The following is a 72,089-nucleotide window of genomic DNA, read 5'->3' on the forward strand; positions in this document are numbered from 1 at the left end:
CGCCCCTGGGACGATCGGAGATGCTGGGCGGGGCCCCCTCCTGGGAACACCAACCACTTGACTGGCCTTAGCTGGTGGTCTGGGGGCTGTGGCCTCCTGGGGCCTCGGGACTGCCTGGCGATCTACGGACTGTGGATGGGCACAGAGGAACTGGCCCCCAAATTGGACACACCTGGCTTTGTAATCACATGCAGTGGTCCCGCCGGGCTGCACTGTACTTTCAGCATCTGACGGTCCTGCGAGACTGGGACCACGTTCGCACCGTCATGGGCAAAGAAAAACCGGTGCGGCAAGCAGCGGCGCAGACACATATCGACCAATTTACCATGGGTGCCACCGGGTCCCAGACAGAAGATCGCGCCTCAGGTGGGAGCGGTGAACCACAGGCAATATCTGGAGATCTGGCGACGATACTTCAAGCGATCCAAGCATCCCAAGCGGACGTTGAATCTAAAATATGGGAGGTTAGGGTGGACGTGGCCCTGGTTCGGCATGACCTCCGCAACGCTACGGCCCGAATCACAGAAGCCGAATCTAGGATCTACACGGTGGAAGACGACGTGACCGCCCTCAAAGCTCAAGTCTCTGTTCTGATGGCTCGCACCTCAGAGCTACACCGGAGAGGTGAATATACAGAGAATAGATCCAGACGCAATAACCTTTGCGTTGTGGGCCTTTGTGAAAACACAGCAGAATCTTCGCTGGCCCAATACCTGGAAGATTGGTTCCGCTCCTGGATGCCAACTGATCGCCTCACGCCATGGTTCGCGATCGAACGAGCCCACAGGGCCCAGCAATCGAAACCTCCTCTGGGCTCACCGCCCAGATTGGTGATACTCCGTCTCTTCAACTTTAAAGACAGGGACGCGGTGCTGCAAGAGGCACGTGTGAAAGGAGACCTCATCTGCACGGAGCGAAAGTCCTCCTTTTCCCAGACTACACGAGAGAAGTTCAACAACAATGGCGCCCATTCACCGAAGTGAAACAAAAATTAAGAGCTATGGACATTCAATACCGTCTCCTGTTTCCGGCGCGTCTCCGCGTAATCTACAGAAACAAGACCCATTTTTTTTACCACCCGACCACGGCTCGGACCTGGCTGACAGAAGAGGTTCCTTTGGGTCGTTTCACAGATGGGGCTGGATCCCTGCGGGGGTCGCAGCCGAATCGACAAGGGGATCAGCAGACCGACCGACAACGTCGCACGCGCTCACGATGGCGCAAAACACCATGCAGATCTCCTTCGAGGTTGCCACTGGGGGCCCACCGGGTAGAACCACAAAGCCTGCACTCCGATGGGGGCTCTGGACATGCCGGGAGGGATCCTGACCCGTTGGGAGAGGAAAGGGCCCGCTCGGGTCCTCTGGAGGACATGGACTTATCCCGCAGCCCAGAACTGTGATTCCGCCGGCGTGAAGTCTTTCAGATAGAAAGATACTGTTGGGCTGATGGGGCCTGAGCTAAACCGAGACTAACTTACTAACGTTCACTATGTATTACTTAGACTGGATATGGAAACATGGAGGGGTCCATCACTTCCGCCACCACCACTGTAAGGAAATGCCTCCTTGGCATGGTTACCCCCTGACTTTTTGCCTTTGCTGATGCCAAGTTATGATTTGAAAGTGTGCTGAGGCCTGCTAACCAGGCCCCAGAACCAGTGTTCTTTCCCTAAACTATACCTTTGTCTCCACAATTGGCCCACCCTGGCATCCAGGTAAGTCCCTTGTAACTGGTACCCCTGGTACCAAGGGCCCTGATGCCAGGGAAGGTCTCTAAGGGCTGCAGCATGTCTTATGCCACCCTGGGGACCCCTAACTCAGCACAGACACACACCTTGCCAGCTTGTGTGTGCTGGTGGGGAGAAAATGACTAAGTCGACATGGCACTCCCCTCAGGGTGCCATGCCAACCTCACACTGCCTATGGCATAGATAAGTCACCCCTCTAGCAGGCCTTACAGCCCTAAGGCAGGGTGCACTATACCACAGGTGAGGACATAGGTGCATGAGCACTATGCCCCTACAGTGTCTAACCAAAACCTTAGACATTGTAAGTGCAGGGTAGCCATAAGAGTATATGGTCTGGGAGTCTGTCAAACACGAACTCGACAGCACCAAAATGGCTACACTGAAAACTGGGAAGTTTGGTATCAAACTTCTCAGCACAATAAATGCACGCTGATGCCAGTATACATTTTATTGTGAAATACACCCAGAGGGCATCTTAGAGATGCCCCCTGAAAACATACCTGACTTCCAGTGTGGGCTGACTAGTTTTACCAGCCTGCAACACACCAGACATGTTGCTGGCCACATGGGGAGAGTGCCTTTGTCACTCTGTGGCCAGGAACAAAACCCTGTACTGGGTGGAGGTGCTTCTCACCTCCCCCTGCAGGAACTGTAACACCTGGCGGTGAGCCTCAAAGGCTCACCCCCTTTGTTACAGCGCCACAGGGCATACCAACTAGTGGTGATGCCCGCCCCCTCCAGCCACGGCCCCACTTTTGGCGGCAAGGCCGGAGGAGATAATGAGAAAAACAAGGAGGAGCCACTGGCCAGTCAGGACAACCCCTAAGGTGTCCTGAGCTGAGGTGACTCTGACTTTTAGAAATCCTTCATCTTGCAGATGGAGGATTCCCCCAATAGGATTAGGGATGTGACCCCCCTCCCCACCGGGAGGAGGCACAAAGAGGGTGTATCCACCCTCAGGGCTAGTAGCCATTTGCTACTAACCTCCCAGACCTATACACACCCCTAAATTGAGTATTTAGGGGTGCCCAGAACCGAGGAAGATAGATTCCTGCAACCTGAAGACGAAGAAGGACTGCTGACCTGAAGCCCTGCAGAGAAGACGGAGACACCAACTGCTTTGGCCCCTGCCCTACCGGCCTGTCTCCCCACTTTGAGAAAAACTGCAACAGTGACGCGTCCCCCAGGTTCCAGCGACCTCTGAAGCCTCAGAGGACTACCCTGCATCTAAAAGGACCGAGAACTCCCGAGGACAGCGGCCCTGTTCCACAAAGACTGAAACTTGCAACAAAGAAACAACTTTTAAAGGACCACACGTTTCCCGCCGGAAGCGTGAGACTTTCCACTCTGACCCGACGCCCCCGGCTCGACCTGCGGAGAACCAACACTACAGGGAGGACTCCCCGGCGACTACGACCCTGTGAGTATTCAGAGTTGACCCACCTGAGCTCCCCCAGCAACACCTGCAGAGGGAATCCCGAGGCTCCCCCTGACCGCGACTGCCTGCTTCCAAGAACCCGATGCCTGGGAAACACACTGCACCCGCAGCCCCCAGGACCTGAAGGATCTGACCTCCAGTGCAGGAGCGACCCCTCTCCCTTGCCCAGGTGGTGGCTACCCCGAGGAGCCCCCCCCTTCCCTGCCTGCATCGCTGAAGAGACCCCTGGGTCTCCCATTGAAGTCTATTGCAAACCCGATGCCTGTTTGCACTCTGCACCCGGCCGCCCCTGTGCCGCTGAGGGTGTACTTTTTGTGCTGACTTGTCCCCCCCCGGTGCCCTACAAAACCCCCCTGGTCTGCCCTCCGAAGTCACAGGTACTTACCTGCTGGCAGACTGGAACCGTGGCACCCCCTTCCCCATAGGTGCCTATGTGTTTTGGGCACCACTTTGACCTCTGCACCTGACTGGCCCTGAGCTGCTGGTGAGGTAACTTTGGGGTTGCCTTGAACCCCCAACGGTGGACTTCCTCGCACTCTCTAATTCAGGAAAGGTATTGGGCTACAAACCCTTCCCCAGTACTTCAACTGCTACTTGCTTTTAGTGTTTACTCTTGTGTTGAAAGGCATTTACAATTGCTTAGTCATCTCCTAGGCAGGTAGCATGCCCTTTGCCGAGCAGTTATCGAGGCTAGGCAGGCTGTGGCTAGTTTTGTGGTTGTACATGGTGTGTCTTTTTTTTTTATATAGGACAGTTATTTATTCTTAAATTCGTCGTTCCCCATCATTGGAATTGGGTTTTTTTTTTTATTTCTTTTTATTGAGTTTTTATGAGGATCCACCATGATAACAAGAAAGAAAAAATACATTGCAGTTCCAAACTTTGTCTTAAAAAATGACCCTAAGCAATTCCCAGAAAAAAAGCGTTCTAAACAGAAACACTAAGATTAGGTAGGTATGCAAATTCATTCAATAGGTGACTCAAGAACAAATTTCTCCACGGTTGTCTAAAAAGAATTCGCCCCAAATCGAGAAAACATTTTTACCACATCCTATCCTACTGGCATATCTCATTTCCTGATTTCTGACTAGAACCATTTTGCTCCGCCATTCTTGAGGGGTGGGAGTTAACTCAGAGCGCCAGTTTCTTAACAAGAGAGACCCGGCAACCACAGTGGTGATAAAAACGAGTTCCTCCTACCTGGAAGGGAGTCTTGCCTCAGGGTCGAAGCCTAGGCACAACAGCCGGATACTGGGAGTTATAGTAACCTGGGCCATATTTGTTAACATTTTGAATATTCCCTCCCAGTAGTCCTGTATACATTGACATGTCCCAATCACATATATCCAACCCGCCACCCCTACTGCCTTACAGCGAAAACAGAGATCAGAACAGCTGGGCACCATACGGGATAAGGCTTGCGGAGTTCGATATAATAGCCATTTACTGAAAAATATAATTCAATGCTAATTTGCGCCCCTGAGAACTGAGAAATTTAGATGATTAATTCTCTCCCAGCACTCACTTAAGAGATTAAAGTCCTCCTGACAAGCCCATTTTTTTTTTTGCCTTTGCCTCCAGATCGACCTTATCCCTGTCCATCAATAGCCTTCTCCAGGACCCGGCGCTCCTTATTCCAGGAGGATCGACCAATTCTGAGACTAACGCCTGGGCATTAATGATTAAATTGATATCCAGATCCTTTAGACTGTTTAGCATAATATAATAGGAACCCACCAAAGAAAGTCATTTTTGACAACCATCTGGATATTTAAGGGAGTTTCCCAATTGTCATTGATACGAAAATCCCCGATTTTGCTAAATCCTGCATGCCCCCACCTCCTTACTAAGTCTGCATTGAGCTGAGCACCAGAGCGTAACATGAACTGTGTAAGGGGGGGTGTTGAAATGCAGATATGGGATTGAATATTTTCTGAAAAGATCTGACTTTCTCTTAAAGAGCTATTTAAGAATCTTATAACAAACTTTTTTTGGAGATTTCACCAAAAGTGCTGGATTCCGAATGTCGTGCTCCCTACATACTAACTCACGAAAGTTGTTAAGGAATGTCAAACCTACAAATTGTTCTGCTTTAAAACTAGTGAGATAATGCGCAATAAAGGCAAAGTAATAGTCTTTAAAATTGGGCAAAGCTAACCCCCCTTTTTCTTTATCTCCATATAATGTGCTTAATGCGGCTCGAGCCTTCTGATTTTGCCAAATAAAAGGACGAAACACAGACTCCAGTTTTTTAAAAAAAGTTTTGTGTTAAAACACACGGGATGGCCGAGAACAGAAAATTAAATAATGGTAAAACTGACATTTTAATCAATGCAATTCGACCTAGTATAGAAAGGGGGAGAGACCCCCATCGGGCAAGTAAAGCCTGAGTTTTCGTGAGCAGCGGAGCTTAATTAAGGTCATACAGATCCCCTATATCCGCAAAAAAATAAACCCCAAGGTATCTCTTTGGCCTGGTATTCACACAGTGTAGTAATTCGGGGAGGAGATTAATAGAAGAGATGCCACACAGAATAATATCGGTCTTCCTCATGTTAATCTTGTAGCCACCAATTTGCTCAAATTCTGCAAAAGCACTAAAAGCCGCTGCCTGCGAAGTTCGTTCTTCATCCAAAAACATAATAATATCGTCAGCGTAGAGTTTAATCTTTCCATTAATTTTAAAGGGGGTTGAATCTGACTATTTTGTCTAATTTTAATGGCTAAAGGCTCAATGAAAAGAGCAATAAGTATGGGAGATAAAGGGCAACCCATGGTGTGTCTTGATAGGATATGCTCTTGAGAGCAACATGAAAGGTAGTTGTAGGGCATACCTGCACTTTGTGTGATCTATGTGGGATCTCTGTCCAAGGTGTACTGGTGTGCCGGTATGTGCTTTCCTATTGGTTTTATTCACATAGCACAAACCAAGCAAAAAGGACAGCATAATGCTGTGGGTGTTTGTATTAAAAGAGCGAGATCACAGGCCATTAATACAAGTATTAATCTAGGCCGAAAAACTATGATCTAAATCTATACATTTTATTATGATTAAAGCATGAACAGCAATAACAGTTGGTGATAAGAGTAGAACTTACGCAGCCTTATAAAGATGCAGAATTTTTCTGCCTCATCCTGCTGGTCAATGGCCAATTTTAAACTGAGGTTTGCTGTAGAAGAACCTCACTTTCTGTAGTACAATTTCCAGTGAGAAAAGCTTTTGTTGGGTCATGCCTAAAACACTAGCCAGGCTGGCAACCAATGCATGCCAGTGGGAGAGAGTCACAGCTTGCAAGTTGCTGTCCTGGCAGCATAGGAGTGGCCCACTTTATATCACCCTGTTGCCCTCAATTCTCCATGGTAACTCGAAATCTGTATTTTAGGTCAAAGAGGCCATTCCAGCACCCTTTTTAGATCCTGCATATGACAGTGCATGCTCTGTCTTTTTCGAGACATATTGTTAGCTTCAGTGAGTTTTTACAGCCTGCCCATTGCTTACCATTGGTTTGCTTTATTGTCAGTCGCATTTGCTTGCTTCTTATTCGTCAGCTTCTGGAGGCTTTCCTTTCTCTTCAAATTTTTGTCCCACCCTTGGAGCATGGACACATTACTTGTGTCCTCCTACTGATCCCTTTACAGGTGCTACTTTTTCTTTTTGTTTAAGCACTCTGCAAGAGTGGGTTTTTTCCATCTGTCGCCCTCATATATTTCATGTTCTTCTTTCTCACCTGTGTTGCTCCCTTCGCCCTTCCTCCCTTATTTGCCATTCATGTTTCATCTTCATCTGCCCACCTTCCATTGCGGTTCTTGCCTTCCAAACCCCCTCCATTGTCCATGTCCTTTCCCATCATCACCCACCCACCCTCTGCAGTCTGTTTGTTCCCCATTACCAACCGCCCAGCCTTCATTGTCCATGTCCTTCTCCATCGTCACTCTCCATCCCTCCATTGCCAGTTTGCTTACCAGCTCCCATTCCTCCACCCTCCCTTGTCTGTGGGCTTCTGCATCCCCACCCGCCCTCTATTGTCCAAGTGATTCCCCATCCTCACCTGCCTACCTTCCATTGTCCAGGTAATTCCCCATCAATGATTCATTGTCAGTTTGTTTCCCCATACTTGCCTGCCGGTCCTCCATTGTCCATTTGCATTACCATCCCTGCCTGCCCTCTGTTGTCCAGTTGCTTCCCCATACCCCCACCAAAACTCAGCCCTATGTACTGAGGTGTTGACTTTGCTCAAGACACAAGTATAATGTTACTGTGCATGAGTGTGTGCACATGAGTACGAATCTGAAGTGACAACCCTCACCATTAGCAATTCAGTACATAGTGTTAAGCTTGGCTTTACTATAGGAAGGGATCCAGGTTCTGTAGGGCAGTGGTTCCCAACCTGTGGTCCAGGGACTCCTGGGGGTCCGCAAAGCCTCCTCATGGAGTCCGCAACTGCTTAGAAAATGAAATAATATTAACAGATTAGGTCCCCAGCTTTCAGCAAGGACTCAGTAGGGGGTACCTGGATTCCAATAATGGTTCAATGGGGCTCCCCGGGTAAAGTGGTGGTCCACAGATGTCAAAAGGTTAAGAACCACTGCTGTAGGGAACAGTGAACTTTGCATGAGGCCAGAGAAATACAGCTGAAACAAATCGACCAGGGGTAGGGAGGACCATTAAGCATCCTCAACATCCCTACTTTCTTTGTAATATTTCCATAGTTCCCCTCTAATGAAAATCCTTTGGGCCATCTGTAGCAAATTGTAAGTTCTTTTGGGATCCTAATACTATCACAAAAAATACCCCCACTCAAGGTATCTACGAGCTCATCCGTTGCATTAAAACTGTGACAAAGATGCAGTGCAACCCAATGGGGAAGAAAGCCACCTAGATTTGTCTGTGTGGGTTCGCCTCTATTTGTTGAGAAACTCACATCTTCCTAGAGAGAACATTCACAAACTGTAACAGGTACGGTATGATATCCTGATATCCGGAGTGTTTATTTTGTCTTTGGGGTTAATCCTGAAAGGGAGGATGCAAACTTGGGGCAGTCCAGTTCTCTCGTTTCCTTTTTGATTGGAATATGGGACTGCTTTCACAGAGGATGGGCTGCAACGATCCAACTATGCACCAATGGTTCCGCTCTAAGGGCCAGATGTAGCAAGCAGTTTTGCCCATTCTGTGTCTATGGGAAAATGTGTTCGTACATATGGCCCTAATTGTGGTCTCCTGCACTGCAATGTTTGGACATTTTTGCCACGGCTGATTTTGGATCAAGTGGCGACCTACCAACCAGCTTAGCATGGGTTTGGAAGGAGGCTATTAGCACGTCTGTTCAACAGCTTCCAATTTATATCTTGCTCTCACTCATTTATTTTTGACATTCATTATTTAAACGTGTGCATTTGTGGATGGTTCGTCGTTTTAAACGCAGAAACGGAGCGTGGGGTTAAGCTACAACTGCATCTTCACAAAATCTCTGTTTTCTGCTGAGAACCTCTAATGCTGGCAATTAATATTATAGCAACTCAAAAGCGTACTTGTGTTATTGCTGTAAAACTTACAGCAGTGCAGAAAATGTTGCTATTGTTCATGAAGAGCACAGTAGCGCTGCTGGAGTAATATTGCCCCACTGGAAATATAACTGCCCTGAGAAAACAAGTGGTGGGTCTCTATAGGAGTCCTGCAGGGAAATGTTAGGGTCTACCAGGACGTGCATAAATAGCTCACACGCCCGTTGTTTTTCTTTCCATTATGAAGCTTCAGTGAATAAAAACGGACTACAAGTCCCAGAATGCAATGGGAAAAAAACAAGTTCACTGGATGAGCTACTGAAGCAAGGATTAGTGAACTTCAAACGGCTGCTTTAGCACACACGGAAACGTGGAAACAAGAATAGAGGGGGGTTTGCAAAAATTGGTGGAATTTATTTTCCACTTTGAGCTGCATTAAGTGAAGGCTATTTTAGGCAGGAGACAGTTAAAAACCCAAACCATTTTTGGCTTTAAACCAATTGGTGGTCTCACGTCTGAATCTGATGTCTTGGCATGTATTCTTCAACATCTCCTTAATTCCCTCTAGCCGCTCTACTTTCGATGTGCTTCAGTGAGTGATCTTTACACGGAGCAGCCACCGTCTGATAGTTGTACCCTTAGCAAGTTTCCAGTTGCAATAGGGGGCAACCTGGGGACAACACTTCCCAGCATGCTGTGCGGGAGCAGAGTACAGCTGTTAGATTGCAGGACCAAGGCCGTATGACGTGGAGGAGGGGGCGGGGAGTGTTGCAGAATACTTTCGTTTCTTCCTGCCTCTTGCTCACTTCCTTCTCTGAGTGCAGCGAACGACCGAGTGTTGCACTGCAAGTCTTCCAGGGTTCCTCGCTGGTGAGTGCTGGAAATTGATTAGGGTGTCAGATGAGTCAGTGGTGTCATCGAGAGTGCACTAGGTTTTCTGTGAAGAATGGCGACCGGTGCAAAGTGCATGGACAGAGTGTTGCGAACTTCTCATAATGGCATGTATGCACTAGAGGTGGCTTTGAATGTTGTTTACGTTGTATGATATGTCACGTCCGCACGCTCGTGACAGCCGATGTTTTTCACTCGAAAGACGTAAGAACGCAGGATACATTATATTTCATGCGGGGGGGTTGGGAGGAGGGGGGCTGGATGGGGCGCTAAACACGAATAGCACGGTCTAGAGCCGAACCAGGAGTCCCATTTGGCCCCAAGAGCCAATGCACGAGTCAAGCCATCAGAAGATATACACTGGGCAGCAAAAGTAAAGAAAAAATACGATATAGTCTTTTCTCAGTGTCCCAGTTGAGTACAAACGGTTGTACAACTGAATTTGAGATAAAATATTTTATTTATAAATTAAACATTCAAAAATATTCCCAAACCCCGACGATGCAGGAGTTACATAAAACGTTAGTTTGTCGTGTTCTCTCTTTATATAGCTTACAATGCTATTTGATGTGGTCTGTGAAGCAAGATTATTTTTTATTAACCATATATAAGTGAGTTTTTTTTGTAGGCTACATGTCCTATTTTGAATTACTTCACTTGGCTCATCGCTTCCAAATGTTCATAATGAGTATGTATGACATTTCCAGAATTTCAATGTAGTTTTAAACTATATAATGCTGCCAGTGCTTTAAATGGGCCGTTACTGCCCGGTACTGAGTATAGGCTCTTTTTTATTTTGCAATGGAGAGTACCTGTACTTTTCAAGAAAAACGTAATACTTTTCATTGGAGAGTACCGGCACTTCTCAGAAACAAACAGGTATTTTGGCACAGAGTACCTGCACTTCTATTTTTCTATTTCAAGAACTGAATGCTGCTTGAAATATATTAGTTCTTACAGTTTTGTGCTACTAAGACACATACTACCTTGCCTTTTTATCTGTACCATACATTCCTGACGATGTGTAGTAGGTGACAGTGTGTGTTAGCTGGTGATGGGGCGTTCGTGAAGAACTCACCCTCAGTGCTAGAATGACCGGTGCAAAGCAAATCAGTGTCAAATTTGTCCAGCCTGGGCCGGCCTCGCTCTATGCAAGCTGACAGTGCTCGTCTCTTCTCTTGATCAACACAGGGACTGTCCTCTCTACAAGCCCAGTCACGGTGGCAGGCTGAGGCAGGGATTCAGGACTTGGAACAGACGCCAGATGATAGTGCACTGAACATCTGCATTCTGACTCCCTTTAACCCTCTCTTGAAACTGGCTGTATGTAGCTCTTGGGGTAGGTACATAACATCGCTGAATGATGGAGCAACTAAAATATTGTTACGGTAACAAGTTCATTAACCCCTTCGCTGCCAGGCCTCCCCCTCCTCCCACCCGTGCCAGGCCTTTTTTTGGCCTATTTGGAATAGTTCTCACTTAGGCCTTCATAACATTTTTCTCCACATAAGCTACCCACACCAAATTTGCGTCCTTTTTTTTCCAACATCCTAGGGATTCTAGAGGTACCCAGACTTTGTTGGTTTCCCTGAAGGAGGCCAAGAAATTAGCCAAAATACAGTGAACATTTCGTTTTTTTATAAAAAATGGGGAAAAAGGGCTGCAGAAGAAGGCTTGTGGTTTCCCCCCTGAAAAAGGCATCAACAAAAGGTTTACGGTGCTAAAATCACCAGCTTTCAGGAACAGGCAGGCTTGAATCAGGAAACCCAATTTTTCAACACAATTTTGGCATTTTACTGGGACATACCACATTTTTACGATTTCTTGTGCTTTCAGCCTCCTTCCAGTCAGTGACAGAAATGGGTGTGAAACCAATGCTGGATCACAGAAACCTAAACATTTCTGAAAAGTAGACAAAATTCTGAATTCAGCAATGGGCAATTTGTGTAGATCCTACAAGGGTTTCCTGCAGAAAATAACAACTGAAATACAAAAATATTGAAATTGAGGTGAAAAAAGAGCAATTTTTCTCTACGTTTTACTCTGTAACTTTTTCCTGCAATGTCAGATTTTTGAAAGCCATATACTTTTACGTCCGCTGGACTCTTCTGGTTGTGCGGATATACAGGGCTTGTAGGTTAATCAAGAACCCTAGGTACCCAGAGCCAATAAATGAGCTGCACCTTGCAGTGGGTTTTCATTCTATACCGGGTATACAGCAATTCATTTGCTGAAATATAAAGAGTAAAAAATAGGTATCAAGAAAACCTTTGTATTTCCAAAATGGGCACAAGATAAGGTGTTGCGGAGCAGTGGTTATTTGCACATCTCTGAATTCTGGGGTGCCCATACTAGCATGTGTATTACAGGGCATTTCTCAAATAGACATCTTTTTTACACACTGTCTTATATTTGGAAGGAAAAAATGTAGAGAAAGACAAGGGGCAATAAAACTTGTTTTGCTATTCTGTGTTCCCCAAAGTCTCCCAATAAAAATGGCACCTCACTTGTGTGGGTAGGCCTAGTGCCCGCGACAGGAAATGCCCCAAAACACAACGTGGACACATCACATTTTTCCTCAGAAAACAGAGGTGTTTTTTGCAAAGTGCCTACTTGTGGATTTTGGCCTCTAGCTCAGCCGGCACCTAGGGAAACCTACCAAACCTGTGCATTTTTAAAAACTAGAGACCTAGGGGAATGCAGGACGGGGTGACTTGTGGGGCTCTCACTAGGTTCTGTTACCCAGAATCCTTTGCAAACCTCAGACTTTGGCCAAAAAAACACTTGTTCCTCACATTTTGGTGACAGAAAGTTCTGGAATCTGAGAGGAGCCACAAATTTCCTTCCACCCAGCGCTCCCCCATGTCTCCCAATAAAAATGGTACCTCACTTGTATGGGTAGGCCTAGCGCCTGCAACAGGAAATGCCACAAAACACAATGTTGACACATCACATTTTCTTAAAGAAAACAGAGCTGTTTTTTTGCAAAGTGTCTAGCTGTGGATTTTGGCCTCTAGTTCAACCGGCACCTAGGAAAACCTACCAAACCTGTGCTTTTTATAAAAACTAGACACCTAGGAGAATCCAGGATGGGCTGACTTGTGGGGCTCTCGCCAGGTTCTGTTACCCAGAATCCTTTGCAAACATCAAAATTTGGCCAACAAACACCTTTTCCTCACATTTCGGTGACAGAAAGTTCTGGAATCTGAGAGGATCCACAAATTTCCTTCCAGCCAGTGTTCCCCCAAGTCTCCCGATAAAAATGGTACCTCACTTGTGTGGGTAGGCCTAGTGCCTGCGACAGGAATAGATCACACAGCGGTCAATATTGGTCCTTACATGAGGCAACTGTTGACCCCGGGATGATCGATTCCTGACGCAGGCAGTAGGTACAGGCATTCAAGTGAGGTAGTGTTTTTATCAGGATAGGTGAGGAATCACTGAGTGGTAGGAATTTTGGGGATCCCAGCGTATTCCTGTAGTTTGTGTGACAGAAATGCAAGGAAAAATATAGTTTTTATTCAACATTTCAGCTTTGCAGGGTATTCTGGGTAAGAAAACTTTAGGGAATCCACACAGGTCACATGTCTGTGGACTCCCCCCGGATGTCTAGTTTCCAGAAATGTTTGGGTTTAGTATGTTTCCCTATATGGCCGCCGAGCCCAGGACCAAAAACACGGGTGCCTGCCTTACAAAACCAGTTTGTTTTGTGATAGGTCATTTTGATGTCTCCACAATACGATTTGGGCAGTGGAATTTGGGGCTGAACTAAATTGGGGAGCTCCCAAGAGAGCACTCTCTCTGTGCTTGCCGCCGCATTCACCTGCTCCCTGGTTTGGGCAGACCCACTATTGCCCCGTTGCACAGACTGTGTTTGCGAAGTGACAACAGGACTGTCCTCATCACCTCCTTCATAATTACTGGTAGAGGAGTTGTCGAATGGGACTCCTCCGACTGAAAAATCACTCCCAGAGTCTGCGCCATTGTCCTATCCCTCAGATGCTGTCTCAGTATCTGCTGTCTCAGTCTCTGATCCTATGTCAGAGCTGTCCTCTGTAATCCGAGTGAGGGCGTCCGCAGCAGTCATCCAACGAGATGCCATCTCTGCTACTGGCTAAAATGTTGCTCTAAAACAATAGCCTACGTAGATAGCCACAAAATTGCTGGTGTGCGTGTGATACGTGCAACAGTAGAGGTCTCCCTAACTGTCCTTCTTCCCTCAATCAGCACGTTCTTTCAAGACGCTCAAAAAACACCTTGGCACATACCATTCGTCACAGTCTTTAGCAATTTTTATTGGTGCTTCCACTCCAATGTCCTCTTCCTCGGATTCCCTCATTACCACCCAGCAAAAGTGCCCTTCAGATCTCCACAGCCGCCTCCCCCCCGCACATACATTTCATTTGCATTATAGTGCAGGTAATGGCTGGCTTTACTAATGTACTCAGCTATTTACATAAAATACAGATTTGCTCATTGCAGTAGGCATATACACCTTCTGCACTTCTTTATGGCACTAAAACTGCCACTAGACAAAAGTCTGATACTTTTGTAGCAGAAACATAATCACAAGACTTACTTGACTTTTTTTTATTGCTGTCTAAAAGCCACAGTTGAAATGCGTCAGTTGAGGTATGTGCATTCCTTTGAAGACGCAAGCTGCAACTGCAAGACAACTGGTGGCAAATAAATAAATAAATAAATATATATATATATATATATATATATATATATATATATATACACACACATACACACACACAGATCACTTTTATATGTGGGTCTGGTTTTCCTGGGGGCTGATTGCAGCCCCCAGGGAAACCACCCATGCATTGACAAAAAAGATATATATAGATCGAGATAGATCTATCTATAGATATATCTATCTACATAGATAGATATATCTATATCTATATATATATATATATATATATATATATATATATATATATATATATATGTAAATATATATCTATATTTTTTTTGTAGTTGTGTGGTTTCCTCCCCAGGGAAACCCTACAACTACTCAAAAAAGTATTGCCCCTGGGGACACCTACCTTCATGTGAAAAAATATGCCCCCGGGGGGGGGTGTTTTCCGAGGGGGCTGACCCCACCTAGTGAAATCCCGGGTTTCTAGTGGTGTTTCCTGGCCCTCGATCACAGTTGTGCCACGAACGAGGGCCAGGAAACATGTTCAGGAATGCCTTGTGTGAAAGGGGAGAGTCTCCCCTTTCACACGAGGCCTTCCTGAATGTTGGGAAGGCCGTTTGGGGGTGTTTTCCCCGTCGGAACAGGAAGCGGCCTTAAGGCACCCCAACAAAGGGGCGGGGGGAGACACAGAAGATCTTCCATGTCTCACAGTTTTTTTTTTTTTTTTTTTTAGATTTTTTTAACCCCCTCCCTGGTGTCGGCCACTGGTTGTGACCCGCACTGATGCCCACACTAAACGGGTTAAGGAAAGCAGGCTGCATTTAAAAAATAATAATAATAAAAACAAAAAAAATGTACTGCCATATTTATAAGCAGTCACAGACATGGTGGCCTGCTGACCCCAGCAGGCCACCATCCCTGTGAGTGCTGCCATTCCCAGTGGGGTCGCAAATTGCGACCTACCTTATGATATTCATGAGTTAGGTCATTTGTGACCCCATTGGGAATCACACACAGTGTGAAGCACACTGTTGTATATACGGTTTTGCAACTCCCAAATGAGTAGCAAATCTCGGGGCCGTACATCTGGCCCTAAGTGTTTCGTATCTTTCATTGTCAGGTAACTGCTTATAAAATAATACACTAACAGCTAGATTGAAAAATAAATGCAGGATAAACTTACACATGATAAAGTATGAAACCTCAGTTAGCAACCACAATGACTTTAGATGTATGTGTGTGTTAAAGCTGAGTGACAAGTAATTGAACCCTAGTTGGTACATTGAGGAATAGTGACCTTCGTATTTTTAGTCGGGGCCACTAGAGTTATGTGATTGTGCATTATTGGCATTTGAAGCATAATTATGGATTTGCCATGTAATTCATCATTTGCTGCATAAACTGCAGATTTTAGAAAAACAAAATATTTTATAGCTCAAACGATTCATAATTTACCAAAAATGCAGCAACAAGTGGAAGGCCATTTGCAAAGGGTGACTGGTCACCTTTCTGTTGCTTATTGCTACCTGTGGGTGTTGAACTGCCACTTATGAGGAGCAGTATATGATAAATAATGAGGTAATAATATCACAAAATGTGCCCCGTTATGCCACATAATTTGTCTTTTCTTTCCCCATAATTTAGTCAACCCTGCTGCATAATTTGACCTGCCGCCTAATTCCACAGGCCCTGTTTATAGTGCTATGAGGTCCCATCCTGTTGCAGAATTCACTGTGAATAAATAAGTCATTATTATAAAATAGTATTTCACACAGTCTAAGCCATGCTGCTGCTAATTTTTATAAGTGTGTCCTTTATTCCAGAAGTCAGATGATTCCACTACATTACATCGCAAAAGAATAAATCTAAGCATAGTCAATGGAATTGTGTGGCAGGAGAAGATCAAATTATGCGGCAGGGTTAACTAATTTATGCAGCAAGAAAAGGTAAATTATGCAGCGCATTTTGTAATTAGCATCACTTCAATATTTTGTCATTTTAACTCCTGGTAACACTGTCAGGGGAAATATTTCACCTGATTAGTACTAGTCTAACACCCAAATACAGCAATAAGCAGCTACAGGATTACCAGTCAATCTTTGCAAAGTTACTTCCACTGCTCTGGAACACTTTGCCACGTTTTAAGGTACGTTTGTTTCGTTTGAGCTAGAATCAAATCTTTTTTTGATAAAATCTGCAGATTGTGCAACAGATGATGAATTATGTAGCAAATGCGATAAACCCATAACTATGCGATAAACACTTCTGTTGCAGAAACGCATAACTCCAGGGGCCCTTGCTTTAAGTGACTCAATCAATTAACAGCTGGTAAGAAGGCTTATTTGTTCTTTAACTCTCTGCACTACCACCACACTCTTTGCTTTTAGGCAGAAGTATCTCAAAGTCCGCATTATTTGTTGAGGAACAGTTGGTTTGTGAAAGCTGTGCATTCGGATGCTGAGCCCTGATCCTCTTGACCCGTGGGTCATCACAGTAATGGTCCAGGAGATGGAGGAAAGGAGTGAGATTCATGGATATTGTCAAATAAATGGTCCAGAAAAGGAAGCACTGTCTGGGGACTCATTTTCATATTTACAAATGGTCAAAGACAGCCTCCTCAGAAAGATACTTCAAAGTGAACAATGTAATTGACCTTTATTTTAATTTTATTTTTAAAGGGCAGCAGGTACTGTTGCCAGGTGGGTAAGTGGCCACGGATGCTCAAGTATGGCTGTCTTACCATGCAAAAATAGAGTGGGGGCCATTTTCCTTGCTAGCATTAGAGCCTAGGTCACCCTCCATGCTTTTTAACACAAAGGTGCATAAGTATCATTAGTGCTGCAGGTACAGTGGCAACAGGGCCAAGCGTTGTGAGGAGCCAACTAAATCCCAGTTATGTCTGTTTCCCTGTCCTTCCCCCAGCATAGGGCCCACAGCAAACTTGACAGTGTTGATTTGAACCTCGGAGCAATGGAGCACTGAAGGGGAAAATTAAAGCAGAGGAGACCTCTTGGTTTGGCCTCAGAGAGATGGCAGGGGGGAGGTGGCAAGATGGAAGTCCATGTTTTTAACAAAGGGCAGAGGAGACTGCCCGCTTTGCAAAACAGAAGTTAGCACTGATGAAGCAGATGCAGCAGCACTGGAGATCATCACAATTATGACTGTCTCACTTCAGAAAAGGGGCATGGGCGCTACGTTTCCTTTCTAGCATTAGGACTGAGGGCACCCCTGCAGAAAAAACAAGAAAAAACATGTGCAAGCTATTCTTTTTTGAAAGGGACACAGTACCTGTTGAAAGATTGGAGTGATTGTTAGGCATGGTGGAAAAGCGGGTGAAGTAAGTAGTGGAGGTAGCCTGATACGCAGGATGGCAGTTATCATCAGGTGTAGTTTCATTGGGGTCCAGGAGAGTGAGGGGCTCACAGCGCCCCAGTTATGGGGAACAGTATTTTGGGTCAATACTTGTTTTTGTTTGATGCACTTACTGTTTTATAAGTCTCATGTTTAGTGTGGTATACAAGATATAGATAGCTCCTGAAATGATCTCACGCCGGCCCCCTGCACTCAGCCGTGTTTCTCCCGCTCTCCCAACCCTTGCCATAAAGTTTCTGAGGGGGACCTGACTTCAGAACATTTTGTGTAGGGGGCTCAGAGCAAAAAAGTTTGAAGACCTCTGTTCTAACCTGTGATGCATGGTACTTGGTAGGGCTGGTGGATTATTGAGATAAACAATACATGGTGTGGTAAAGTGATGGGGAGTAGATCAGAGTTTGGTCTAGTGGGAAACAAAGTGTTTGAGTCTACAGTTACAAATTGTGCAGTTTGGTGACTGTAGAGTTACATTCCTCTCCCTTCTGCTTATTGCCAACGGTCAGTGCTTTGTGTTCGGTTATTAACATTATTTAGTGATTAACATAAAGAGTTAAATACACTTATCACTCCTTAAATAAAACTGACACTATACACACATAAATGCATGTGCATAGTCATGAGATTCAAAGGTGAGCTTTTCTGTTTGGAAGGTTTCCATAGACACTGAAGTTCAGAACAGAGCCTGCCTATCGGAAATCATGCTGCAGGAGCAAACTACACGGGGGCTCTGATACCACTTTATTTTTTGCTAAGTAGGTCGAAGTCTACCCATGGTTGTAAAAAGACTTCTTGTGGGCATTCTAATAGCTTCCATGGTAATGCATTAGACCCATTATTTATCATTGACGTTGTTAACCCACATTTCCTGGCCTTCTGTTTAGGCTGGCTTTATTTGTTTTAGGTTGTCCAGCATATCTTTGTCTCTCTGTGAGGCAAAGCTTGTATCCTTCCACTAGTCGTCACTTTCTGTAAACAGACTTTTTAACTTTGTTCTTATAGTGTCACATTTGCTGTGCATTCCAAGACAGAGGTCAACTGTCAGGCTCTGTCTTCGGAGGGAGCTTGGTGTTTACTTTTCTTTTTCTGCCTTCAAAGTGAGAGGATTTATGTGACAGTCTCACAGAGGAAGCTTGGTGTTTACTTTTCTTCCTTTTTCTTCAAAGTGAGAGAATTTAAATGATACTGTTGCCGGGTACTAGGAAAGTGTAAGGTTTTTATAGCAAACAAACAAATTTAAATGTCTGTAAATGAACTTTGCAAGTATGTCTGATATGCGTATGAATTGGTACTCCTGAAACAGTTCCCTAAGTAGGTATTCACATGCATGCACAACTGCATCTTTGCTCACACCTTTCCAGAACCATGCACATTTGCCACTATGTGCTTGTTTTGGCACAGTTTTTTTAGCCTTTTTTGCCACTCACCCATTTCCCACTTGAGTCACCCTGCACTCAGAGAAATTCTGTCCTTCAGAGTACTAATTAGAATCTGATGCTGAAGTGTCTCACACTTTTACTTCAAATTCATGCACAGCAACAAAACATAAAAATGCATCTCTGATCTTCATGCATAACATGAAAACACTACCCCTATAAGCCATGTAAAAGAGACACACTCTTCATCCCCAGCACTCACACAGAGTCTGCGGTTGCGCATGATGTCAGAAAAGCTATATTATGCAATACAAACCAGCTCTTAAGCTTGCCTTCTGCAGTTGCTTTACTTAGTCCTGGCGCCTAGTTTTGCTCAAGCCTGGACACAGGTGTTTGAATTCAAGTGTTCTAGTTTTGGGCTTTGGCGTTACATGGTAAGGCTCATGTATTGGAAGCTTATGGTCTTGATATTGTGCTTCTTTCGTGTCAGCTGCTGTTTTGTGTGGGTGCCTAACATTGTTGGGCGCATGTTTAGAGTAGACTCTTATGCTGATGTTGACCCATGCTGGGCTGTCTTTGTATATGTGTGGTAAATAGGTTTATCCTCAGACAAATCTCATTTTTAGGTAGAAGCCTACAAGACAGCACAGCTGTCTGGTTTGCTAAAGGCTTCGTGGGGACGTTCTGAAAGCTTCCCTGATAATGCATTCCTCCCATTGCTTACCACTGGCTTTGTGTTTTTTTGTTTTTTTTGGTTTAAGATCACCACCTGGGAGACTAAGGACACTTGAGATTGTGGCAAGACAGAGTTGATGTTCAATGCATCCACCCATACCTTCAAAGAATCATTGTCTCCGCTGCTTGCTTTCTTTTAGCTGGCTATATTCTTTTAGGCTGTCCAGTTTGACTTAGTGCCTGTCGTGGAATATAGCCTGTTTACCTGGCTCCGTGTATTCTTTCACGAGTACTCACTTTCTGTACACAGCCTTTAAATTTTGTTCTTGTCACATTGGCTGTGCATTCGAAGAGGTCAAATATCGGGCTCTGTTTTCCGAGAGAGCTAGGTGTTTACTTGTCTTTCTCTGACTTCAGAGTGTAGAATTTATTTGATAATTTTGCAGGGGTTGTGGAAGGGAAGGCATTTTTCTAGCACACAACAAAATTTAGATGTCTGTAAACGAACTGCAAATATGTTTCAGAATATACCAGAATTAGGAGAGCACAAATGAAGCATGTTTTTTGTAATTCTGAAGTGTTGTGGAAACTAATATTTAAATACGATCAAAACAAATCAGTACACCTGCTGATGCCATTTCCACACATTATCATGTGTGTGCTGTATAGTGTACCAGTAAAACTGTATGTCTCTGCAAATGTAATGGTCATTTCAATTGAAAATGTGCTGTCTGTAATAGCTGTGTTGTACCACACCATGCATACTCCACTCCATCCTACAACACTCTGCTTTACAATACTCTATGCCATTCTACGACCCTCTACTCTAAGCCAGTCCACAGCACTTAACTCCACTCTACGACATGCCACTCCACTCTGATATTCCACTGACATCTTTGCTATGTTCCATGGCACGCCCTAAACTCCACGTCCTGTCCCACTCTACACCCTTACTCTGTTCCCCTCCAATTTTCTCCACTCCATTCTGACATTTTACACCACTGTAGGCTGTGCCATTCCACTCCACTCTGCGACACTTTACCCCACTCTATGCCAGTCCACCCTGCGACACACCACTCCACTCCGCGACACAACACAGCATTTTACAACACTCCACTCAACGTCACTAGCTATTAGCCATACTGAACATCAGCCATGATGTTGTGTACAACATAACTAGCAAATAGCTCTTACATAGGTGCGACCAATTGGCTTTGCCAATGCTTGTTTATTTAGCATTATTTATCGGACGGTACTCTGTAGACTTTCTTTACATTGCTGTCCAGGCAGTTTCTTTGAGAATTGACAATGGAGTCGTTTGTGCTAAATTTAGTACTGGTTGTAGCTATGTGAAAACGTCAATAGCACAAGAATGAGTGATGAAAAGGGGCTTTGGGGACATGGCTTCTATGTAAACGGTGAAGGTAAGCTTTTATCCTACCTCCTGCTGGTAGACAAAGTGCTTCTAGGAGGCACCCTGCTCCAGCAGGGCCCGAGGAAAGAGATTCAGCGATATGCCAGTAATGTAATTAAAGGCCTAAAGGAAACTCGGGGGAAATAAAATACCAACAGGGCAGGGAGAGAAAGTCAGATGATGCGAGGAGAGGGGAACAGGGTAGAGAGCAGTGGAACTCACAGTTTCTTTCCTGCTTAAGGGTGGTAACATTTCTTTCATACTCAAGGAATCCAGCGGAACGGGAATCCCCGACAAGTCCCTCTGTCAAGTGAAGGAAGCGTGTGTACAACAAACGGTGTTCATGGTTTACCTTGCAGGAAGGTTCATGCTGGGATGCAGCAACATTCTGACTGAGTGCATTGCGCCTCCGATGTGCTAACCGCCACGTTGCACGAGGAGCTACGGTAAAGGTAACACAACTAGAAGCAGACCAAGCCGGTGTAATAATATTTAAAAATCTGCAGAACTAGTTTCACATTTCTATGGGAAATGGAGGTAAAATCCAGAGAGATGACTGTAAAATATCGTTATATTACCACTTAGACAAGCTTTAAGAGCATACATCAATCTTTCCTCACTGATTTTTAACATTTATAAGTGCTTAGAAAATACATGAATTGATATATGTACGGCCTTTGTTCACCTTAGGTATAATCCTTTGCAGTTTGAGTCCTGGTGTCCTCATCGCCCTCACATGAGCGCCAGCTTCTGTAAGAGTCGGACCCCAGCAGTATTTTACCTGAGGGCTTGAAGGGGCATGTGAAACAGCACCAAAACATGCACTCCATTCGGGAACCAAGGTGGCCTGAACTGAGTATTTATTTCCTTCTTATTCTCTGACACGTTATGCTATTCCGATGCAGCGTGACCCAATAGGGGTTGGGGTTACAGCCAGTGCTATGTGATAGACCTGACACCCTCTTGAGGCTTTTTAGGTCGAGTGTGCAAGCGCTCTGGCCTGTTGTAATCAATCTGTGGGCTTTTAACCACGCCCACCACATGTCCATCACCATCACTCGTTCATGGGCTTGCCTTTCAAAAATCCTTTATTATCATTGCTAAATGCTTTAAGTTTGTCCCTCCTTAGGGCAGTTTTGTTACTGCCTTGGCCATCGACCCTGTTACATGGATAATTGCATGTTTGCCGATACGTTTGACTGCAAGCAAACTTTTTTTCCTTTTGTGCCTCTCCTTCGCACTGTGGAGCTTTGAACCGGCTTGCTTATATCAACTGTTTTACTTTTCATTTTCAATTTATGTGGCAAGAAGAGTCCAGTTAAGAATTTACAGCGCTAATAGCTCTAACTTGAGCAAACGCGAGACCCACTGCATTGAAATGCTTGTTTGAGGTGGGTATTTATCAAAAGGCCTGACTGTGCAGCGGGCTTAAGGTGCAAAAGGGTTAGCACTGCCTGTAGTCTGAACCACACGATCTGAAAGGAAGAGGCTTGAGTACCCCCATGGCAAGTTGCTCCTACCTGAAGTGAAGGCTAAATGAGCATGAAGGCCTCAAAAATTGATGTTGACGTGAGCTAATGAATTGTTTCAGCAACAGTTAAGTAGTCCAGTCAAAATGGTGGCCCAAAAATGGTTAAGGCCACCACCTGGGAGACTAAGGACACTTGAAATTGTGGCAGGACAGAGTCATGTTCAACGCATCCACCCATACTTTCAAAGGATCATTGTCTCAGTCGAGAACCAAGAGTGGTAAACTCACAACCAGGAGCAGGAATGAGGTGCTACACTTAGTCATGAATGGAGTAGAGGACCTATGCTGCTCCTCTCTGGATGCCTTATGGCAAGGCCAGCTAGCACAAGGGTGGGGATTCCCAGACAAGAAACACAGCACTCGCAGCACAGGCCTGTTGGATGGCTGGCTGTAACTAGATGCCTAAGGTACAGATTTAGCATAGCATTGGAGGGTTGAGATCCTCACTGAATGGAGTCCAATACATCTAACATGGTCTATTGTTGTTATCAACAGAACTTATAATGAAGCCGGTTATGCTATTGATTCATGACTTATGAATGTGATGAGTTATAATGGGGCACCTGCAAGCCCTCAATGTGATTAAAACTACAGCCTTTGTTTCTAAACAGAAGTTGTGTTATTGAGATTGTTTGTTTGATTCAGTGTGGAGTGGCCCAAGTGTTTTCGAGGAGTCTGAACTTTTCCTATTAGCACTGGGTTCCTGCATCAGGGACACGAAAAGCAAATGCCATCCATCCTTTGATCCCTTCACTGATTGATAATTGGTTACATGCAACTAAAATGTGATTTTTTTGTTTTTAATGTTTTTATATTGTTGCCAAATAGGCACATTCATGGGTTGCTACATTAGTCAGACCTGGCTTCTCAGGCACTAGCATGTTGCATAATGGTTATTACGTGTTTATTTTTTGTTCAACATTGTAAGTAGAGGCTGAGAAATCCCAACATGAAAATGTTGCTAGCTAAACAAACAAAATATGATTTTAAATTTCACAAAGTAGTCTAATCCATTTGGAATACTGTTACTGCTTGGTTTGCACTGGAAAACAAAATACAAACCAGTTCAATTGTTTAACCCCTTCCATGCTAGTGACAGCCGGGAGCCATCCCCAGCCATGCTGCTCGTGTGCTAAGGATGGCTCCTGGATGTCCTCACACACGAGTCAAGAAATCCCTCTGGTGCAGGCATCACAGGGATTTCCTTTCTGCTGAAACAGCCACGGAAGGCCGAAGCTGTTTTTGGTTTTCTTTGAAATGACCATCAGCTCACGCGCAGCGCGTTGACGTCATTTCAATTAAAATTAAAGTGAAATGAGCCAATTGGCTTATTTCACTTTCCCTGCCTCGGCGCTCAGAAAGCTATCTCGACACCCCAAGCACTGAGGCAGGCGGGATAGGTATCGTTGGGAAGGGGATTATCTCCCCTTTCCAATAGTACCGCTCCCAAGTGGATCCCTGGGAGCAGAAAGATCACTAAGACACCTGGTATTTTTTTTTATTCAATTAGTGTAGGGGTGGGGGTAGGCTATGATGGCCTTGTCAATGCCCTCAAACCAATAAAATGGGCACAGTCTTTCTGCCCCTCTTGCGGGGCACTTGGGGTGCCCCCCTGGGGGGCAGAAAGCCCACTAGGCACCAGGGGCTATTAAGGGTGTGGGCTGCCCACAATGGGCAAGGCAATGCCCCCTACATCCCTCAAAATGGGCAAATCTTTTTGCCCGCCTGCTGACTATAGCATCTCATCCCAATGTCAAGGAAAAGAAGATTTGACTCTTGAGTGCAGATTTCACATATGGCCCAGAAGAGTTTGGCTAACTCCCAATATTGTCGCACTTGCAATGGTGAGCGGCTGCACTTTGTGGGCTTGGGTAGGCTGCTGCCTGGAAAAAACCACCAGGCTTAGTCACTCCTGAAAAGTAGGCATCTAGGGAAGTACAGGGTGGTGTGTTTCAAATGCACCTGACACAATTTTCTTAGACACAATGCCCTGCAAAACTCCAACTTTGCCTGAAGTCACCCATTGTCCCTACATTTCTGTGATGGAAACTTTCAGAATCTGCAGGAATCCACAAAATTCCTACGTCCTAGCTTTGCTCCACCTGCGCCAATAAAAAATCTGCTCCACCTGTGTGGCTGGGCCTAGTGCCAGCCACAGGAACGATCCAACTGAGGTCAATAAGTGTCTCCATGCAAGAGCTCCCATTGTTCTTGGTTTGATCCGTTCTTGTTGCGGTTCTCGGCCCAGCCACACAGGTGGGGGCAGAATTTTTATTGGCACAGGTGGAGCAGTGCTGGGTGGTAAGAAGTTTGTGGGTTCCATGCAGATTATGGAAGTTTCCAGCGTAGAAATTTAAGGAAAATGGATGATTTCGGGAAAAGTGTGCAGTTTCAGGGCATTGTGGGCAAGAAAACCTAATGGGAGCCACACAAGTCACACGATCCTGGATTCCCCTAGGTGTCTAGTTTAAAAAAAATGTACAGGTTGGCTAGGTTTCCATAGATGCCGGCTGAAGTAGGGTCCAAAATCTAGCACTACCCACATTGGTAAAAAAAAAAAGGGTCCGTTTTTGGTGGAAAAATGTGCTGCACACATGTTGTGTGTTGGCCAGTTTCCTTTCATGACCACTAGGTCTACCCACACAAGTGAGGTGCTGTTTTTATTGGGAGGCTTGGGGGAGTGCCGGGTGGAAGGAATTTTGTGGCTCCCCACAGTTTCCAGAACTTTCCATCACAGACGTGTGAGGAAAATTATTTTTTCCCCTCACCATTTGAGGTTTGCAAGGGGTTCTGGGTAGAAAAACGTGGGGAGAGGCATGCAAGTCAGCCCACCCAGGATACCCCTATATGTTAAGTTTTAAAAAAATGTATAGGTTGGCTAGGTTTCTGTAGGTGCCTACTGAGCTAGAGCCCAAAGTCCACAGCTAGGCACACTGCAAAAAACAAGTCAGTTTTCAATAGAAAAATTTGATGTGTCCACATTGCGTTATGGGGCATTTTCTATTGTGGACACTAGGCCTACCCACACAAGTGAGGTACAATTTTTATGGGGAGACTATGGATAATACTGGGTGGAAGAAAGTGTGTGGCTCCATTCAGATTCCAGAACATTGCATCACATAAATGTGAGGAAAATGTGTGTGTGTGTGTGTATTTTTTTTTTTGTTGTTGTTGTTTTTTTAGGCACATTTTGAGGTTTGCAAAGGATTCTGGGTGACAGAACCTGGTGAGAGAAACCCCCTCCCCACAAGTTACCCCATACAAGTTACACCATTCCCGATTCTTCTAGGTGTCTAGTTTTCAAAATTGTACAGGTTTGCTAGGTCTCCCTAACTGCTGGCTGAGCTAGAGCCCAAAATCCACAACTAGGCACTTTGCAAAAACTAGTCAGTTTTCAGTGAAAATAATTGATGTATCCATGTTGTGGACACTAGGTCTACCCGCACAAGTGAGATACCATTTTTATCTGGAGACTTGGGGGAACACAGAATAGCAGAACAAGTGTTATTGCCAATTGTCTTTATCTGCATTTGCGCCTTCCAAATGTAAGACCTGTGTAAGAATGGAGTAGTTTTGAGAACTGCCCTGTAATTCACATGCTAGAATGGGTACCTCCAAATTCAGAGATGTGCAAATAGCCACTGCTTCTAAATTCCATATATCGTGCCCATTTTGGAAATACATAGGCTTCCTTGATAACTATTTTTTACTCTTGCTATTTTAGCACATGAATTGCTTTATGCCTGGTACACAATGAAAAACCATTGCAACATGCGGCTCAGTTATTGGCTTTGGGAACAAACACACATTTTGAACCTACAGCCCTATATATCCCTGCAATAAGAAGGGTCCAGCAGATGCACCAATATATTGCTTTTGAAAAAAGAAGTTACAAATGAAAATGTAGACACAAATAGCTGTTTTTTTAAACTCAATTTCAATATTTTTTTATTTCAACTATTATCTTTAAAGGATCTACACAAATGACCCCTTGCTGAATTCAGACTTTGTCTACGTTTCAGAAATGTATAGCTTTCCTGCATCCCCCATTGGTTTCACACCCATTTCTACCACTAACTGGAAGGAGGTTGAAAACACCAAAAAAGGAAAAATTAGTTATGTCGAAGTAAAATGCCAAAACTGTGCTGAAAATTTTGTTTTTCTGATTCAAGTGTGCCTGTTCGTGAAAGCTGGGAAGATGGTAATTTTAGCATTGCAAACTCTTCACTGATGCCATTTGCAGGGAAATAAACAGATGCTTTCATCTGCAGCACTTTTTTCCCCATTGTTCCCGAAAAACCCTAATTTTAGCTGCATTCTGGCTAATTTCTTAGACCCCCGCCTCTATGGGGAATCTACAAAGCCTGGATACATTCACAATTCCCAGGATGTTTGCAAAAAAAGTAGAAAAAGGACACACATTTGGTGTTGATAGCTTATGTAGCTAAAACGTTATGGGGGCATAAGAGCAAACTACCCCAAATAGCCCAAAAAGGCTTAGTACAGGAGGGGGGAAACGCTTAGGGGCGAAGGAGTAATGGAGGAACATTAATTTGATTTGCACCTCGCATGGAGGCAATCATTGCAGACGTCATATGTTTTTCATTTATAAAGTGAACATGTTTTTACTAAACTTTATTAACAGCCAAGACAGGCAGCAGCAAGCATTTGCAATACGAATACAATAAATAGGAACAGGGACGGGGGCAACAGTGCTAAGTTCTGTCACAAACAAAAAGCTACTACAGCATCGGAAGTGCAGGTTGTCCTCCTCTCCTGCACTGGACAGATAACTATCAAGCAGAAGCAGTGCAAACTTCCTTTCCATGTAAAACAGGTGCAGCCAGGCAGCAGCACATGCCTTACTCTATTACTGTAAGACCACCTGGTTCTACTCTTTCCATGCTGGTTTTATGCCATGCAAGTCCCACTGTTCTTTCTGCAGATGAAGCGTAATATTGTCATTCTCTTGTGGACCCATTAGTCATTCCTGTTACTCCCACCCACAAAGGATTGATTAGAACAGGCAAACATCAAAGCAACAGAGTGGAGGTATTCCCCATAGAGCCCATAATGGTGTCTCAACTTGAAGATTATAGGACAAAGGTTTACATGCATTAGCCACTTTTGGGGCATGTGTTGCATCATTGAGTTAGGGCTTGCGGTGCTCTGCACACACCAGTATGGAGAGTGGTGGCGCAGCTAACAAACTGATACTCGAGTCATTGCTCTTCATGTTGCGAAAGCCTATGTGCAATCATCTAGGCCGCAGGCATATTCATTTTCCTGTACAAAAAGATCCAGCATCTCTGTGGCTCGGGAAACACAACAGGACCTGCACTCTCACCCTCCAGTTTTTTTTGGGGCATATAATTGAGTGGTGCAGAGTAGGGTGGCATAGAGTGCAGCGATGTAGAATGCAGCAGCCTAAAATGCTGCAGTATGGAATGGGGTAGGGTAGTGGTGTGGAATGGTACACATTACAGTGACATAGAATGGAGCAGAGGTAGAATGGCATAGAGTGGTGCATAGTAGAGTAACGTGTAGTAGAGTGCAGTGACACAGAGTGGGGGATGCAGAGTAGAGTGTCGTGATGTGGAGTGCATTGACGTACAGTGGCATAGAAAACAGTGCCATAGAGTAGATTGGTGTGGACTGAGTTTCATTGAGTGGAGCGGTGTGGAATGCAGTGGTGTGGAGTGCTGTAGAGTGCAGTGGTGCAGAGTAGACTTTTATAAACTGTAGTTATAAAGAGTGCAGTGGCGTGGAGTGGCGCAGAGTAGAATGCATTGGCATAGGGTGATGTGCAGTAGCATTGACTGGGTGGGATAGAGTGGTACTGTGTGGAGTGCAGTGGCATAGAGTGGAGTGGCAAACTATGCAGTTTCGTAGAATACTGGGGTGTAGATTAGAGTGCCACAGAGAGGTGCAGAGTAGAATGCAATGGCGTTGAGCGATTTAGAGTAGAGTGGTGTAAAGTGTAGTGCCGTAGACTGTATTTGAGAAGAGTGCAGTAGCAGAGTGCTGCAGTGTAGAGTGTCGTGTAGTGCAGTGGCTTAGTGCTTTGGTGTTAAATCAAGAGATTGTAGTGGTGTAGAGTGCAGTGGTTTAGAATAGATACGCATAGTGTGCAGGGGTGTAGAGTAGATTGGCGTAGAGTAGTGCAGAGTAGAATAGAGTGGTATAGAATGCAGTGGTGCAGACCGTATTTGCATAGAGTGCAGTGGTTTTTAGTAGAGTGGTGTAGAGTGCATTGATACAGAATGCAGTCACTTAGATTGCAATTGTTCAGAGTGGAGTGGCGCACCGTAGAGTGTTGTTGTGTAGAGGTCAGTGGTGCAGAGTAGATTGTTTCAGAATAAAGTGAAGTGCCAATGAGGGAAGTGGTGCAGCGAGGAGTAGCATGGCATAGAGTGGCATAGAGCGATTGGCATATGGATCAGTGGTACAGAGTACAGTGTATTGGCATAGAGTGCAGTGTTGCAGAAGAGACTAGTGTGGTGAAGAGTGCAGTGGTGCAGAGTACAGTTAGAGCAGCGTAGAGGGCATTGGGATAGATGATAGTGAAGTGGAGTGGTGCAGAGTATTGTGAGTGACGTAAAGTGGAGCATGCAAGGAGTGGTAGCGCACTGCCATTATAGGCAACACATTTTCAATTGAAATGACCGTTACATTTGCAGAGACAGGCAGCTTTACTGGTAAAGGTATACAGCGCAAAAACGATATTGTGTGGAAATATAATCCCTCTGTTGATTTGTTTTGATCGTATTAAAATATTTGTTTCCCTCACACTTCAGATTTACAAAAAAGTGCTTCAATTCTGCTGTTCCCATTTTAATATATTTTTGAAATTTTCTGCACTGTTCATTTACAAACATTTAAATTTTGTTGTGTGCTAGAAAAAACATAACACCGTAAAGCCTTCCCTAGCACTCACCGAGTACCTAGCATGATTGTCACATAAATCCTTAATTTGAAGCCATCGGAAGAAAAATAAACACCAAGCTCCCTCGAAAGACAGAGCCTGACAGTTGACCTCTGTGTCTGAATGCACAGCAAATGTGACAAGATAACAACAAGATTTAAAGGCCTGATTACAAAAAGCGAGCACTAGTGGAAGAATATAAGGAGCGTTGGTAAGTATGCTATGGTCCACGGGAGGGATGAACTCACAAGCTGGACAGCCTAAAACAAATAACGCTAACAAATAGAAAACAAACATATGCGAGTAACAAACCACACAGCATAATGATAAGCAATGGACAGAATCCATTCCAGGAAGCTTTCCGAATGTCCCCAGGGTGTCAATAGCAAACCAGAAAGACTTCAACCTAAAAATTCTTAAGAACTGTCCAAGATCAGTGGGGTCAGAGTCCTTTCTTTGCTATAGGCCTTGTTTGAGTGACAAGAAAGGGAGCCGTACAGCTATACAAAGAGCTGTTGGTCCCACACCTTTATTTGCACTACCGCAGGAAGCGAATGGTCAAATTTTAAAGCACCAATTTAATTCAGATCAGGAGAAAATGGAGCACTACAGTTGAAGTGCAATATTTGTTTTTGGGAGTGTCTGTGTGGTTCTGGCTCGTTGGATTATTTTGTAGAGCTGTTTAATTAGATAAGGTATAGCATGAATCAAATAAAGCAAAGTGGACTGACTGGGTAGAGAGGAAAGTTTTGGCTTCCATGTGGCCTTTCTGTATCTAGGTGAATGTAAAGGTGCACCTTCACAAACGTTTCCTCAGTCTCTTTTGCATGTTTTCACATCAAACATTACTTTGTGCGTTATGTTTCTTTAACACTTTTATTTATTGGCATTTCAAATGGTACATGTTAGTATTCACGGTGCATTAATGTAGTGCGTGGGCATACCACATTCCGTCTCATACTACAATTGGGTTAATGGTTCATACATTGTAATACAACAAACTCAGGGTAGCCCTTGTTACAATTCTGTATTCAAGCTTGGTAGTTCGCGATGTAAGGATCATGAAAGCCCTAGATTCACAGTGGCATAACTGTGAGATGGGGAGCTAGTTTCCACTAGGTGCATTGTAATTAACACGTAGAACAGCTCTCTCCTTAAAAAAACCAAAAAAGGTAATAAAGTAACTTGCCCAGATGTGTCAAGTTTGTCTGTATAGTGTGCAGGTGTAATCGCAAGGCTGCAGCTTACCTCAGTGTACCTCCATGTCCACCCATAACAAAGGGGGTTGCCTGGGAGGGGGCGCAAAGGGGATCACATAGGAGTCCCTGCCTGGTGCATGTATCTGCAGGGGGGTTGGAACTGTCTGTATATCATACCTGTAAACCTCATGGGTTACAAGCCTGTCAGTCCTCTTCTGTGACTGCATCTAAGGTTTCCCAGGCGTCTGCCATCTCTGTGCCTCAGTCCTCTCATCTGTTCTCTCTATAGTGCCCTTTCTTCTGCCCTTGCCCAGTGTGTAATTGTCAGTCTAGGCCCATTTTTGTTTTTCCAGGCCATCACCACTCTCCTGTGTGCTAATATCAAGGCCAGGTCAGCGAACCTGTTCCCTACCTTTTTGGGGAAAGGCCTTTCAAAAAGACTCAGTAGGCATACAGCTGGCCCATTATCCAGTTGTCTATCTAATGTGCTGTTGATCTGTGCAAAACCTCCACCCTAGTAAAGTCTTAGTGTTGGGCGTTCCCAAGTCATGTGACAAACCGCATCAAGCAGCTGGCATCAGGGGTATGCCCCGACATCACTCCATAGATCTGGTTAATTCTGTGTGGAGTAAGGCAGGTCCTATGGATGTAATTGTACTGTATGAACTTCAGGCATGGATTTCATGAGACCATGTGTGCGTATGCTAGGGTCCTAGCCCATTCGGTGTCTGTCATGATTCTGTGTCCCATTTATGTTGCAGTCCTGCCAGAGACCTCTCAATCATCCCATTCGGTGTTCCATGTGACCAAATGAAATCCCCTCCCCCCCTCAAGTAGTCAGCATGATTTGAAGAACTGAAGCCGTGGGAAGCTCCTCACTTCTGTTGCCCCATAGTTCTTTCAGGGCTAGTACTAGGGCCTCGTATATTAAGAATTGACTGGTGGTTAGGCCTGTCTGTTCCATTAGATTCTCAAAAGGTATCAGCATCCCCCCTTGGTAGCCGTCCCCCACAGTTGTGCATGCTCTACGTCGGGCAGTCAAGGCCATGGACACCAATATGTTCAGTCTGGGGGGGGCCGGGGAGTGGGTCAAGGGTCGTCGCCATTAAATACAACCCATTGAGCCAATGCGCCGGCCACTGGAGTTAAGCTGCTAGGTAATACAACTCAAAGTCTGAGACCCTCAGTTCCCCCTCTGCTGGAGCAGGCATAGAGTCACTGGTGCCACACGATGACGCCCCATCCCATACCAACTCTAGTAGAAGTCTGACCAGGATTCGAAACCATGACCCCGGAATAGCCAACAACATGTTAGCAAAGTAATAGAGGAGTCTGGGGAGCATCACCATTTTGTAAAGTGGTTGACCCGTGCCATGGTGGGAAGCCTCAACGAGTGCCAGAAAGCTACAGCGGCCCTCATTGCACTGCACACTCTGCTCAAAGTGCCTCAGGTCATGATAAATCTGGATTCCCAGATATCAAAATGTTCGGGGACCCCAGAGTACATCTTCCAGGCAAAACAGTAGATGCAGCACCCCTTCATCCATCGGAAAAACCCATGTCTTCCGTCTGTTTAGCTGTAGGCCCGAATGCCTGCCGAAGTCTTCCAGTAATTGGAGCACCGGGGTAGGGCGGCATTCCCATTCCGTAAATATATAAGGATGTTGTCCAGAAAAATGGAGCTAATGTGTGGTACACCTCCTCATGAGCACACCCCAATCCCACCATATAGCTTTGAAACTCTCCACCAGTGGCTCTACAGCTATGCCAAATAATAAAGGCGAGAGTGGGCAGCTCTGTCTGGTCCCCCTATTGATTTCGTAGCTACCTGAAATCATGCGCCCGGTCTTTACTCTTGGTGTGGGGTGGGAGTAAAGTAAGTTGACCCATCTAGGCCTAAGTTCCATTTGCAGCATGACGGATTTGAGGTAGTCCCAGCACACTGTGTCAAAGGCCTCTTCTAAGTATACCAAGACTATCACTGCTGCTGAATCTGGCTGGTACAAGTCATCGTAAAGTAGTGAGTAGACCCATTGTGTGTTATGTGACGTACCACGTGTAGGTATAAACCCATTCTGATCTTCATGAATGAGGTTCTACATGTGTTGAAGCAGTCTATTAGCAAGTGCCATACTGAGCACCTCAAAGTCAGTGTTGAGCATAGAGAGGGGGCGAAAGTCGGTGACCGTCACCTCAGCTTGCTTACACTTGGGGAGGGGTATCACCAAGGCCTCCCTGGTGGAGGGTGGCTGTTCTGCCTTCTCATAGGCTTCCAGAAACATCTCCACGAGTCTTGACGACAGGGCTCCCACAAACCTTTGATAGAATTCTGGTGGGAATCCGTCAGTTCTTGGGGGTTTTCCCTGTCGCCAGGGCTTTGATGGCAGCCTTCCCCGCCAGGACATCCACTGGCACCCGGAGGATTTCGCTATCTGGGTCTGTAAGCATTCTAACATCAGGCCCTCCAGATCGTTTTGGAGTGATCCAGCGTCCACTGCCAGTGGTAAACGATATAGGAATGTGTAGTAAGATCTAAACTCGTCTTTGATATGTAGTGGAGAATACAGTGAAGTCCCTGCTCTAGATATCAGCTGGGTGATCGGCATGCTCTTGCCATCCGGGTTGATCAACCAGTCTAATAATCTCCCCACCCTTCCCTCTTCTTTATGAACACTGCTTGTGTATGCTTTATAATCATGGTAACAAAGTCGTTCTAGTGCAATGCTGTGGGTCTCTCACGTTTCTAAGGGCTGCCGTGAGGCCTCCGGTCAATACCCAATACTGAGTTCCCCTATTAGAGGCTGTTTCCGAGTTCAGTGTGAGGTAATCCGTCAATTTGGTCGCTGATGCATTTCGCCAAATCTCATCCTCCATGGCTTTAGGATACAGACGCCACATCTGGATTGGTGGGCGTTTCTCCAGTGTCTGCATCGTCATCATTAGTGGGCTATGGTCGGATACTGTGCGGCCCAGATACTCGAGAAAAGCACAGCTGAGGCAGGCAGAGCAGACCATGTGATCTATTCTAATATGCACCTGATAGAGGGGTGAATAGCATGAGAATTCCTTACTGTGGGGGTGTTGAGTCCGCCATATATCTTCCATGCCCCACCTACACATCCACAATGCCAGTCCCCTCGCCACCCTGACTGTCGCAGCTCCCCACACTTGCGGGGGTGGAGCAGTCCAGGTCCAGGTCAATTACGCTATTGAAATCTCCCCCCAGGAGATAGGGACCATCCTGGTACCGCACCATGCTGGCAGAAAGTGTGTGCAGGAAGGAGACCTGGTCTTGATTGGGGGTGTATATAATCCCCAGAACTACCAGTCGACCACGGACGTCCCTCCACCAAAACATAGCGACCCTCCTTGTCAACGTCTATTGAAGTGGCCTCAAAGGGCACTCCAGCCCGCACCCACACCAATGCTCCCCGTGCATATGCAGAATAGTTAGTGGCATATATTTGCCCCCGCCAACGTCTGCAGAGGCGGTTAGCTTCAGTCTTTGTGAGGTGGGATTCCTGTAGCATAGCAATGTGGACCCTTCTCCTCTTCATGTATGTCAGGATTTCCTCATTTTGATGCCGTGCCCATCCCCCAAGACATCAGTTTAAGGGCAGTATTACTATTCAACATACATTCACAGTGTCTCTTGTTCTGCAATCCTGTTCCCCCCTCCTTCATCCCCCCCGTGCACGCCACTGCCCCACACCAATTACATACTTAGGCATCAACAACAATAATAATAATCAAACCCCAACTCCCCGTCCCCAGAGCAGTTCGGCAACGGCCGACCGCCCAAACCATTGAAGTCTATCTTTGGCATTCCATCATCGTCACCCTTCCAGACTAGTCCAAAGGTGATTAGGGATGAGATAGTTGTGAGTCTGTAGTAGACTCCTGATTTTGCCTGGATCAGCCAAGTCCTGTAGTTAAGTCAGCCGCAGAATTGAGAGGTGCAACCTACTAAATAATTTGCTGTTTGGGGTGTCACATAAGGTTTTTTTTCTAGAGCGTTAGCGACTGATTCAAGGTCAGAGGTGTCCTCCGTCTCATGGACATCGGTGAGATCATTTCTTTTCCTGTCGGAGGTTGGTGTCTCTGTCAGGGAGGCCGCGGCTTGGATCGCTGCTCTCTCCTCTTGGCTCGCCTGCAGTTGTGTAGGCCTTGTCACGTGCTTGGTGCGAGGTTGGTCCTTGGAGCAGTGTATCTTACTATGGCGCTTAGATGTAGTAAGTGCTTCTGTTTTGAGTCCGTCTTTTCCAGTTTTATAGGTTTCAAGCCAGGCCCAGGCTCCTTCGGGGCTCTGACAGAAATGGGATGTGGCCATCCCACATTATCTTAACATTACGAGCGGAAGGGATCAGGTATGCCTTGTTGTTCCCCTGGAAATTTCTCTTTACTTCCATGCAGGACCCCTGTTTAGCCTGCACTACTGCTGTGTAATCGGAGAACATATTGACTCAATTTTACTGTACCTCAAAGGGGCCTGCCTCTCGTGCTCTCTGCAATAGTAGGTCCCTGTCTTTGGAGTGCAGCAAGTTGATCACAACTGGCCTGGTTGGTCTTTCTAGTGCGGGGAGTCAGGCCGGGACTCTATACACCCTTTCCATTGCAAAGAACTGTGTGAATTGTTGCTTGTCTGTGAGAGATTTCATCCAAGGTTCCAGGAAGGCGACCATATCCTCTCCCTCGGCCCTCTCCGGGAGTCCAATGATGCGTATATTGTTGCTCGGACTTCGACCTTCAGCGTCTTCTGCCTCATGCTTTAGTCACTGTACTTGGTCTGTGAGGTGGATTAGTTGGATCTGGTGGGCTCGATGCAAAGTTCCCAGGTCGGGCAGTTCATCCTCTGTGTTTTTCACCCAGGCGAACAGTTTCCGGTGGTTGATCCGCAGGCGGCTCAGCTTAGCCGACACCTTCTCGATCTCTTGTCTAGATAAGAGTCCTCAATCGCCTCCAGTATCTAATGTACAAAATTTCTTGCTTTTGAGGTGGTTGAGCTGCTGGTTGCAGTGTCATTACAGCACGTTGGCCAGTTTCAGGGCTAACCTCTTCACCCCCAGGGCTTAGGGAGTGGCTTCCCCATGAAACACAATAATCGGGGCCTGTTGCTCCCAAGCAGTGCAGTACCTTCGTGGATGCGTGCGCTGGGAGGGACCTCTTGCCACGAATGTTGGTCCCCCCCTACCACGAGGGACTCTGGGCAGTCTGCGCAGTCTGGCAGTGGCTTATAGTACTGGAGCTACGAGGTCTCCGTCCGTGTGCTTCTGCAAGTTCCCTCAGTTGTCAGGCCCCTGTTGCCTCCTATCACTCAGGCCGGCGTGGGGGGAAGAGATCCATCCGGTTCAGTCCCCCATTCAGTGTCACAGTAGGTCCCCCACACATGCTAGGGTCTGCCACGCACACAGCCCGATTCTGTCTTCCCTCAGCCAGCCGGTCCCCTCTGCCGATGATCCCTCCAGCGAGCTGTGTCAGCTTCTTTTCAGGGAGTTCTCGTGCCCAGTGTCTCCCTTGCATAGATATTTCAACGCCGCGCCACAGGTTGCAGACTTCCCCACACACTTGAAGCCTTCTTCCTCCTCCCGACTGGTGGGGGAGAGGGAAAACCACACACCGCTGTAGGCACCCTGTCTCCAGGTCTCTCTCTCTGGACCTCCCCCCAGCAGTATACCGGGAGTTCGGTATTCCTGCTTGGCCTGAGTCATCCACAGGTATGTCGAGGGGAGCGTCCACCCAGGGCCTGCACAGGCCCAGCAGCTGCTTGTTTTCTCCTCACCTCCTCTTTTGCCCCTAGAGGTCCAGGTGCCCCACCACTTCTTCTGAGATCTACGATTTCCAGTCGGTGGGGTTCGATCGCTGCAACCACACTCCCCTCCTCCTCCAGGTTCATGCCATTTTGTGCAGCACCTCTGCGGTTTTTCACGGCCATCTCCATTGTGCCACTTGTCCGGGGGGGATAAAGAACTTAGTCATCATCACATTAGTGGTTTACAAAGTTATCAGTGCCTGCATTACAGCTCTATTATGTTTTCGAAAGTATATGAAGGTTAGTGGCACTCGATTTATTGACCTTGGGAGAGTTGAAGATCGAGTTTGCCCACATTTGATAAATCCTGAGACTTCATGTTGTACACTGGTTTCTAAAGCAGTGGTTAACCCATTCAGCTATCATACCAATATTCTATGTGAGGGATACTGTAGAAGGTAGAGGCTGAAAACTGCTGGTCTTCCGGATTTTTGGGTTCTCTTTCTGGTTTAGAGACTTCTAGTCTGGAGACACTAGACTAGAAGTCTATCAGTATTCCCCTTTGGGCATAATCTTTGGACGAGAGTGCGGAAATCCCACTGAAGGATGTGTGACTGCTCTCTACTACAGTGGAGCTTATTCTGTAGCGGTTGGAAGGAGGAGTGGTGCAAACCTCATGTCCACATTCAGACTGGTCTCGATGTCAATCTAATCTTGATAGGTGTGGCTGTCAAAATCCATTCTTTGCGTGGCGTCCTTTTGCCAGAATCCGTCTAGTAAGTGATGGGAGATTTCACACTTTTCCCATTCAGTGTTGGCCTTTATTTAACCCTGGATATACATGTCTATTCCCAACACTGTAGGCCAATCGGTCTGCCCTTTCAGTCTTTGGGCTTTCTGGAATGGTTACACTTAAACTATAGTGCAGATTAACCCCTTTAATTTTTCTTCAACTTCTGTTGAAGAAAATTGGGCTTACCACCACTAGCTTGTGCTTCTTGGCATTCTACCTTAGTAACCAGTTGGGATAAATTCTATTTATGTGTAATTTCAATTTTACTGTGGTTTTCTAGATGAAGAAATAACTAGATGTCAATATAAGCATCATTGTGGCAAAACATCAATTTGGCATAGCCTTGAATGGCCCTGTTAGTTTTTGGATGGGAAATTCTTCCACTGTTTCTTCTTTTACGATTGCAATTTACCCTCGCGGTACTGCTATGGCTAGAAGAACAATTGGACCGCCTATCAGATTAAAAGATTACGTATTGAAATAATTGTTAATAAAAGGGAAAAGATGTAATGTCCTGTTTTAATATATTTCACAGTGCATGATATTTCACAGTGTAAATTAATCCTTGCGTTGTTATTTGGCTCACGCCTCCACATTAACACAGCATACGTTGCCACCTGTCTACTAACTTGACACAGCAAATGGGATTTTGAATTTTTAGCCATGTTCTACAGCAGCCGCAGTGGTGTACACCCTGTTTAAAAAAATTACAGGGAAAGCCACTAGATCTCATAGGTGAGACCTGTTTTTGTTTTTTTAACCAGCTTTATTGGGTTTTATTACAATACAATTTATCTTGTGCGTACAAAACATGCAAATCACTGCAGTTCGATCCCACTATAGGCGTTATCAGTGGCGTAGCGTAGGGGGGGGCCGGCCGCACCGGACGCAACATCGGGGGGGGGGGGGGGGGTGCCGCGCTCGCACTCGCGAGTGCTAAAATCCACGGGTTAGGGGGCGCAAATTACTTGCCTTGCCCTGGGTGCTGACAACCCACGCTACGCCACTGGGCGTTATACATGTACCCACCACCATCAGGAGTAGCAGGAATCTTAGGTTCATTAGTATGAAAACACAAGGTAACTGAAGGAAGTATCAGAAGTTATGACAAGTGTAATTAGTCCCGGAAGGGTCCTTCAATGACGAAGTAGTCAATCACATTTCTAAAGTAGCCACCAGTCCTTACCGCACGTCGCTTTACTCGGCGATCTGTATTCGTAAGGAGTGCAGTCCCACCCCTCTTCCCCCCTCGTACCCACCTGTCCTCCCCTCCTGTCAAGTTTTCTCAGGAAGATGGGAGGGTAAACTTTGTCCCGGAGGGCCAAACCCCCAGTTGGCGATTCATGCACGTCACTCATGCGCACGGGATCCTTCTCAGGGTGTCTGCAACTCACCTAACAAGCCTTCCCAATCTGCTGCAATTAGTGTCTTGCACAACCTCTGTGCGTCCTCTTGTCGTAACGCCATCAACTCAGCCCTTCCCCACTTGAGTGTAGCCGCGTGCCAATGCTCCAGGGCGGGTAGTGCAGTAAACTTCCAGTTCATAGCGACCAACCTGCGCACCATTAACATCGCTAGGTCTAAAGAGCGATTTGTGGCACCTCCCACTTTCCTACGCCTGAACAATCCCAAGAGTCCGCTCGCCATAGTACATAGATCAGTTCTACCTTTTATGTCAACTAATGTAATGGTTACTTTGCACCACAGCTAGGGGGCATAGCTGAAACGTGTGCCATGTCAGTATATAGTGGCAGACACCGCAGGCAATTTGAGGGGAGCCCAGATGTACTGTGAAGTCTAGACTGGGTGAGGTAAGCTCTTTGTAATATGTTATTTTGGATATACTGAAATTTAGTGCTGCAAGATACTTTCTGTGGGTGGTGAAGCGCCCTGTCCCGTGACCTATGTCCCTTTCCCAGGTCCTACAAAGCGACAGCAAGGGGTCCTGTGATATGCATGATAATGCTTGCGTTAGCCACGTAATCAACCATCTGCCATCACCAATGATATACAATGTGTGTATTAAGAGATGCTGTTCAGTTTCTGTGTCTGTGATTTGTCATAGGCGGCCGAGTTCAGCCATAAATCAGCTGTGAGCCATGAAATGGCCCACCAGGAGGGCGTTATCAGTTTGTAATTGTTCAAAGGGAATGAGCACTCCATCCCGGAACAGGGCGCCCATAGTCCTGACCCCAGCTACCTCCCATGTCTGTAATCCTTCCCTTCTGTCCAAATCTCTAAATTGGCTAATGGAGCCAAGGTGAGCTCCATTATCCAGTATGTATTGAGGCATGTACGACATGGAGAATAGGCCCTCTGAGAAAGCTGGTATTGGCTCCCGGGTGCAAATATCCCTGTGGCAAAAAGGTGTCCCACACCACGCGTTGCTCTCAATTCCTTATGGGCACACCTACTTCTTCCATCAGCTGCTCTGCCAGCCAGCGGTCATGCCGCCGCAACTGCGCTGCTAGACAGTAGTGTTCAAAGTGAGGGGCCCTAAGGCCCCCTTTCTCCAGTGACAGCTGCATCTTTTACAGCGCTTTGCGAGGCCTACTCTCCTTGCAGAGGAAGCTTCTCAACATGGCATGCAGAGTACGGAACGTACCCTGGGGGATGTGTACAGCAAGGTTGTTGAAGTAATATAACCAACCGGATTTTTCATCCTCGGCATGCATCGTGGGCTAAAGTCTAACCTTTGCAGCTGTTCTTGCAGCTGAGCATGCTGCTCCTGTGCCGTTGTCAAATGCCGGCCTGTAATGCCCCCCCCCCCCCCCCCGCACTGCCGCCCCCAAGGAACCCAGAGCCATCTCCTCCCATGCATGTTCCTAGTGGACATCAGTGCATACCCTCCCCCCCCCAACCACATGTATGCAGTGTTCTCGGAGGACCACCTTTGTGGGCTCCCACTCCATTAGTTGTGAGGTGTCCGTGCCCCAGTTTTCCGTCAGAAAAATAGTGTTATTTCTGCTGTATCTCTGAATACCTGCTCCTCTAAAATGGTGGGCTGCAGGCACCAAGTAGGGACTGGTGAAGGTGTCATCCCCCACACCAAGTGCAGTTGAAAAGGATTGTGATCTGATATTGTTTTCCCCAGATATCCAGCATTGCGCTTTCTGATATATTGCTGCACAGCTTTTACGCGCTGTCCTCATGCCCCGGACTTTCCATGTTATGAAGCGCAACTTACCCATAGTGTTTTTGTGACCATGGGAGGAGGTTATGATCTGTAAAACCAGTCCCTACCAGGGTTTTAACACCGGAGGTAAGTCGCAGGTGGGACTGGCTGAGATCAAGTTAGCATGGTTGTAAAAAGAGAGGAAAAAAAGAACACCAAACCCAGGGAGGCCAAGCCACCTCCAACTGCCCAAACAACAAATTGTCCCCTGGCTGCTGATCCCCTTTACATAGCGTGTCCCTCAAAGAAACACCTGGGGGTTGCCAGCCTGTAACGGCCTACAAGCTCAATGAATAATGACATCAGGCAGTGCTTTAACAATGGAAAGAAGAAACAATAAAAATGGGTGGGGAGAACGAAGAAGGGTCCCACCGACCCGTTTCTTCATAATCAGATAATCGGTTCCAGAGATCATTTGGGTGAGCGTCACCAGCCATAGTACATTACCAAGTTCGCCTTGACAGCAGCCTGGCATGATGGGGGGCGGGTGATGAAATGCACCACCCGGCTGGGGAGGCGTGCATGTGCCTGGATCTATCCTCTTTTGTTTCACAGCCAATCCATAGGCTCGTCCCCCTTCTCCTTACCTCCAGTGTCCTCAGACTGTCATCTTCAGTCTGTGGCATGACCTCTGGTGGGATCACCGAGGCCACACTTCTCTTTCTCACTGAGGAACGGAGCCTGCCTTGCAGAGCGTGTCTTCTGGCATTTGAGCCTGCGGGGATTGTCTTACCAACCATAGGTTGGTGGCCATTGTGAACACCGTCGTTTGTTTCTCATAGGCCTAGGCCGAAGTAGGGATGACGCTGACTCCCGCTCCACCATGCTCATGTCCTCGGCGTCTGTAATCTTGTTGGGCTCTGTCCAAAGACTTCTACGCGGCCGATGTGCTGGGGGCTGAGGACTCGTATCATCTCTGTTCCACCCAGCCCCAGGTGTCTTCCGGCTCAGTAAAGAAATAGCTGCATCTGTTTAAAATGACCCTCAATTTGTCTGGGAACAGTAGTGAGTAGGACAGGCCCGCTGAACGTAGGTAGGTGCCTTTTCTTTCCTAGAAATGAGCTCTTACGCATTGCACCACCAGAGTGTAATCCGGCAATGAGAAGACTCATGCATTTTCGTGCATGATGGGTCCAGCAGTGTGGACTGCACGCAGGATGTCTTTGAATGTATAGTTCATCAGTCTAACATCAGTCTGTTTATGGGGAACTTCCTGGTGACGTCCATCTTGCTGGGACCTGATGGGCACATTTCACCAGTTAGTGTGGTGAGTGTTCTGCTTGTGCCACCATACATGCCAACCATGCTTCAAAGAACACCACCGCATTGGAACTCTCAGCACCCTTGGGAAAGCCAGCGATCTTCAGGTTATTGCAGTGCAATCGCCCTTCTGATCTCGCTGGGCAGAATTCGAGCGCTTCGTTAATTGCACCTTTGCTGGTTATGATCATAATTGCACTTTGTGTGAACTGTACAGCGCAATAGCGCTGTTTTTTTCTTTTAAGGCAGGGAAAATCAGGGTGGGAGTTTACAACTGTGAACAGTTGTAACTCCGACAAATGCGAGACCCTAGTGCATTGCAAATGCTTGTTTTCTTTGTTGTTTGGAAGTGATTTTTAAAGAGAGCTGGGCACGAATGTCAATATGGTTTGGAAAAAGATCGTGCAAACCGAAACGTCACCAATAAAGCGTTTTTTTTTTTTTGTTGTTTTTTTCAACCCTGTGATGGAGTATGGCTCTTTTGGTGCTCATACATATCAGCTGTGGCGCCCTTATATTCAGTGTCTGATGCCTCAGTGGCCTAGTGTGTGAGAAGCTATTAGTATAGTTGCCCTTGTAACCAGAGGGACTGCATCGCAGCACACCATGAGAGATTCACAGGCAGAGTAAAAATTGTCATCACTTAATTCACGCAGGACACCAATAGTGCCCAAGTCTTGCTAGCAGAGCAAGACGTTTGAAGCACAGTAGGGCTACCATAGCCTTTGTTTGGACGACTTTAATGCTTCAACGCAACCACCTGAAGCCCGGAGGCTGAATAAGTCCCTGGGGTTCACCAATGGATATGGCCTCATGCCATACTCACACTGCCATGGTCTGAACAGCTGCCAGCAGGATTATGGTGCATCTCAGTGTTATGGTAGGCTGCACGCGCTACAGCCTAGCACTAGAGCAAGAGAAACACCATTATAGTTCCACCTAGATGGTTCTGAAACCCGTGCACAAGAGAGATGCAAAGATAATGGCCCACTTCGTAGTGTCCAGTAGAAGTTGTCAGACCCAACCAGCAGTTACTTAAATGAAAAAAACAAGTCACAAAGGGTTAAATTCTCACCTCTTCTAGGGCACGGGGGGCATTGAACAGATCTCTGATCACAATATAGTGCTCTGGAGTATCTGGGTCAGTTGGTTCCAGCTGTGTTGGAAAGGGTCAGTAGCTCAGGTAAGAGGCCTCTTTCTGAAAATAGAAATTGGAAATGCAAGTACATTTTCCAAAACAGAAGGGCATTCCAATTAGGATCCTATGCCTGCTGGCCGCAAGGTTTCAGTTCTTTGGCCAATTGTGTAGAATGTGTTGGAGGGAAAGTAGATGCTCCAAGAATCACATCATTTTGTGCTGGAAAGACAGCTGTAACCCAAACACAATGCATTGTGCCTTGCCCCAGGTGTATGCTCACACATGCACACGCACCACAGTGAGGATTTCCTGTTTTATTCTTCCTGACTGTATGGGATCTTACTTCGTTTGTACAATTGTGGGTGGCCATGGGTCTCAAGATTTTAATAAGAATATTTTTAGTATGTAGCTGCTGAAGTAAAAGCAGCTTTTTTCTCAGATGACAACAAAAAATCTACGACAATCAACGTCCTCACATTTGCTTTTGTTACAACTCGCTTTTGTAAAAGTAACAGCCCCGCCCTTAAAACAAAGTGGACTTCGGCCTCGAGTGCACAGCTGTGCAAAACCAATTCTGTTCATTGGTTGCGTTCATAGTCCACTCTCCTAATCAAGTAACCAGATGATGGACTACTTTTTTTTATGACAATCAAATGATCTCATTCCTTGGCCTACTGCCTTTGTCTCCTCTACATTGCCAAAACAGCGAGGTATCCAAATACATGTTCCAGGAATAGGCGAGCAACTGCTTCGAGAGAGATTGTGTGTGTGTGTGTATATAAAATTGTGTGTGTATGTATGTGTGTGTGTGTGTGTGTGTATATAAAATGTGTGTATGTGTATGTATGTATGTATGTGTGTGTATATATATATATATATATATATATATATATATATAATAACAAGCATCCTACTTTTCAATTTTGACACACAAATCCAGATTGATGTCAGGCTGCTCCCCATGGGTATTCATTTTTAAAAACACAATATCTAATGTATATATTTTCTTCTCAGTGTCTCCCTATTCTGTAAATCGTGACAGCCATGCGAATATCTTACCTTGGTGACAGCATAAGGGATTAGGGGCCAGATGTAGCAAAGGTTTTTACCCATTCTGTGTCCATGGGAAAAATTGTTCGTACATATGGCCCTAGGAGTGGCACAGTTTGCGAATGCAGCTAAAATACCATGGGGATTAGAAAAATAAATAAGGGTAAGTGCTGACAGAAATGACTAAAAGTCAGGAGTTGCAATCATGAGAGACTTTGCCGATTGGCCTCCTTAATGGATCATGAAACCTCTACCGATTTTAAAGAAGCTTAGGACATGTTGATTCTCTAGACATAACATAGCAAGAAATGAAATACATTAGTCAGTTTCTTTTTGTTAGTTGTGATATATGAAAGAGATCAGGCGTTTGTTTCTTTAATTGATTTTTTTTTTTATGCCACTGGTTTCCCACTATATGCCCCTTCGGACGCTCTGAGGGCTTGTCTGGATTGGGACTGTCTCTGTGAACACAATGAGAATCGTGCATCAAAGGGAATAGTCACTGTCGTGATATGAGTGCAGGCATCCCGGGGCAACCGGAAGCACTCTATATTTATTCTAAAGTCATAAAAAGCAGTCGCAGGATGAAAAAAGTATTCTGATAAAACTTGACGCCTACAGTGTTTGTGATTAATATGTTTTACAGATATTTCAAGACGTCGACTTCATAATGTTCTTCTTTTTTGTTTTCACTAGGTTCACAGGTGGTTGTGGTCCAAGATAGTTGTCGAAGACTTCTCCGCCCCAAGAAGGCGATATGTAGCTACTTGTGAAGAAAACAATCTGAGTACTGTGGGCAAGGAAATTACTGATTTTCTAAGAGGTTTAATAAGAAATATTGCGTTCCATAACATTAACAGTATTGCTGAGACAAGTAACAGAAGAAGCGCCCCAGACCACAAAACCAGCGCACTGATAAATCCACTCAGGAGTCCACGTTCACCCACACAGGAGTTGAAAAGTAGGTTTACTGGTCTTAAAATGGAAAGTAGTGCAACAGTCACCCCGGAAAAAGGAATACAGTGTTCTTCACCGATGACCACAAAGTTGGACAATGAATCTACAGAGAATATCAACAAAGGAACAAATGGCTTCCAAGTAATAGACGTTTCCCAGAATTGTGCAGCCAGATCTGCTGCCAGCCAAGACATAGACCCGAACGGTAGTGCTGACGGTGAATTGGAAAGCTCATCGGGAAGTGGGAGCAGGTGTTCACCAAGCCAGGAGTTCGGCGATACTTCTGCAGTCATTGAAGATCGTGACCCAGATGGTTACAAACTGCTGCATAAAAGCACCTCTGAAGCCACAGAGGAGGTGATCATTACACCCACAGCTGAGCAGGAAACAAAGGACTGCCAAGAAAGCGATACTGTACAGATCTCTGAACATACACATGGTTCCTACCAAGACCCAGAAATTGAGGACTGCCAAGGTAGCAGACCTGCAGAGGAGTTGTATAATATAAAATCAACTAGCGATAAAGACAAAGAAACTGCCTCACAGTTGGACACCGTAGCTACATCCAACCAGGACAAAGGAGCACAGGACTCACTAGAAACAGATACTGTCCAAGAGTTTGAAAGACCGATAGCCAAGCAAGAACAAGATGCCAAGGGCCATAAGAGGGAAAATGAGAGCATATGTTTACTAACGCAGCAGATGAACAGCACATCCACAAATGAAAAAGAAACCAAGACCACAGAAGAAAGAGTTACCACCCAAGAGGTAGACATTTTAACCAGTCCACCTGCTGGCCAGGAACATTGTGGCTTGGCTGTATTTGACACATCAAATAGGAATGCTTTGTCCACAGAGACTCTTGGACCCCTAACCTTAGTGGACTCTAGGAAGTCGGCAGACCCTCACACAACAAATGACCAGAAGTCTGTGTTACCAGAGGCAAATCTAGACTCAAGATCAGAAGACCGAGATAGGAAGTGCTGTTCATATGGCCCCAGCACAGATACACAGAGGCAAAACATGGAGTCTGACGGGCCCCTAGACCAACAACCTAGGCATTCAGCAAGTCGCTCACAGAAGAAAGACATTCAGGAAGTACAAGCTACCAACACAGGCTTTGGTAAGGAAGCAACCGCTTTTAATTGAAATCGCAGTGTGTCCTGAAATCATATGTAAATTGATTGATTTTAATTTAGAGGGTTTAAACAGATGAGCTGCAGGAAAAATGGTATGGAGTCCTGGGACTGAAATAACAGATTTCGGAATTAACAACAAAGGCAGAAACATGGACCCGCTTTGAGATTGTTCTTGCGGAGGTCATTCATATTTGAGGAGCGATGCCAGTGGTCCATGAAAGGCTGCAAACATGTGGTGTCTTCAGTTCCTGTGGCTTCAGGACTGGAATGGTAACCAAGCTTTGCGCCACAATAATAGAGCCTTGGGCAGGAGCATTGGTATATAAAAGCTATAATTGCAGGATGTGATGCATGTCAGAAACCTGCTACACATTGGTATTAAAATGCTATAATAGCAGGATGTTCCGCATGTCAGTAACCCGGTACTTCAGTATAGCTAAGTGGAAACAAGCACTTTAATAGTTAGTCATTTCTTAGGTCAGGGGTTTAGTAAATGTTCATAGCTAACACTGGAATAGGTATTACAGGCTCGAATTAAGTCCCATTGGCAGAGCTTAGTATAGCTTTCTAAACTTGGTGCCTATCTCAGCTGTTGCTCTTTTTTGAACTGCTATACCTGTCTCACTGCCAGCGGGTGCCAGACGACTATGGACAAAAAGCTGAAGTGGAGGAGGTGGGAGAAGGAGGTGATTCGGTAGGGGTGAAGGAAGTGTAAAGGTGAGAAGAGAAACAATAAAGGAAGGGCAATCCAAATGGGCATTGATGGATGACTTTGGATCACGTTTACTCTTGTTCATAAATAGCTTAACAATGCACCCAGGAAGCATTTGAACGGAGGTTTGACTGTGGCCTGCAAAAAAGTGCATACTTAATTTGTGCACCCCCATAACACTGGTTCCCTACTTTTCTGGTTTCTGTTTTATTTGGTCCTACTGCCTTCAATTTCCCACTGTTTTCATATGACTCACAATTTTAGTTGGAACCTACGCTTCCATTTCTCTTTCCCTTAAGTAGCCCTCCATGTTATCTGCTCTTACATGGGTGGATGCACAAGCTGGCAAAAACGCTGCCAGCTGGCCTCAAACGTTTCTCTTTCCTTCCCCACTCCAACCCACTCTTATTTTCCGTCCTCACTTTTTTCTTGCAATCATATCGCTCCAATGCTTAGGCACCAGTGTGTCTTCTTTTTCTTTATTTGTCGGATTTGTGCTCGCAATTAACTATCACACCAGCTTGCCAAGGACTTGCCTTTTGATTTTACTATTCCTGTCCTTAACTTTTGTGCCTTTTCCATCCATCTCTTCCTATCCTTCATTCCCCATTCCTCCACGTCTCCTGCCATACTTTGCCTCTTTAGACGGTTTCTTTTTCTATTTCTCTCTTAAAGATGCAAAGTGGTAACTCCACTACTGATTATTATTGGTCAATTGTTACGCAGATTTACTAAGGATACTATAACTGACCTGTTTCGAAGTGGGAATAAACAAGCAAGCTCAGTGGTATGTCGTTAGTTAGGTTCATTGAACACGAGGCCACTGTACCATTGGGCTTGGCCGTTATCCAGAGAAGCTTGGCAATGATGTCATTGTTGATTATTTTGTCCTATGATTCTGCCTCTGGGATACATTTTCTTGTGTCAGATGCTAGAGGTCTATGTTGTTGTAGGGTTTTTCTTATATAATCCAAAGAAGTGAGGGTTAGGAGGATTGTTCATATTTGTCCCTCTTCCCTAATATGCAATTTCTGTTCTCCCCTGTTTCTCCCAGGTATCGTTGTCATCTCCATTTTCGCAGTTGTCTTGGCATGTGCAATACCACTCTACAGTAAGTACTATCCTGCCCATCCAATGAATCCTTCCAAAAGCACAGCGTTGGATGAATTCCTGGCGGAGTTTGAACGTGTGCGGACCAGTTTCCCTGGGCAGGACCAAGGCCTCTGGTTGAGGGGCCGCAAATTGCTCCAAAAACATCTGAACTCCTCACATCATTTGGAACCTGCCATAATCATGCTCACGGCTGCCCAGGATGGAGAGAGAACCTTAAAGTGCCTGAGTGAACGGGTAGCACACTCCTACGCATCATCACTGAAGTCTTCTACAGTCAGCATTGATGGAACCAGGAAAACTACAATGGACAGTGACCTCGCCAAGTTGAAAGTGGACGAGAATCTTAGCTCGGGGTTCCAAGCAGGTGGCCGTGCTGCAGTGATCCACCGATTAGAGCAGTTGCCTGCTGGATCCCTGCTGATCTTCTACAAGTACTGTGACCATGAGAATGCTGCCTTCAAGGATGTGGCACTAGTCCTGACTGTGCTGCTCAATGACAAGCAGCTGCCTAAGGGGATAGGGCTGAGAGAAGTGGAAGAAAAAGTGAGAGACTTTCTGTGGAGTAAGTTCTCTAGCTCCAGTGTTCCCAGTGCATACAATGACATGGATGTAGACAAACTAGGTGGTCTGTGGAGTCGCATCTCCCACGTGGTGCTCCCGGTGCAGCCCGTGGAGAGGATAGAGTTAGGAGGTTGCCCTTGAGTTCTCAATACAAGTGGACTCAATTTAGGGCAATGAAAGGGGACTGACGGTGATGCACTTTGCACTTTCAGAAGTTATTTTCAGTTTTAAATAAATGTGCTCTACTCTGAAGCGGTCTGGTGATCTAACACATTTTTAACACAGTCCTAAAAAGCCAAACGCAGTCCCATCCAATTCAGATTTAAAAAAAAACAAAAACAGAAAAACCTTTCTTTTAAGTCTGTCAGCTGGCTTTGGCCATGGCTCCGCTGAACCCTGACTCTCCTTTTAACTCTTGGATGTTAAGTTGACGATTTTACTTCCTTGTGCCTTATTTATTGTTGCAGATCGTTTGACCGTTAAGTGCCTCATTTGAACAATATTCCTTTGAATCTGTAGGATATCAGTTTTGACACTGTAGGTCAGATCTGTGTAATAATCTCAAATGTTCCTACCAAACAAATACCACTGGCCCTTTGCCAAGTAAACATTACCGCAGTTGTTTGTGTGTTTTCTCTTTGCTTCTCCCCCCACCCTTTTGAAAAGAGACCTTACCCTACCCCGCTTTCTGCTCCCTTAGTCGTTCTGACAACTCTTCCTCCTCCATACCAAAAACATGCTTCTGATGTTCTAGGTAATGGGGCTGCCTCAATGCCTTTCTTGGTTAAGTGTTCGTATTATTCACACGGTGCAGTTTATACCCATGTCTGACTGATGTGCATTATCTTGAACCAGCCACTTACGCTGCAGAACTTCAGTGTATCTTTCTGTAATAGTGTTGAAATCCGCATATGAGTATTTCATGTTCTATGGATGTGTCTGAGCATCCAGTGCCTTTCAGCGCCACCGAGAAGCAGGAGATTCTGGCCGGCCTGCACCTAATTCTTCCCCATGATCATGTGAAGGTGGTAAACTCCACTGGGTGGTTGTTGTTACGACAGTATTGCTATAGAAAATGTAGGCTCCCTGCCCGAATATGCACTTCTTAATTTTAGACGCCGACCTAGACTTAACTGTGAATTTTGATGTATTTTAAATTTAGATCCTTCTAAGCTATAAAGACTTGAGACTAAAGCAAGCATGGACTGGCGAAAGTTGGCTTGCAGCACTGTATTGCGAGGGCGTTTAACAAGACTGTGAAATACACACATCTGCTCTCAAAAAGGAAACCCATAGTTTTCAGCTGCAAGAAGAACTACGGGACCAGGGTGCATAGGTTGTCTCGCAAAGCTGTGTGGATTGTTATCCACTAACTACATTGTAAGCAGACCTGAGTTTATTGCAGTTCACGTACTAATCAATTACATTGCAAATCCGCATCCACAGGGACTCGCATAGTCTTCTTCCTTATTAATGTCCATGAGATACGAGCCTTTTATTAATCACTGCAAATAAATATATGAATGGATGGATGGAGCCCAGAGTGTCAACCGTCTTAAATTCTTGCATGTGCTTTCTTTGAATGCAATTTTTTTAAAGTAGCCTCTGCACCTTAAAAATACACATTGTCCAGGTACCTTAATAAAAATCTATTTTGTAAGCACCTCTTGACATGGAAGCGACATGGACTGCCTAAAAAAAAGTTAGCATTGAGTGACTCACAATGGGAAGAGCATGCCATGGTCTCCTGTATTAGGGTCTGCCCTCCTCCTCCCCACCCATAGCCAAATGTACACATTCAGAAAGTAGAGGAACCTTGCCTTTTGCAGATGGAATACCATCCCCTCTAGGTATTCGGTATCGAATCGATTGTTTACAACTGCAATTATGGTCACAAACGATTGACACATTTCAGCGCAGTTCTATAGGAGGGAGTTTCTACTTTGATGCTCCCCTCATACCGACGTGGACTGTCGCAAAGTACATTTTGCGAGTGGGAAGTTATTTTCAACTCGATGTGTCCTTGGTGCACTGCAGCACACCTTTAAAGCGGCCGCAACTCATGTGATTTTTTATTTTTTTAATTTTTTTTATTTTATTTCGTTTTTACGAATCAAAGGCTTTACGTCCCGAAAAAGGTTTGATAATGGGCCCAATGTTATAGAAACTAAGAAAAAAATATGGTGGATGGAATGCTGCTACCAAATACTTCAAAGTCGGCGGCTTGTGTATGTTTTATCTCTTCCTGGTTTGCCTTTCTAATGTTTCTCAAGCATAGACTAATTCTGCTGTTGTAATATTATCAGGAATAAATCTTTTATATCACACGTCCTCTAAGTGCTAAATGCTCTGCGATTGCCCTACTAGTGTTACTTTATTGAAGATGATGATGCTGTGACCAACACCACATTGTCTTAAAAATTTCCGAATATATAAACATTTTTATAATTCCCAGTTCTTGGGGCCAGTAGCAGAATGCACCAGTGGATGGCCAAATTATGTGGTGGGGGATAAAATTATGCTTACAAGTAAAGGCAAAACATGCAGGATTGTGTATGGTATTATTAACTAATGATATTGACATATTAACATCCATTGGTTAAAAAAAGATCCCAGTGCTGTAATAAAAATACATAGGGTTCTTAAGAATGGAAAAAAAACATAAATGTTCAGTTCATTCTCATGAACAAATTATGATTTTGTCTTGTGTGGAAGCACGGGCACTCTATTTGATTAACACTGTCCTTGCCACCTCCCGAAGTGATGTAGTGTGTGAAAAACATATAGTGTTGCCCTTAAGTGAGAACAAGCATACGCTTACACACGTCTTATACTAAAAGGCTCTTTATTATGCATATCCGGGCTATCTTTTTATAGTTAACACTATAGGTCCTCTCGAAGCGCTTCTGTCTCTTTAGCCATGCTGTACACTATTTGTTTTATGTACACTTTTGACTAGGAGGCATTTAGTACATAAGAGCATACAAAGAGTTGTACAATGGCTGGTATTGTTGTCAACAATTGAAATTGCTGTTACTTTAACAACACTGTCTGTGATGTACACACTGATTTGCCAGAGTAGCACCATAAAACATTTCATGGTAAAGAACGACTTGCTCTTGACTCCCTGCTTGAAATTGAATATAAATACATAGGATTTTTTTCTTTGATAGAACACCCAGGCGAAGTCCCGCAATTGGGTATTTTGACAACATCAGCACCAAAGTCTGACCTCTTTAATACAGCTAAAGGTGAAAGTTAACTTATGCAAAGTTACTTGTGTGGGCTGCAGCCTGTGTGCAGCCTTTTCAGCAACTTGACATACTTTTGAGCTACAACCAGTTTTTTTAAATTTAAGCCCACAAATTTAGCAGCCATAATTATGAAAGTGCAGCAGTTGGAGAAATCACCTAATTTCTGTTGTCTTGCCCGTCATACTCTGATCCAATGAAATACAAGGCACTTCGAATCATAGTTTATGGTTTAATTCTTAATCATTTTTTGTTAAATTAGATTTTGCATACACATACTGTTGCCTACAACTCACTGGTCGGCGAGGAGGCCCGAATGTTCTTACTACCTGGTGTTAGATGACAGAAATTATATTAATAAGGTAAGTCTAAAGATCCCCTCTTGCCTGTCCGTCCCGCCCCCACGAGATCTGGATTGTATTCTGAACCGGATGATGATAAATGGTCTGTTGAATGTCCTGGGTTCTGGCCATTTCCCATTTGGTGCCTCATGAAGTTCTGTTCTAGGTGGGACTGGTCTCTGTAGGTTGAGTCTATTGACATGGAGTTACTGAGAGCATGACAATGCCCGTAGTCCCAGCAGAGTATTGTAACAAAAGGGTTCCCGTCACCTTTACATGCCTTGCTTCTGTTCTCTGTGTCAGCAAATGTTTCTCCATTGCTAGTGTGCCCCATATTCTGTTTAACCAGGCTCTTAATGTAATATCTTTAACTACCACCCCCCCCCCCCCAAATGGAGTAAGATAACTTGTGTTGCTATTATTAAAGCTTTCATGAGTTGTTTACCCTGTAGCGATCCGTCCGAGTGTCCTCTCCCGGTTAACTAGGCATGATCACATTGAATGCCCGGTCACCCTTATTGAGGACCTCCACTCAATACATTTGAAAATTTGGGTGTACAGGTGGGCAAACTATACAATTCGTAGGGAGAGCCGAGCCAGTGGTCTGGCTTGGTTCTAGAACCCAGATTTGAGCTGAGCCTGCAAAAAATCATTAGTTACAGTTCTTTAGTAAGTGGAAGGGATCAAGCTCGGATCATACTGGGTTCGGAGTCTGTGAGCACCCCAAGCTGAGCCAAAGCTGAGCATCTGGCTAGAGCTTTCATGGGCTCCCCCACCTCTATTTGGATGGTGCCATAGCAGGAATATTAGGGTCCCTGTTGCTTTACATCCCCCTCCAGTAGGGCTTAGACTTTTTTTTATCTCATTGTACTAATTTTTCAGGGGTGAGAATCCATTATATAAGGTTTTAAAAGTTTCCCTCATATTCACACATCTGACAGAAACATAGGCCTTCTCTTAAAGCTGTTCCCAGCTTTTAGTCATGGAGTAGTCTCTCTGCCCAGGTCTGTTTCTCTCTGTCCAGATTTTTGTTTATCTGGAGGACTCAATCCTAACATTTGCTTTTATAGTTCAGATATAATTTGCAAGGCATGGAATCAATCTTTCAGTCACTTTTCAAAGTTAGTGAGTGGATGCCCCGCCCTAGTGCCTGACAGGTGCAAACCCAATGCATCACTTGTATATATGAAAATCTTTCTGATTCTGGTAAGCCATACTGTCTCTTTATATTTTCAAAGGCTGTTGTCAAACTTCCCTGTAATAAGTATCTAACCACTACACATCTTTTGGACCTCCAATTCTGTATACTGTTTCCCGATAGCCAGAGAGAAAGCGGTATTGAAACAAATTGAGGTAAAGGGCGAAGGAAACAAAGTTCAGTCCTTTTTCGCTCCTTTTTAAACCTTGACTCATATTGAAAGGGTGACTCTGATTCCAAAAAATAGTCCCCAACTCCTCCTTGGGCGGCACAGACAAGGAACTTGCTGCAATGTGGTGGCTGCTATCACGTAGTCAATGTAGCACCATTGTTTGGATATCTCCACTTTCTTCCACTCGACTAAGTATTGTAGATGGGCAACTCTAGAGTATGTTAGTATTGTGAAGGACCACTAAGCCCCTTCAGTGTATAGTCTAAAGTGTAGTCTGATAGTTAGCCTCGGGCCTTGCCATTGCCAGATGAAACTGTTTATCAGTTCTTGAAGTTGTTCGAGTATAGTGTTCGGTATCACCGCAGGAGGTTATCTGAAATGGATATGATTTTTGGAATGATGGTCATTTTAATGAGCACCACTGTACCCAGCCATGAATCGTATGTGGAGCACCAACTGGAAAACTCTTGTCTTATTTCCTTTATAAGATGGGTGTAATTTAGTACCACCACTTGTGGAGTGGTCCGCTAAAAGTTCAAGGTATATTAATACTTTAGAGTCTCATGACAGTTGTATGTGTTTCTTTAAAGCTTCTACCTGCTGATGTAGTGAGTTAAGGCTTCAGAATTGCTGATATTCATTTTAAAGCCCAAGACTACCCTGTGTTTCTCCATTTGTTCCATCATGGCAAGCACAGAGGGCACTGGATTCCCCACAATCACCATTATGTCTACTGCAAACATGGTAAGTTTGTATTTGTCTTAGATTCATAGTACCCCTTTGACATCTTCCTTCTTGCGGATGGCATTTGCTAATGGTTCGAGTGTGAAAAGAGGAGCAACTGCAGGCTGACCTGCCTTGTGCCCCTTTTTTATTTTGACAAATTAGGGTTTAACCCCATTCGCTGTTACAAAAGGCATGTGGAGATTGATTGTTCGCCTTTACTCTGGTCCCACAGCGTGGGCCAAATTCCATAACTTTAAGGACTCTTGCCATGAACTACCAGTCCACCCCATCAAAAGCATCAGGGTGTTGGTTAGTTTCCAAGATACGTCTGAGCTTCTTAGTATTGTCTTTGCATTGTTGGCTTGGGATAAAGCTTGCTGATCTGGATTTACCAGAACTGACATTAATGGCCCTATGCAGGCTGTCAAGCTGCCAGTAACATTTTTACTGCTCAAATGTATCAGTGAGATGGGTCTGTAGGATAAAACACAAAGTCAGATCTTTACTTGCATGGGAATGACCACTACAGCTGACCCTCTCCCGCTTCCCCCCCTCATACTACTTATTATTTGTTTTGTATCCCCAAGCTCGTTATGTGGCTGCATGAGTATGGGGCCAGGGATGTGCAATATGTTTTATAAAAGGTGGCAGTAAAGCTGTCTGACCCAGGGACTTCTCCACTACGAGTCATGCTTTCAAAGTGGGTCAGGTGATGATATCAAGGAAAGGTGGGAAACAATGAAGCTTGGTTTAGCAAGAGACATCCTACCAGAGTAAGATGTGAGTAGAGTAACAGTTTTTCATACTTCGACAATCTGGACATCAAAAGTCCATGACAGCATTGCATAGAGCAACATTGAGGAGCAACCGAAGAACAATATTTTCAGACACTTTGATATGAGGGTTTGCTGTCACAATAATGAACAAAACACTAAGGCAGTCCTTCAGCTGCAACATAAAGAGCAGAGGAATTATCAGCAATCTGTTACCTTCTGTCACCATAGTGTTTTACTAGCGCTCTTTGGGGCATATCACTCCAGTTCATGGCAATACAGATAGGAATGTGTGGTCGAATCAGATAAATCCAGAGCAGAGGCAAAAGACAATGCATGGTTCCAAGATATAAAGGCTTGTTCTGGTTACGAGGAATAGGGCAAACGCTCTAGGGTATCTTTTTCCAAAAAATCCTGCAGTGGTTTCACAACGTTGGCGTCTTCCACCCAGCTATCCAAGCTAGCCAGAAAACTGTTTACCTTGGAGACACTGGCAGGTCTGGGTAGCTTTCTCACAGCCTCAGTATGGTTAAAAGACAGATTTATCTCTCCCTCTCTGGCCAAGATGCCTTGACCTAGATATAAAAAATAAAGTAAACAAAGTTGTAATTGTTCTCTTGAGGCTTTATCCCCTCACTTAGCTAATTTAGTGAGCATATGTTGTCTCTCACATTTGTGGTGTAATCCAAGGAATCTGAGACAACCAACAAATCGACATAATGAACCAAGGTAAAACGACCTGGGAAGATAAGGATGTCCAAATCCTTCTTAAAAGCAATAAGGAACAGCCTTTAGGGATGTATGAGGAAAGAGGAGAAAGAAAAACACAGATGCACAACAGCAAACCAGGTGGCAATAGGCAGAGTACAGGATCTATAATTGCACCCAAAGAAATAGATACAAGATTGGGTCAGGGCGAAGAACGTATGTTAGAAATGCCAAATGCATTAATCATTTTGCCAGAGAGAGATGAAGGGTAGGAAATGTGGCGGTTTGTAGAGCGAATTGACTATGACAATTTTCAGTAATGCATGATGTGGTCTTTCTGTTGATGGCATCGCGCATACAGCCCTTTATGGCCTGTGGTGATCAAAGTGTGTACAGAGAAGTTGATGCTGCCTCAAATTGATGGGTACCGGTTCGGAGAGGGAGGAAAATCAGGTTGTTTGGGCTAATCATGGGAACTGAGTAGATCTGTGTAATCGTGCTTCCAGTGAAATAACAGACTACAGCTAAAACAAGGGGAGTTATCAGGTGGAGAAAATTCCTCTTTCTGTACTTGGACCCTCACTGCCCATCCACCTTCCTGTCCACCCTGCCGACTCGGACCACTTAATCCTCCTTTGCCTTTCTGTCTGACCGGTTGCTGGAAGCGTTGCCATTGTAATGACATTAGTTTAGATTCAGTGGTTTCTCTTGTTATTTTCTTAGAGCAATAAACAATGATTAGCCACAGAAACTAATTAAGACAAGTTTTTATTTTGCCATCGAGCAGTGCTTTAAATGGGCTGGTACTCACAAGTACAGATAACCTACAATTCTTTATTTTGGGAGGGAGAGTACCTGTGCTTCTTAGTGGGGTTCAATACTTTTAATGAGAGAGTACTGGCGCTCCTCAATAGTACACAGGTACTCGTGGCCAGTGAGAACTAACATTTCCAGAATTCTATTTCAACCACTGCCAACCAGTACATATGGTACTCAACTGCTCTTGCGCCTTCGGTAACAACACTTGCATACAAAACAGCTGTTACCTAAGGGATTTAGGCAACGTTGACAATACCAAAATGGCGTTCAAATATTACTTTCAAAAGACCTACGAAACAAGCAGCATTTCCCCTTTGTTTTGTTTACAATCATTATATTTGGTCCAATCAGTTTTATTAGGGCAACCTTTAGTGATAGCAGCCAACAAAACATCTCCAGCAGCAGTCAAAGTAATATTGCCATTAAGTGACTGTTGGGACTAGATGCATCTGGTTAACGGTAGTCTGTGACTTCCCTGGGCATAATAACATGCAACAGTTGATTCACATCAGCACATATTGGTTTCTAGCATTCAAAGGGAGCTTTTATTTTCCCCTGCATTTCTAGGGATTTTTTCAAATTAGGGACATTGTCTATTAATATTCAAAAGATCATATGGGCACCCAAAGAACTTAAATGGTAACTCAATCTACTCTACAAGGCATGGATATTGTTATGTGTGAAAAGGCACCAGGCTGAAAATGAGAGATGTTACTAGAGTTATCCCTGTCGTCATCACTAAGGGATCAAGCAATTTTTTTCTGGCTGGGCGTACGTCCAGGAACCCAAGCCCTTCCCTCTGCGATTGGTCTCAGACCATACCAGTTGGTAACCTGGTTGTGTGCATGACACAACCTACTAGATGTTTTGGAACAGTGGAGCACCGAATAAATTAGATCATGCCAATGATGGTGGTAAATGGCACTTTGTCACATCAGCTTGGCGTCTAGTTCTTACACATTTCACAATACAGTCAGTCACGCTGCTGCTTGCTGCATTGGTTCATACTGTGGCTGTTTGCACTTGCTCTGGATGTGCTGCCTCCGCTTGTGCCCTATCAGCCTGTCCATTATTGGGTACTGCTGTAGTGTGGTCAGTTTTATGTATCCTTTGCGCGTTAGCTTCAGGCGTTAGGCCTTTGTGCACTTTGCCCTGGATGTATTTTATTCCTTTGCTCGCAGCATAGAGTCTCTGTGCACTTTGCTCTAAATGCTTTTTATTCAGCCTCATACTGTTATTTTTCAAATAGCCAGTTCTACGGTCTTGTTTTATTTTTTATATCACACTGTTTAGCCTACTTCAGCACTGGAGTTTTCAATAACACATTCTTGTTCACTCTGTGCTTCAGTCAAGGATACTGTCTGGTACATTGCCGATAGACGTGGTAGGAGTTTAGTCTTTGGCATTCTTGCGTAGGGACATTTTGTGATCACACTGACATGTTAGTTATAAAAACACTTCCTTGTCCTACTACACGCAAGAGGGAGATTCCGACCAGGGAACCACAACTAGACGCTGACTGCCTCGTTGCAGATGCTGAACCAGATCACAGGCCTTTGCTCAGGTATGAGGGTTGATGGCTTCCCAGGGAATCTAAAAGGCAAGTTAGAAGCTTAACATGCTGTGCTCGAAATAGAACTAACTGAGAGAGAGTAGAATTTATTAACACCATGATAGTGTTATTCTTATGTTTCACTCTCATCGTGACTATTTCAATCCTACTGTGTTGTATGGTTCTGGTTATTGCGGCTCACGCCTTAATATCTAAAATGCAGTCGTTTTATTAAAACAATCTATAAAACTCAAACTGCCTTTGTCATTTGTATATGAGATCATACTGTAAATGAGAGAGCTGGTTTGGATCTGACTGACCACGACTTCCCTGAGAAGTTCCAAAGATGTCATGCGCTCGGCTGCCCAATCATCTCTTCCCCTTGGGAGAAATGAGGCACTGCGAGTTAGCCGGAGAAAAAACGGATTTGGGGTGACAGTGGTCCTTCTAAGTGGGTAAGACTTAGTCCCCCACACCAGGAACAACCCTGCTACCTAGAAATCCAGTAGTCTCATTTAGGATAATGAGAGCCCACGCGACATGGCGCCGCCAACGATTGGTCTGGCTCTAATTTTCGGGTCCAGCAGTCTCTCTCGGTCTCATATATATATATATATATTGACTCCTCGGTTCCGTTAACGGAGACGTCCGTGGCGCTGAGGATTTCCGCCACCACAATATAGGTACATCCTATTGTTTTGTGGTCGGTTGTTCAAGCTTGAACTTTGAAAGGAAAACTCCGATATTGGTGTACCTTCTCTGACCTAGTGCTGTTTTTATAATGGCGAATCCTCATGTAGTGAATATAGCGCTTAGTATGCGACAACCGCTCACAGGACATCTGATAGCACATGGTCTGACAAACCAGGGGGGGTCCGGTCACGTTTGTGGTGGACGCCCATGCAGCCTATAGAACAGAGCTTTTTTATTCTTGGGTCGTATTTCCAGCAGTTGATGGGGGTACACGCACTTTTCATGATTACACTATTGCGAATGTCCCTGGACAATACAGGGCATATGCATACTTAGAGATACCTTTATCTTATCAAGAACACCATAATTGGCTTGATGGCGCCCTCCCACACACAGTAGCACAAGTTAGGTTAGGTCCACTGAGTAATGATGGTCCTACCTGGCCTTTATTGGCTACATACACACCATATCCTGCGGTTGCTAACTTGGCAGTGGCTGAAGTTCGTCGTTTATATATCGACTTAGCGACTACATATAGAAGATTAGTTCAGTTTGTAATGCAGACACTAAATACAAACGCAGCGCGTGATGCTCCGGCGCAACCACATGCGGTGGTTCCGGGTATCAATCTGGCAACTGTACACTCAGTTATGGGTAAAGTACCGGCAAAACGAGAGGAAACTCCTTTTTGGCTGACGCAATAAATTAATACGCTGGAAGCAGTATTTCCCCATACGGGACCTCAGGATAAACATAGGATATTGACAATGTGTTTACCGTATGGAATGGTTCCTACTGTGGACCATTGTAATACCTGGGGCACAGTGTTTGCTGCGCTCTACACTACAGCACACGGTACACCAACATTGCTAATCTACCGGAAGTGCTAAAACAAATTCAAGATGAACATGGGGCTGCCCCAGCCTTAGATTTAGGAATGCAGCTGATGGGCAATTTTGCCGCGGTTTCTTCTATTATATTGAGTAATCTCAAGGGGAAAGGCAGTGGTACTGGCAGTGCGTATGCGTCTTCGTGACGTCCCACAGCTTAATCAAGAGCGGGAGCTGCCGAGAATAATAGCGGAAACATATTCGAGTATCGGTCGTGATAGCCTAGGGGCTAGACCGCAAAAACCACAGTTACAGGGTAAGAATAGTAAGGATACTACTAAACAACAGCATCCTGAGGGTACTAAAAAGCGCTGGGAGAAAAAACAACAAACACCTAAAAAAAGACAGGGGACAATCTCCGCAACCGGAGACTCCACAGAACTGGTATAATCTCAGGATTAGGGATAATTTGAAGACGCCTGATAGATATCAATATACTGATACACGCCAATCTCGTTCCTTTCAGGACTCGTCGTAAAAGAGAAATGAGAGAGGTGGGCGGTCAGAGCGGAGAACAGAGTACTTGAAACCGAGACAGGAATCACAACGCTCAACGGAGGTTTCTGTCAAGAAAGAAGAGAAACCGATTCAACAAAAACAGCAATTTAAAAAGAAGAAGGTGGCGGCAGTCTCAGTTAGACATGCCGCACAAGAAGAGAGTTCTCTTGAAGAACAAGACGTGGGCGTTAGCACTGTTAGACAGCGCGGCAGAGGTCACAATAGTTCACCGGAATCTTCTAGAGCATCTGGAGGTGAAAGCAACTGATGACTTCATACAAGTCGAAACAGCAGATATGCGTGTCTCTGATCCCGATTGGGTTTATACAGTAACTTTACAATTAGAAGGGGACATTGAGCGCACTATAAACGCCATCTTTTGGGACCGTGTGGTCCAATTGTATGACATTCTGCTGGCCGAACAGGATTGACCCCCAGACTTTGTTCGCGACTGTCCAGTTGGGGTGGAGGTTATTACACCTTCATTCTCACCACTTGTTCCGGGAGAACTAGCAGAGTCCTATAGTAATGCATGGGCTCTGGCACAAGCACCCGCCTTATATAGAAATCATGTGGGGTGGGATAGGGATTCACCTTATCATGTAATTCCGATAAAGGGCAAACCTCAGCCGCAACCGCAATATCCTGTCAAATTTGAGGCAAGGGCATCGGTAAGGAAAATACTTACACAATTGGAGTACCAGGGAGTAATTGCACCCTGTGTCTCTCCGATGAATAATCCCTTATTTCCTGTAACTAAACCGGACCATTCTTATAGGATAGTGGTGGATTACAGACATTTAAACGGACATACACGCACATATGCAATCCAAAATTCACACAGTGCAGCGCTCATGAATAATATTGTGCGTAAGAAATACAAAACAACATTAGATGTCTCGAATGGATTCTTCTGCCAGAATAAAGCGTCCGAAAGTAGGGACTATACGAGCTTTAGTGCATTTGGCTCTCAGAAAAAGTTTTGTTGTTTGCCTCAGGGGTATAAGAATAGCCCAGGACTATTTTCGGCTCGTGTAACTGAAATTCTGCACGAGTTGGACCCTGAGGCTTTGTCATATGTTGATGATATATATCTGACAGACGATGAGTTACTGCAACATTTAAGACAGGTAGCACGCATTGTTGTGGGATTTGCTGAAATTGGCTACAAATTTAATTTAAAAAAATCAAAAATTGCCTTCCTCAGCGTCATTTTCCTGGGATATGAGTTGTCGAATGAGGGCAAGAGCTTAGCGCCACACTTTTTGGAAAAATGTGCACAGTTGCAACCTCCTAATACGATTCGGACACTCCAGTCGTTATTGGGGTTTCTAAATTTTGGCAGAACTTACATTCCTGATTATGCTACACGTATAAAACAATTATACGAGTTGATTCACCCGAATTTCTCGAGTAGATTTTGGACGAATGAACATACACATATTCTTTGCGATTTGCAAACTGATCTCTTAGCAGTAAAGCATTTACACACTCGGGACAATAAAACGCATCTGGTCATCAGGGTTATACCTGGGGCCATTGGCTTTACATATGTCACCTTTAATGAGGGTGAGACAGTCCCGATAGCATACAAGTCCCACTTGTACTCTGCTGCAGAACAACGTTTTGCACAGACTGAGAAAATTCTCACTGCTGTACAGATGGCTGTAATTAAAGAACGACCTCTTGCCCAGGGCCAACGCATTGTTGTCGTTTCCCCGGTTCCAGCCTTAGAGGCTGTTACAAAAGTGAGTGTTCCTAATTCGAAAGCTCTACACCCGCGATGGATACAATGGGCAGCCACTGCCCATTGTATGACAGCCACTGATGTAGATTACATATTTGACCCTAAACTGCAGACTCAAGAATTTCTTCAATATGAAATGGAGCACCCAGTTCCCGCTGGCACATTGCCTATTGATCAATATCAGGTGGTCATGTACACCAATGGTTCTGCGCAACCAGCGGTTGGGACTAAACAACAGTATTCTGCTGCATTTGCGGTGGTGAGCGGCTATATGGAGGGGGAAAATTCTGCCCCCAACATACTTATACACAGACATTGGGAGACTGTACGGCACAGTTGGCTGAGCTGAAAGCTCTGTTGTTAGCCTTGGAACATGCGGATCCGGCAATATTCACACTGCTGGTTTGTGATTCCTATTACTGTGTTCAGTCTTTCAATGAATATTTACATTACTGGAGGTTGAATGGGTTCAGAGATACCAAGGGTAACACCATTAAACACAAATTGCTGTGGGGGAAGGTTGCGGATCTGAAGGAAACGCTTCCTAAAGTCCATGTTGTGCATACACTTGGACACCAGTGCGTTGGAATACACGTTGCTGGCAATACTTTGGCTGATGAAGCCGTGAAATCGGCAGTGGCAGTTGCCACTGTGGTTGCAGTAAATCGTTCGAGTTCCAAACCAGACACAGAGATTTTGGCTGCCATAAAAGCTACGGCTGATGGCACGCCATTTCCTAAAAGATTCCCTTCTAAATATAGTTACTGCATGGGTGGTATGCTGAACGCTGTAGTTAAAATCCCAGGCGTTGGTGTACGTGAAATGCCCAATAAAATTGAGCGACCTTGATTAATTACTGCAGCACATGAGGGGGCGGCTTCTGCACATGCAGGCGTCGCTGCCACCATTTCACTCTTACAGGCTCGTTATTGGTGGCCTGGTCTCTATAAGGAGACAAAGCAGTATGTCCTTTGTTGTGATATCTGCCAACAAATTAAAGTTTCCACGGCTAGACGCCCCTTCTCATATCAAATAAACCTTTACAGTGTGTGTGCTTGGATCATTGTGGTCCGCTAACGCCAGATAGTGCATACAAATATATATTGGTTGCTGTAGATTCGTGCTCCAGATTTGTGTGGGTCTGGCCGCAGCGCTCGGCTGACGCTCGAACTGTTATTAAAGATTTGCGCATCTTTGTCGATACATATGCAGTTGCGGCTTTTCATTCGGACCAGGGCCCTCCTTTTGCCTCTAAGGCATTCAGGGACACCATGGCTTCGTTGGGGGTCCAGCTCCAGTTCTCGTCTCCATTTCATCCCGAGGGAAAGTCTGTCGTGGAGTGTTTAAATCGCGATTTAAAGCAATCCTTAACGGCCAGAGTTATAGGTACGGGTCGTAGTTGGCTAGCCCACCTGTATGGAGTACAGAGAGCACTTAATAACTTGCCTAGAAGGTCCCTGGGGGGTTTTACTTCATATGAGTGCCTGTTTGGAACACGAATGTATGTTCCTGATCTAGATGGTCCTGGTGTGGAGACGGCAGATATGCCCTTTGACATAAATGATCGTGTCACTGTTTTACAGGATTTACAACAATTCCGAGAAGATAACTCTTCTGCCAGTGCTGCCTCCACAGGAATTAAGGATGAACCAGTAACGCCTACTGGTTGGATTCCCAGAATTGGGGATCTTGTGCGTGAAAAGGTCGCAGTGAAAAAATAATTTGGCCCTTTCATATCGAGTGCCAGTCCCTGTGCTAGGGATACACGGCACAAGAACTGTGATTTTGCCACCGCTGCAAGGGGCCAAAGGAAATCGCTTTGTTTCCATTGATAATGTAAAGTTACAACATGTGGCCGATTCTGCACAGCAGACCAAGAGGGACGCCCAGTAGTTCCAGAATCCCTCTCACTACTGGGGACGAGGTTCCGCTGCAGGTGATTTGCACCAACGATATTTCCTCTCCGAGCTTGGGGAGGGTGGAAGCTGATCTTGCGATTGTTCCACTAACGGCGAGTAATTTGGGAACTTTAGATCAAGTTGCTGTGAGTACTACTGATGTTACTGAAAATATAGTCTACAGCGTACCAAGGCGGGAGCCACAATCTGCTCCTTTGTTTACGGTTGCACCTTTTGCGAGAACTGCCTCCGGCTGCTTCAACACCACTGATGATACCATGTCGGACTCTTCGTCCTCTTTTTCTGGTGATACATGGTCATTTTCTTCCTGAACGATCTGAAATTGAGCATGTGGAGAAGGTGTTGAAACCCCATTTTTCTTCACATATGGTTCGAAGAGACTTGTCCTTTGTGAACATTTCTGCTGTACCAATTCCGGATGGGATTGTGTGGGATAGAGTAATGTTTGATATATATGGTCCCACTGAAATAATTCAAATACCGTATGTTCTCAAATTATCAATGAATGATATTGTTATACCAGGCATTGTATCTGATGATTGGGATGTAAAGACAGTAGATTCTATGTTGACAGAATTGGAATATTATACTGTCTATGAAAATGAAGAGGCTTACCAATTTAGAGATAATTATGGTGACATGTTTTGCTACAATTATTATGGACACCACTTTATTCATAAAGCTAGTAGCCCTAAATCAATATTTGAATACATGCAATGGGAACATTGCCCGACTCCTCCACAGGGGAGTTCTAAAACGTATTCTGATAAATTTGCATATTTTTCTGAGCATAATCAACAGAGTGCTAAGTCTTACTATTTTAAGGTTACTCCACATACTAATAAGCAAATGTTATTGACTGATACTAAATTACTGTATTCAAATTTGTTTGTATCCAAACTTTCAGTTGAGGGGTATGAATACTGGTCCAAAACTGTTGATTTGAAAAGTGTCTGGGGAATGAAAAATTGGCAAATGCGGGGTAAGGACACATTGTTTAGGGCATGTATTATTCCTGTCCAAATTATTTTCTTAAATGACACTGTACAACAGACTAGCTGTTTGGGCTTAGCAACAATTAGAGACTTGAATTTTCCTAGCATACCTGTCCATTCCAAATTGAAAAATTGGCAGCAATATGTTAATGCCACGTTTAGTGAGCTTACAGACTGGGTCCAGAATGGTACGCTTAACACTTCATTGACACGTCCGGGCGGGTGGTTATTGTGGCCCATAGACTCTAATGGGTGTCATCAACGTTTTGTCACCTCTTCGGGGGGGGTTCAGGACTAGTAGGGCAGACCCTCACTACATATCACCAGAACATGCTGATATCATTACTACATATAGTGTGGGGAAACTTTGTCAACAATGGTTGAAGTCATCCACGCTAGATGCAGTTAAATCACATCTCACGTTACTGTCTAATAATACTGACTTGCAAGATTTTTTGTCAGGTCCAAGAGTGCCCCAGAAGAAACGCTTTTTGTATGAAGTGTACAATGAGATTTGGAAACTTTCGCAACAAGAGGCGGCAGCCCGGTTAAGGCAGATAGATCAGGAGAATTTGAAGCAAGCATTGTCTGTTGTGGATAATGGAATGCATACCCTATCCGACCGTGTATATACGATTGATAACATTGTTTCCTCTGCTATAGACATTATTAAATCCGATAGGTCTTCGTTATATCATGGGCAGAGTCAAACGCGGTCCATCATGCAGTTGGGTTGGACTCTACAGACATTAAAGGCAGGTCGCGTTCCGTGGCAGCACATCCGAGCCAGGGAGATATTTTTTTCCTTTAATTTGACACGTCAACAACAGCTGATGGCTAAAAAGGAAGCAACATATGTTATGTTAAATATTGAAAAGTTGGAGAAGTTGCCTTTTACTGTGGCTGAGATTCCGTCAGCTGAGTGGTTGATTCACAGGGTTATCAATTTGCCTATCTCCACTCTGCAATTCACTTCTTGTTTGAAGCATATTCCGGTGGGTAGATATGAGAAGTTAGGAGACAGTTACATACATGAGGTGTGGGAGCTTCCCTTTTTATACAAATGTCTTAATGGTATGAGGGAGGTTTTTCTTAGCGGTAGCGAATGCGAAACTTCTGTCAGCCATTCGATGGTTTGTAAGCAGCTGTCTTTGCATGGGGCGTGTATAACAGCGAAGCCTGTTGTGGCATGCGTGCCGGAATAGTTTACGTAGTCGGTGTCACCAAGGCCGTTACGTGCTGCGGGAATGTGTTGTTTCCCCCCACTCAATTTAGGGAGGTAGCGGACATCTGGCCTCACATTGCTACTTCCAAGGTGAATTTCGACAAGTTGAGTCAACTAAAGGCTCTATTGTTTCAAAAGCATGTGGCCCTTACATCTGCACGCGAGACCTACGCACTTCAGGTGGCGAGATCATCAGCAGAAATACAGTCCCTATTAAATACTAACTTTCCGAGCCACTTTGGTGAACTCGTGGGACGTATATTTAATGCGTCCAGCACTGCTGGAATTGCACATTTTTTCAAAGCTGTTGGTGTTGGTTTTGCTCATACCTTCTCTTCCATATTCGGTTTGATACCTTCGGCTATTCATTCTATTTTCGGAAGCATTTTTGGGGGATTTCCGATTACTTTGGCTTTGTTGGCTGGTGTTTTGCTGTTGCTGTTATTCTTCCGTAATGGCTGTCCCACCGCAACGAGATCCAATATTGGCGCTCCCGTCAGCACAGCTGTGTCGTGAACGCATGATGCAGCATTTTGGAGCAACACTCCTGGGACAATTGGAGTGTGACTGGTCTCTGTCATTCCGACCAGTTTTGGATTGTGTGCAACCCGTGTTTCGGTGCCTTTGGTGCTCGTTTGAACATGCACTGGCTCTCTGTCTCTCACTGCAGCGCCCCCCCAGTGGTTGATACTAGTCTGTTGATGTTCCCGATTAGGGCTCATTCCCAGACTTGTGTACTGCGGTTGCGTTTGCTTCGTGAGGCAGTTTGAGATTCCCTTCCTGGAGGAAGATGGTATTGTCTCATTCTTAGGCCCTGCACGGGGTGCCGCCCTGGATGGTTCTGGGGCTTTGGAACACACCTGCTCCATGATAGTTTTTGGTGTGGATTTTCCAGTGTTGACATCTGTCGAAGTGGAGGATCTCCTGCTTTCCGTGGCTTCCGTTTAAGAATTTGATTTTTTATAATTGACATTGTAATAATTTGGCTTTACCGTCACATGCTTACAAATTTAAATTAGTTTTATACTTTGATTTCCTCTGGACTTGTCGAAATATGTTTTGTATAGTTTTATATCTGGGGCATATTTTTTTTTTTTTTATTAGAACCACTTGCTACCGACAAGGGGAGGGTGTAGCGTGGTCAGTTTTATGTATCCTTTGCACGTTAGCTTTAGGCGTTAGGCCTTTGTGCACTTGGCCCTGGATGTATTTTATTCCTTTGCTCGCAGCACAGAGCCTCTGTGCACTTTGCTCTAAATGCTTTTTATTCAGCCTCATACTGTTATTTTTCAAATAGCCAGTTCTACGGTCTTGTTTTATTTTTTATATCACACTGTTTAGCCTACTTCAGCACTGGAGTTTTCAATAACACATTCTTGTTCACTCTGTGCTTCAGTCAAGGATACAGTCTGGTACATTGCCAATAGACGTGGTAGGAGTTTAGTCTTTGGCATTCTTGCGTAGGGACATTTTGTGATCACACTGACATGTTAGTTATAAAAACACTTCCTTGTCCTAATACACGCAAGAGGGAGATTCCGACCAGGGAACCACAACTAGACGCTGACTGCCTCGTTGCAGATGCTGAACCAGATCACAGGCCTTTGCTCAGGTATGAGGGTTGATGGCTTCCCAGGGAATCTAAAAGGCAAGTTAGAAGCTTAACATGCTGTGCTCGAAATAGAACTAACTGAGAGTGAGTAGAATTTATGAACACCATGATGGTGTTATTCTTATGTTTCACTCTCATCGTGACTATTTCAATCCTACTGTGTTGTATGGTTCTGGTTATTGCAGCTCACGCCTTAATATCTAAAATGCAGTTGTTTTATTAAAACAATCTATAAAACTCAAACTGCCTTTGTCATTTGTATATGAGATCATACTATAAATGAGAGAGCTGGTTTGGATCTGAGTGACCACGACTTCCCTTAGAAGTTCCAAAGATGTCATGAGCTCGGCTGCCCAATCATCTCTTCCCCTTGGGAGAAATGAGGCACTGCTAGTTAGCCGGAGCAAAACCGGATTTGGGGTGACAGTGGTCCTTCTAAGTGGGTAAGACTTAGTCCCCCACACCAGGAACAACCCTGCTACCTAGAAATCCAGTAGTCTCATTTAGGATAATGAGAGCCCACGCAACACTGCCTTGTTTCTGGGTGCAACAAATGGTTGTCTCTTGAACCTCTCCAGGCTGAGAACATCTAAAGGATCCTCATCTTCTCATCCGTTTCCTTTTTGGTCAGTTGTGCTAAAAGGTATAGAGTAGACGGTCGCAGTGGGAATACAGGTTCGAATTCTATCCGTCATTTGGCTAATTTAATGTCTCAAGTTCTCATGGGTGTCTTTAATACCTCTCAGCTTGGGCTCCTACAAGATGTGTGGCTTCCTCATACCAGGAAGACCAACCATTGTTCAGATGCAAGTTTATTTTCAGGATTCTGTAGTCTATTCTTACAGTTACTTAACTGTTCAATATCAAAAATACATTTTTCTGGAAGGGTCATATACTTTGTCACCACTACTGAGCTTTGCCCAATCCCCTATAGACCTGCATGTGTTTCTGCCAGACTGGTCCTACATAATACAGTCTGGAGTTCTTCTGCATGGGCCTTATTCAGTTTTGATTCCTCAACTCCCATTTTCCTTGCCATGCCCCCATTTTCCTTGCCATGCCCTCATTTTCCTTGCCATGCTTAGGTAGTCTGCTCCAGCATATACCCGTGGAGGCAGTGGGAAAGTTGGAGGGATGTGGGGGGTTCAGGCTTGCCCCCTGTCCCACTTACTATCAGAACCCCTCCAGTCCCGTTGAGGCTGGCAGAAGACCCGGTACAGCTAAACCAGTGTAATTCTTTCAACACACTCAACCAGTATGGTCTGCACTGGAGATCTGATCTAGGTAACCATTGTCATCCCTCCCAAACGTCCTGCTCTAATTTCTCTGGATTTCACTTGCACCTCTACCTCCTAGTTCCCTGGACTTCCGTGTTTCTGACAAACCATTTGATTCCATTGTCTTTTGGCCAGGTGACCTATCTATAATTAAAGAAACAAAAAGTGTATAATATGTACTCGGTAAGCACAGACTTGCATATTGATATGGAATCTCGCTAGACTGTCTAACCTGAATCTTGCTAGACTGTCTGACTTGAGATAGAGAGAGAAATAGATCGATCTACACACAGTTTTAGTATCAGTCACATTACAAAATACCCAGCAACAGAACAAGCTGACCTCGTGTAATTGATGATTTCCTAAAAAAAGACATTCTGCAAATTTATTTTAACCAAATGGTAAATGCCATTCATCTTCAAGAACTCAAATGCTTCAGGTGAAATGGTTTTCAGAATTGGTATTCTGTGAACTTGTTTTTCTGTTAATTTAAATACAGCCATCTACTTCAGCACATACAGGGAGTGAGCCTGCTGACCGAATACAGCCAGGTGCAAATCCTCAGAAAAGTGGTAGGGAGCCTGAGGTCAAACTTCATCACTAGTGCCAACATGAGTAGATGGTGAACCCGAAAGTTCTTAGTGATGACAAGTATGTAAGTCAGACTAACTGAATAATCAAAATAGACTTATTTTTCTTAACTGTAGACACTACAAGATGGCCCCTTTGTATAACTAATGTTGTTGCTGTATTCAACAATAACCCTATACCTCATAGTCACAAATGTACTATTTCCACATATGAAGTCCAAAAATGTGAACTACATATACCATTTTTGGGAATAACATTTTTCATTTTAATACACAGGCACCTGCCTACATCCCAAGGCTGGTGGCGATGGTTAGGAATAAAGGGCATATAGAGCACATTTCATCAATTCATGAGTATTTGAAAATGGCCCTTCCTGCAGGGTCATTCCCAAACGTTTTGTCTTCCTCATATTTGTTCTGACTTTGCTTTTGCTGGCCTTAGAACTCTGTGCACTTCACCACTGCTAACTAGTGCTAAAGTGACTGTGCTGTCTCCCCTAAACAAGGTAATATTGGCATATCCCCAGTTGGCATATTTAATCTACATAGAATTCTCTAGTAAAGTGCACTACATATGCTTAAGGCTTGTAAACTAAATGCTACTTTTGTGCCTACAGCACTTATTGAGCCGCCCACTCAAGGAGCCCCTAAACCATTGCAGAGCCTATGTGTGCTGTTTTACATTTTCATGTTGCCCTGACAAAATAACCCTTTGGCCAGGCCCACCTTTCATTTTTATACATATGTTACCCCTGAAGTAGGCCCCGGAGAACCCAGAAGGCAGGGTGTAACTTATTTAACAGGCAGGACATGCACTTTTAAAATTTACATGTCCTGATAGTGAAAAACTCACAAGCTTGTTTTTCACTGTAGCAAGGCCAATCTCTCCCATAGGATAACAATGGAATTACCTTATTAGATCTTATAAATGTAATTCGCATACCTGGAAGACATAAACTGTTTGAGTTTGGTGTCTCTGGAATCGCAATTTAAAATCACAACTTAAGGTAAAGTCTGATTTTATATTCAATTCTGAGGGGTGGCCAAGATGGTGGGAAAGAAGGATGTGTTTCCTGCACCGCCGCCGCCCGGACCTTACATTAATACATCCAGCAGTGTCCCAAGCCCTTAACCAGCGGTCTCCCCCCTCACCCCCCCAATCCACAGATTACTTTTAGGGTGGAGGGAGGGCCGCGCAGGCTATCTGGACTGAGTTATGAATGTTGCAAGGCTGCAATCAAATCATTTCATGCCCTCTAAGAGGGCGGCCGCCTGAAGCCGGACCGCCGCAGCCGCATCGCTAGACTCCTCTCCTCAAGCAGTAAGCACATGGATGTGCGGGCCCGACTGTGCCTCATGCCACCCTGGCACCTAAATTAAGAAATGGCTTTGACCTCCCGGGCATCCGTGCTTTCGGCGAAGATTGGTGGTTGGTAACTCTGGGGATCCCCTTGCCGGAGTGGGCCTGAGACGGGGTGCCACTCCTGTGTGGCGGCGGTGACCTCTTCACACATGATAAAGATTGGCCAATGCTGGCGGGGTAACGGAGGCCCTCTTAGGCCCCTGTCATTGTTGCTCAATATTTGCCCCTTGTCGCATCCATAGATCCGGAGCAGCCTAAGATGTCCCGGTGAGTCTGGGGACCCCACAAGGTGAGCATACTTCCCTACTGCGACTGGCTGAGAGAAAAGACGCCTGCCAAAGCGGCTCCAACTGAACTCCCACATTGCGTCTAGACTCACAGCATTAAGGAATCCTAAACTTAACAAGCTCTTTCAGCTCAGTCGGGTGGGGGTTGAGAAAGCAGGTGGTCACTCTTGCAACAAAGGGGTCTTAAGCGACTGAACCTCATTGGACTACTGTCCTGGGGCCCAAGAGAGGCCCCCACAAATCTCTGTTGCTGTGCACCCCTGCACCCCACTCAATTTCAGCCAGCCATGGAATCTGAGGCCAAGTGGGCGTAGATGGAGACCATGTGCTCTGTGTGACTGGGAAGGCCTTGAGACCTGAGGAGCCCCCATGGCATTAAGCTGAATCAGCCACATCATAAAAACTGAGGGGTAGGAGCTGCTAAACACTTGGGAACAGCATAGAGCCTGCACCACTGTCCCTATGCAGCTCAAGCACATCACGCAAAGACTCCCTCGGCCACCTTAGCCTATCTTCACTCGATCTGCCAGCAGGTAAATACCTGTGTCTTTGGAGGGCAGACCTGGGGGGTTTAGGTGAGCACTGGGGGGGGGAGGAGGTGGGACCTCAGAGTTCCGCACCAAACACAAACCCTCAGCGGCACAGGGACGACCGGGTGCACAGTGCATGCAAACACAGCGTCGGGCTTCCAATGCTTTTCAATAAGGGGACCCTGGGGCCACAAAGATGCTGCAGGCTAGGTTCAGGGGGTCGGTTATTAAAAACCACAGGCTGGACAAGTAGGAGGGCCGCCTGCTGAACGTTGCTGGACCAGTGGTCGGATTCCCCAAGGTCAGGGGGCTGCGTGTGCAGGGGTACCAATAGGCGTCTGGAATCTTTGTCCTGTTCTCTTGCAGTCAGGGGTGTCCTCTGGATTTAGGCTGCACGTCATCGTGTTAGCCAGGAGGGAGGTCAACCCAGGGTGGACACTAGGTCGGAATCATCGAGGGACCTACTCTGGACTGGTGACCTGTGGGCCACCAGGACACGAGCCGTGGGCGTCTGCTGCAGAGTGGGCAGGACTCGCGGACAGGAGCAGTTCTGGA

General features: G+C 45.1%; 1 protein-coding gene across 1 annotated transcript; it reads left to right on the forward strand.

The window, feature by feature from the left end:
- The first annotated feature begins 9,454 nt into the window (after positions 1–9,454).
- TOR1AIP2 (torsin 1A interacting protein 2) lies at positions 9,455–50,695 on the forward strand. Its single transcript, XM_069232087.1, has 3 exons — positions 9,455–9,560; positions 44,583–45,966; positions 47,749–50,695. The coding sequence occupies exons 2-3, from the start codon at positions 44,868–44,870 to the stop codon at positions 48,507–48,509; spliced, it is 1,860 nt and encodes a 619-aa protein (XP_069088188.1). The 5' UTR covers positions 9,455–9,560; positions 44,583–44,867; the 3' UTR covers positions 48,510–50,695.
- The last annotated feature ends 21,394 nt before the right edge of the window (positions 50,696–72,089 follow it).

The sequence above is a fragment of the Pleurodeles waltl genome, chromosome 4_2, assembly GCF_031143425.1.
Source record: "Pleurodeles waltl isolate 20211129_DDA chromosome 4_2, aPleWal1.hap1.20221129, whole genome shotgun sequence".
NCBI classification, from domain to species: domain Eukaryota; kingdom Metazoa; phylum Chordata; class Amphibia; order Caudata; family Salamandridae; genus Pleurodeles; species Pleurodeles waltl.

Excerpts from the sequence above, each read along its gene's own strand:
- TOR1AIP2 (XM_069232087.1), top strand. The coding sequence starts at position 44,868 with ATGGAAAGTAGTGCAACAGTCACCCCGGAAAAAGGAATACAGTGTTCT. Across the intron at positions 45,967-47,748 it reads AGCTACCAACACAGGCTTTG|GTATCGTTGTCATCTCCATT; the intron begins GTAAGGAAGCAA and ends TGTTTCTCCCAG.